The sequence below is a fragment of the Salmo trutta genome, chromosome 2 (genome assembly GCF_901001165.1).
Source record: "Salmo trutta chromosome 2, fSalTru1.1, whole genome shotgun sequence".
NCBI lineage: Eukaryota > Metazoa > Chordata > Actinopteri > Salmoniformes > Salmonidae > Salmo > Salmo trutta.
This window is the reverse complement of record NC_042958.1, coordinates 61,442,067-61,503,583: the sequence shown is the minus strand read 5'-3', so window position 1 is coordinate 61,503,583 and position 61,517 is coordinate 61,442,067. Positions and strand designations below refer to the sequence as shown.

Below are 61,517 nucleotides of genomic sequence, written 5' to 3'. Positions count from 1 at the left end.
AAAGACTGAGAGCGTAAGGAAAACATATTCTGTGGTCAGATGATAACTCTTTGGCCTGAATGAAAAGTGCAATGTCTGGAGAAAACCAGGCACAGCTCATCACATGTCTAACACCATCCCTAACGTTAAGCATGGCGGTGGCAGCAAATACCTAACATTTACATTTACATTTAAGTCATTTAGCAGACGCTCTTATCCAGAGCGACTTACAAATTGGTGCATTCACCTTATGATATCCAGTGGAACAACCACTTTACAATAGTGCATCTAAATCTTTTAAGGGGGGGGGGGGGTTAGAAGGATTACTTTATCCTATCCCAGGTATTCCTTAAAGAGGTGGGGTTTCAGGTGTCTCCGGAAGGTGATGATTGACTCCGCTGTCCTGGCGTCGTGAGGGAGCTTGTTCCACCATTGGGGTGCCAGAGCAGCGAACAGTTTGGACTGGGCTGAGCGGGAACCGTGCTTCCTCAGAGGTAGGGGGGCCAGCAGGCCAGAGGTGGATGAACGCAGTGCCCTTGTTTGGGTGTAGGGCCTGATCAGAGCCTGAAGGTATGGAGGTGCCGTTCCCCTCACAGCTCCATAGGCAAGCACCATGGTCTTGTAGCGGATGCGAGCTTCAACTGGAAGCCAGTGGAGAGAGCGGAGGAGCGGGGTGACGTGAGAGAACTTGGGAAGGTTGAACACCAGACGGGCTGCAGCGTTCTGGATGAGTTGTAGGGGTTTGATGGCACAGGCAGGGAGCCCAGCCAACAGCGAGTTGCAGTAATCCAGACGGGAGATGACAAGTGCCTGGATTAGGACCTGCGTCGCTTCCTGTGTGAGGCAGGGTCGTACTCTGCGAATACAAAATACTTGATGAGAGCCTTAGAGTGGGGCGACAATTTATGTTCCAACGGGACAATGACCCCAAGCATACAGCCAAAGCAATGCTGGAATTTCTTCAGAACAAGAATTTGAAGGTCCTTGAGTGGCCCAGCCAAAGCCCGGACTTGAATCCCATTGAAAATCTGTGGAAAGACAAAGATTGCTGTTCACCACCGCTCCCCAACCTTTTACTGCAGATGGTTAAATAAAGGTCATACAGTGTTTACTGGTAGTCTTTAAATATGTGTAAACAATATACAGTACCAGTCAAACGTTTGGACACACCTACTCATTAAATTCACCTACTCATCCTCTTAAGGATTGGCCCCTTTTTTTCAAATTGACATACACAAATCTAACTGCCTGTAGCTCAGACCCTGAAGCAATGATATGCATTTTCTTGGTACCATTTGAAAGGAAACATTTTCAAGTTTGTGGAAATGTGAAAGGAATGTAGGAGAATTAGATAAAGACACATTAGATCTGGTAAAAGATAACACAAAGAAATAAAGCGTTTGTTTTATTGTTTTTGTACCATCATCTTTGAAATGTAAGAGAAAGGCCATAATGTATTATTCCAGCCCAGGTGCAATTTATATTTTGGCCACTAGATGGCAGCAGTGTATGTGCAGAGTTTTAGACTGATCCAATGAACCATTACAGTTATGTTAAGGTTGCCCAAATGTGCCTAATTTGTTTATGAATAACTTTTCATGTTCAAAACTGTGCACTCTCCTCAAACAATAGCATGGTATTCTTTCACTGTAATAGCTACTGTAAATTGGACAGTGCAGTTAGATTAACAAGAATTTAAGCTTTCAGCCAATATCAGATATGTCTATGTCCTGGGAAAGGTTCTTGTTACTTACAACCTAATGCTAATCGCATTAGCCTACGTTAGCTCAACCGTCCCGCAGGGGACCCACCAATGCTGAAGAAGGATTTATTTATTATTTTCTACATTATAGAATAATAGTAATGACATCAAAACTATGAAATAATACACATGGAATCATGTAGTAACCAAAAAAGTGTATATATTTGAGATTCTTCAAAGTAGCCACACTTTACCTTGATGAAAGGTTTGCACACTCTTGGTTCTTGGTCACCTCCCTGAGAAAGGCCCTTCTCCCCCGATTGCTCAGTTTGGCCATGTGGCCAGCTCTAGGAAGAGTCTTGGTGGTTACAAACATCTTCCACTTAAGAATGATGGAGGCCACTGTGTTCTTGGGGACCTTCAATGCTAAATAATCTTTGTTAGTACCCTACCCTTCCCCAATCCTGTCTCGGAGGTCTACAGACAATTCCTTCGACCTCATGGCGTGGTTTTTTCTCTGACATGCATTGTCAACTGTGGGACCTTACATATACAGGTGCGTGCCTCTCCAAATCATGTCCAATCAATTTAATTTATCACAGATGGACTCAAATCAAGTTGTAGAAACATCTCAAGGATGATCAATGGAAACAGGATGCGCATGAGCTCAATTTCGAGTCTCACGGGAAAGGGTCTGAATATTTATATAAATAATGTATTTCTGTTTTTTATTTTTAATAAATGCGCTAACATTTCTGAAAACTGGTTTTCATTTGAAAAAACGGTTTCCGCTTTGTCATTATGGGGTATTGTGTGTAGATTGATGAGTAAAACAAATAATTGAATCAATTTTAGAATAAGGCTGTAACGTAACAAAATATGGAAAACGTCAAAGGGTCTGAATATTTTCCGAATGCACTGTATATGGACTACGTCCATCCTAGCTCGCTCATTAATGCCTTTATCAAAATTACTGATTGCCTCTTTTCCACTTGTCCCCTTATGCCATAGTTTGTACATCTCAATTGTCAGTAGAAACCACATTTGTTTAAGCAAGTCAGCCATATCAACTATGTTTTTTTTTGAAGGCAGTAAATGAGGCTGAATGAACTGTTTCGCTGCCAGACAAGGCTCAGCTGATGTAGCACGGGTAAGGATTCACTCCATGGTGCTGAAAAAAAACCTCTGCTGTTGGGAAGTCTTAATGTAGGCCCTAACAGTTTGTGGGCACCGTTTGTCACTGTTATAGTGCAATTAATGTATTGTTTAGTGTTGTGCTGTGTAGTGGCTTTGCTGGTATGCATAAACGTTTTTTACATTCTAAAATCGCCACTGATAATGATTGTACTCTAGTGTATCACTACAACTGATTACTCAAGTAATATACAATAACACAGACATTACTGGCCTGCCATGGCATGTGAGCTTTGATAATCCACTGACATTGTGCAATCTCTTTCACATATTTCTCATTCACCAAAATGTCAACCAATATGTTTACATAAAGCTATTTTTGTATCCTCCAGAGCAGTGGCTCCCAAACTTTTTATAGTCCCGTACCCCTTCAAACACAAGGGCTAGCGCACTCTCAAATGTTGTTTTTTACCATCAATGTAAGCCTGCCACACACACGATACATTTATTAAACATAGGAATGAGTTTGAGTTTTTGTCACAACAGAGCTCGTGGGAAGGGACAAAGAGCTCTTATAGGACCAGGGCACAAATAATAAATAATATAATAACAATCATCATTTAACCATCTTACATATAAAACCTAATTTGTTCATTGAAAATTGTGAATAACTCACCACAGGTTAATGAGAAGGGTGTGCTTGAAAGGATGCACATAACTCTGCAATGTTGGGTTGTATTAGAGAGAGTCTCAGTCTTAAATCCTTTACCACACACACTCTGTGCCTGTATTTAGTTTCATGCTAGTGAAGGCTGAGAATCCACTCTCACATAGGTACGTGGTTGCAAAGGGCATCAGTGTCTTAACAGCGGGATTTGCCAAGACAGGATACTCTGATACTCTCTCCAGAAATCTGGCAGTGGCTTCTGATTAAATTCAATTTTCACAGAACCGCTTGTTGCAATTTCAATGAGGCTCTCTTGTTCAGATATCGGTAAGTGGACTGGAGGCAGGGCATGAAGGGGATAACGAATCCAGTTGTTTGTGTCATTCGTTTCGGGAAAGTACCAGCATAATTGCGCACCCAACTCACTCAGGTGCTTCATTATATCACATTTGACATTGTCCGTAAGCTTGAGTTCATTTGTACTTAAAAAAATCATACAATGAAAGACCTGTGTGTTGTCCTTGTTAATGCAGACAGAGAAGAGCTCCAACATCTTAATCATAGCCTCAATTTTGTCCCGCACATTGAATATTGTTGGAGAGAGTCCCTGTAATCCTAGATTCATATCATTCAGGTGAGAAAAAAAAAATCACCCAGATAGGCCAGTCGTGTGAGAAACTCGTCATCATGCAAGCGGTCAGACAACTGAAAATGATGGTCAGTAGAGGAAACTTTAAGCTCGTTTCTCAATTCAAAAAAACGCGTCAGTACTTTGCCTCTTGATAACCAGTGCACTTCTGTATGTTGTAAAAGCGTTACATGGTCGCTGCCCATATCATTGCATAGTGCAGAAAATACATGAGAGTTCAGGGGCCTTGCTTTAACAAAGTTAACCATTTTCACTGTAGCGTCCAAGACATTTTTCAAGCTGTCAGGCATTCCCTTGGCAGCAGGAGCCTCTCGGTGGATGCTGCAGTGTACCCAAGTGGCATCGGGAGCAACTGCTTGCACGCCCGTTACCACTCCACTATGTCTCCTTGTCATGGCTTTGCGCCATCAGTACAGATACCAACACATCTTGACCACCAAAGTCCATTTGATGTCACAAAGCTGTCCAGTACTTTAAAAATATCCTCTCCTGTTGTCCTGGTATCCAGTGGTTTGCAGAAGAGGATGTCTTCCTTATTAATTGACCCCCCATAAACGCAACGGACATATATATACCAGGAGCTGTGCCAGTCCCGCCACGTCTGTTGACTCATCCAGCTGTAACACATAGAAGTCACTGGCTTGTATGCGAAGCAGTAATTGTTTCAATACATCTCCTACCATGTCACTGATGGGTCGTGACACAGTGTTGTTTGATGATGGCATTGTCTGCATAGTTTTTTTGTCCTTTTCCCCCAGCAGTGTCCCAGCCATATCCGCGGCAGCAGGAAGAATTAAGTCCTCCACAATAGTATGGGGCTTGCCTGTCCTAGCCACTCCGTAGCTCACCATATAAGATGCTTCCAGCTCCTTCTTATTAATGGTATCTGTTGCTTTTATACTACTCGAAAGTCATCTTAATTCTCGCTCAAAAAACTCCCTTGGCTTATTTTTCAAATTGGCATGTTTTGTTTCTAAATGTCTGCTCAAGAGTCAAGGTTTCATCGAGTTGTGAGATAATACTTTTGCACATATAACACACTGTGGGTGAGGAAAGGCACTACTCCTAATATAAGTGAACCCCAAATCAATATAGTTCTCATCATATTTGCATCTTTTCGATGGTCCAACGTCCTTATCTGTTGTTCGGTGCTTTCCTGGGAAAGGGGGCAGTAGCTCTACAGCTGCATCAGATTCACATGTAGAATTACTGATGCTAGCATCGGATGTGCTCGTGGAGCAGAACAACTTGTGTCATCGACAGGTGCAGGTGTAGTACTGCTGGTAGTAGCAGTAATGGTTAATGTGATTGGATGTTAGTTATTTGACTAGGCTACCTGTATTTGACATTGTGTTGTTATTTCGCTGAACACTAGTATCAGGTATGAAGGTAAGAAAAGTGTAGGTCGGCAGGCAGGAGCAGGGGCAGGCAGAGTGGTCAGGCAGGCGGGCTTGGAGAAAGGACAGGCAAGGGTCAAAACCAGGAGGGCGAGAAAAGAGAGACTGGAAAAAGCAGGAGCTGAGACACGAAACACTGGTTGACTTGAACAAACAAGACGAACTGGCAACAGACAAACAGAGAACACAGGTATGAATACAAAAGGGATAATGGGGAATATGGGCAACACCTGGAGGGGGGTGGAGACAATCTCAAAGACAGGTGAAACAGATCAGGATGTGACAGTACCCCCCCCCAAGGGCACCACTTGGCATCCTACCTGGGCGGCCGTGGAAACGCGATCCACCACGGTCAGGATGGCGGTATTGCCATCAGACGAGGGGAGACCCGTGACAAAGTCTAGGGAGATGTGAAACCAGGGGTGATGAGGGATGGGCAGAGGTTGGAGGCCAGCCGGAGCTTGTCGAGGGGTCTTGTTCCGTGCACATACCATGCAGGCGGCGACAAAGGCGGTGACGTCCGGAACCATGGTAGGCTACCAAAAGCATTGTCGCACGAAGGCCAGGGTCCGCCGGGAGCCCGGGTGGATAATGGGGAAGATGGGCGACACCTGGAGGGGGGTGTAGACAATCACAAAGACAGGTGAAACAGATCAAGGTGTGACAACTAGATGGTTTAATTTTATTTTTACTCAGGCGAGAAAAAAACCCAAATGTATAGCCCCGTTGGAAAATATAAATGGAAGGTTTGAAAATTTGAAGAATATTTTTTTTTTTTTTAGTATGTATTTTTTATGTGAATCACATTTTTATTTGGCGTACCCCCGACGGCATTGCGCGTGTACCCCAGTTTGGGAATACCTGCTCCAGAGCAACACTGAAGAAGGTGGTCGCAGCTCTAGACTCCCATTATGAGCACTTAAATTTGGCCACTCATGGTCTGTCAGGAAATCTGCTTAACCATTTCAGCCATTTGACCAGTGAATGACAGAAAGAGAGAAAATATTACAGGACAAAATAAACTGAAATAAGCTTTCTAATTGCTGATGTCTTTAATGAGTCAGGTTTGACAAAAGCTCAGGGAATATAAACAGTTTAATAATGTAAATCAATAAACGCAGACATTTGATTTACAGTTGTTACACAATCCTGTACATAATGCAACATGAGCTGTCAATCCACCTCTGGTAACAGGCAATGCTCCCTGTCCATGATCACCACCGACGAGCCCTTGTCCGCAGGTTTGCTGACCAGCTGAGAGTTGGCTCGCAACTGGTGGAGACTCTTCCACGGCCCTCTCGTCGGCGGAGATTAGGCAGCGCAAACGCACAGGGAGCTGCTTGCTGCCACATTCTGTCACCTTCATCGACCGCAGACTCGCCTTGTTGCTCTCCAACTCCTCAGTGTAGTGCCTACCCAGCATGCTTTAGCACTCAAATCAGCCACACGTCCAAGGCCTCTCTCAGCCTATTGATCGCGGCAACTGACGGATCCAATGGGATGAAAAGCACAGCCAACTCCCTCGCCTTTCTCTAGTAGCCTTCCGGAAGCATTATAAACTAAACTTATTTGCAGATGATCTCCTGATATACATGACCAATACTGAAAACTCAATGCCCCCCTTGCTAAAAAAAAAAGGAATACTCTGAAATCTCTGAAAAAAATAATGGCAATAGGAAAAATAATAACTCATGATATACAGCAATCCTTTAAAACCTGTTAGAATATGCATATAATTAGTATATTTGGATAGAAAACACTCTAAAGTTTCTAAAACTGTTTGAATGGTGTCTGTGAGTATAACAGAACTCATATGGCAGGCCAAAACCTGAGAAGATTCTATACAGGAAGTGCCCTGTCTGACAATTTGTTCTCCTACTAGGGCATCTCTATCAAAAATACAGCATCTCTGCTGTAACGTGACATTTTCTAAGGCTTCCATTGGCTGTAGGAAGGCGCCAGAAAGTGGAATGATAGCTCTCCAGTCTCTGGGCGAAAAACAGCAGGGGTTTTTGTGAGTGGTCCTTCTGAGGACAATGACACTGGCGTGCGCGTGCACGAGACGACTCCATTTTTTTCTTTCACTGTTTGAACAAATACAACGTCTCCCGGTTGGAATATTATCGCTGTTTTACGAGAAAAATCGCATAAAAATTTATTTTAAACAGCGTTTGACATGCTTCGAAGTACGGTAATGGAATATTTAGAATTTTTTTGTCACGAAACGCGCCGGCGCATCACCCTTCGGATAGTTACCTGAACGCATGAACAAAACGGAGCTATTTGAATATAACTATGGATTATTTTGAACCAAAACAACATTTATTGTTGAAGTAGAAGTCCTGGGAGTGCATTCTGACGAAGAACAGCAAAGGTAATCCAATTTTTCTTATAGTAAATCTGAGTTTGGTGAGTGCCAAACTTGGTGGGTGTCAAAATAGCTAGCAGTGATGGCCGGGCTATGTACTCAGAATATTGAAAAATGTGCTTTCACCGAAAAGCTATTTTAAAATCGGACACCGCGATTGCATAAAGAAGTTCTGTATCTATAATTCTTAAAATAATTGTTATGTATTTTGTGAACGTTAATCAGTTTGCGGTGGGTATGCTAGTTCTGAGCATCACATGCTAATATAAAAAGCTGGTTTTTGATATAAATATGAACTTGATTGAACAAAACATACATGTATTGTATAACATAATGTCCTAGGAGTGTCATCTGATGAAGATCATCAAAGGTTAGTGCTGCATTTAGCTGTGGTTTTGGTTTTTGTGACATATATGCTTGCTTTGAAAATGGCTGTGTGATTATTTTTGGAGGGTACTCTCCTGACATAATGTAATGTTTTGCTTTCGCTGTGAAGCCTTTTTGAAATCGGACAGTGTGGTTAGATTAACGAGAGTCTTATCTTTGAAATGGTGTAAAATAGTCATATGTTTGAGAAATTGAAGTTATAGCATTTTTTAGGTGTTTGTATTTCGCACCACGCTATACTATTGGATATTGGTGAGGCGTTCCGCTAGCGGAACGTCTGTCCCTAACAGGTTTTAAGTGGACCACAAAAAAGATCAAATACTTAGGATGCTTAATAAGTGACAACAGATATAAAAAAGACAATGTGCTGGAATTTCTTTATGTTTGTGCTTTTCTGTTCTATTCATGTGCTATTCCAATAACCATTTTCGGTGCTCATGCAAATGACTGACTGAACAAATCCTCACTATAAGAAGCTGCAACTTGGCAGTACGCCCAGACCTTGGTTTTGAGAACGAAAGATATCTCAGTTTCAAGGTCTCAGCTTAGAGAGAAGAAGCCTCGTGAGGTATTGGTCTGTCACATGTTATGAAGCAGTATTGGTCGGTCACATGAGTGAAACAAAACGGTAATGATTAATGAATTATGCTAAATCATGCAATATAACTTCTGTGAATAGCCGTATATAAGACAACTGCTGGGAATGCCCCAGGAGAGCTCCTGATTGACATGTGTACTACGGTGCATTAAGTTGGTTGGAACATCTCCAGCGCCCTGATTTCCACAACAGTAATATCATCTAATTAAATGGAATAATCTTCCCATAAATCTTACAGGTAGAGTAAACCTCTTTCGAATGGCATGGCTCCCAATGTTTTTGTATTTATTCTCGGTAATACCAATTACCCCATCAAAGACATTCTTTAAAAATTATACTCAGACTTTGTATGGGGAAAAACTCATAGAATAAAAACAAACGTTTTTACATCTTCCTGAATCTGAGGGTGGTTTTAACCTTCCAGACTTGGAATTGTATCAACTTGTAAGGATCTGGGTGTAGCTGGTGCAGAGGAGTGTCACGTCCTGACCATAGAGAGCTCTTATTTTCTATGGTAGAGTAGGTCAGGGTGTGACTGGGGGGGTTTATCTAGTTCTATGTTGTTTGGTTCTAGTTTCTGTTTTTCTATGTTGTTTTTTTGGATGATCCCCAATTAGAGGCAGCTGGTCATCATTGTCTCTAATTGGTGATCATATTTAAGTAGTTGTTTTTCCCACCTTTGTTTGTGGGAGATTATTTTGAGTTAGTGCATGTTGCACCTCTTCGTCACGGTTTGTTGTTTTGTTTATAGTATGTCTTACAAAGTTTCACATTCAAATAAAAGATGTGGAACGATACGCACGCTGCACCTTGGTCTGTTTCTACACACACGTGTGACAGAATCTCCCACCCCCAAAGGACCAAGCAGCGTGCCCAGGAGTGGACATGGGAGGACATCTTGGACGGCAAAGGATCCTGGACGTGGGAGGAGATCCAGGCCGGATGGGATCGCCTCCCATGGGAACAGGTGGAAGCAGCGAGGGAGGAACGGCAACGAGATCGGGAGTCACGGCAACGACGGAAGCCCGAGAGGCAGCTCCCCCCCCAAAAATAAGGGGGGGGGCACGCGGGGAGATTGGCAGAGTCAGGGTTTAAACCTGAGCCAACTCCCCGTGCTTAGCGTGGGGAGCGTGTAACCAGTCAGGCACCATGTTATGCGGTGATGTGCACTGTATCTCCAGTGCGCATTCATAGCCCAGTGCGCACTGTGCCTGCGCCCCGCATTTGCCGGGCTAAAGTGAGCATTCAGCCAGGACGGGTTGTGCCGGCTAAGCGCTCCTGGTCTCCAGTATGCCTCCTCGGTCTAGGATATCCTACGCCAGCTCTACTCACTGTGTTGCCAGTGCGCATTCACAGCCCAGTTCATCCTGTGCCAGCGCCCCGCACTTGCCGGGCTAAAGTGAGCGTTCAGCCAGGACGGGTTGTGCCAGCTCTACGCTCCAGACCTCCAGTGCGCCTCCACAGCCCAGTACGTCCTGTGCCTGCTCCTCGCACTCACCCTGAAGTGCGTGTCACCAGTCTGGTGCCACCTGTCCCAGCTCCACGCACCAGGCCTCCAGTGCTCCTTCACAATCCAGAGTTTCCGGCGGCAGCACCCAGTCCAGAGCTTCTGGCGACAGTTCCCAGTCCGGAGCCTCCTGAGACGGCCCACAGCCCGGAGCCACCTGAGACGGCCCACAGCCCGGAGCCTCCTGAGACGGCCCACAGCCCAGCCCACAGCCCAGCCTCCTGTGTTGATCCATAGTCCGGAATCTCCTGTGTTGGTCCAGAGTCTCCAGCGACGGTCTGCGGTCCAGAGTCTCCAGCGACGGTCTGCGGTCCAGAGCCTCCAGCGACGGTCTGCGGTTCAGAGCCTCCAGCGGCGGTTAGCATTCCAGAGCCTCCACCGATGGTGGTGGGTTCGCAGGATGAGAGGGTTCTTCATCCCGCACCAGAACCGCCTCCGATGTGGGAGGATCCGTGGGGTGAGAAGGTTCTTCGTCCTGCACCAGAACCACCACCAACACTAGATACCCCCCCCAACCCTCCCTTTTGGTTTCAGGTTTTGCGGCCAGAGTCCGCACCTTTGGGGGGAGGTACTGTCACGTCCTGACCATAGAGAGCTCTTATTTTCTATGGTAGAGTAGGTCAGGGCGTGACTGGGGGGGGGTTATCTAGTTTATTTAGTTCTAGTTTCTGTTTTCTATGTTGTTGTTTTTTTGGATGATCCCCAATTAGAGGCAGCTGGTCATCGTCTCTAATTGGGGATCATATTTAAGTAGTTGTTTTTCCCCACTTTTGTTTGTGGGAGATTATTTTGAGTTAATGCATGTTGCACCTCTTCGTCACGGTTTGTTGTTTTGTTTATAGTATGTCTTGCAAGGTTTCACATTCAAATAAAAGATGTGGAACGATACGCACGCTGCACCTTGGTCCGTTTCTACACACACGCGTGACAAGGAGTCAGGCGCAGGACAGCAGAGATGAGTAACAAAAGGAACTTTACTCAAAATATCCAAATACATGAAGTCATACCAAGGCCACAAACATCGGACCAAACTTACAAAAAACAATCACACACAAAAACCATGGGGAAAACAGAGGGTTAAATAATGAACATGTAATTGGGGAATTGAAACCAGGTGTGTAAAACAAAGACAAAACAAATAGAAAATGAAAGGTGGATCGGCGATGGCTAGAAGGCCGGTGACGTCGACCACCGAACGCCATCCGAACAAGAAGAGGAACCGACTTTGGCAGAAGTCGTGACACAACTTGCCAACCAGGGCTTTTACCTGGGACAAAAGTAGTGCACTGGGCCTTTACTAATCCTGTATTAGTGGACCGATATCACCGTCTGTAGCAAAATGTTAATGTTTTTAGCTAATTTATTGAAAATAAAATGTTGCAATATCTCACACCTGAGTCAATACACTGTAGAAGCACCTTTGGCAGTGATTACATCTCTCTTTCTGGGTAAGTCTTTTAAAAGCTTTGTAAACCTGGATTGTACAATATTTGCACATTCTATTTTACTAATTATTCATGCTTTGTCAAGTTGGTTGGTGATCATTGCTAGACAGCCATTTAAGTCTTGCCATATATTTTCAAGCCAATTTAAATCAAAACTGTAACTAGGCCTCTCAGGAACCACCAATGTCGTCTTGGTAAGCAACTCCAGTGTATATTTTGCCTTGTGTTTTAGGTTATTGTCCTGCTGAAAGGTGAATTTGTCTCCCAGTGTCTGTTGGAAAGCAGACTGAACTAGGTTTTCCTTTAGGATCCCCTAAAAAACTCCCTAGTCCTTGCCAATGATAAGCATACCCATAACATGATGCAACCACCACCATGCTTGAAAATATGAAGAGTGGGATTCAGTGATGTGTTGTGTTGGATTTGCCCAAAACATAAAGCTTGTATTCAGGACATAACATTAATTTCCTAGCCACATTTTTGGCAGTGCCTTATTGCAAACAGGATGCATGTTTTGGAATATTCTGTACAGAGTTCCTTCTTTTGACTTTGTCATTTAGGTTACTATTGTGTATACAACCAGTCACTACAAAGATACAGGTGTCCTTCCTAACTCAGTTGCCAGAGAGGAAGAAAACCAGTCAGGGATTTCACTATGAGGCTCATGGTGACTTTAAAACAGTTACAGAGTTTAATGACTGTGATGGGAGAAAACTGGGGATGGATCAACAACATTGTAGTTACCCCATCAAAACTCCCATCCTTACCTGTTTCTCAGTCATTTCTGCAGCAGCTCAGACGGTATCATTGCCTTTATGTTCATCCATGTAATTCAATATTACTGAAAACACCTATAGCCTACTGTTAACCTCCCTGGGCGAGTCCCACCCTAGTCAACAGCCAGTGGAATCGCGTGGCGCGAAATACAAATACCTCAAAAATGCTATAACTTCAATTTCTCAAACATATGACTATTTTACTCCATTTTAAAGACAAGACTCTTGTTAATCTAACCACGTTGTCCGATTTCAAAAAGGCTTTACAGTGAAAGCAAAACATTAGATTATGTCAGGAGAGTACCCTGCCAAAAATAATCACACAGCCATTTTCAAAGCAAGCATATATGTCACAAAAACCAAAACCCCAGCTAAATGGAGCACTAACCTTTGATGATCATCAGATGACACTCCTAGGACATTATGTTATACAATACATGCATGTTTTGTTCAATCAAGTTCATATTTATATCAAAAACCAGCTTTTACATTAGCATGTGATGTTCAGAACTAGCATACCCACCGCAAACTTCCGGTGAATTTACTAAATTACTGATGATAAACGTTCACAAAATACATAACAATTATTTTAAGAATTATAGATACAGAACTTCTTTATGCAATCGTGGTGTCAGATTTTAAAATAGCTTTTCGGCAAAAGCACATTTTGCAATATTCTGAGTACATAGCTCGGCCATCACGGCTAGCTATTTTGGCGCTCACTAAACTCAGATTTACTATTAGAAAAATTGGATTACCTTTGCTGTTCTTCGTCAGAATGCACTCCCAGGACTTCTACTTCAACAACAAATGTTGTTTTGGTTCCAAATAATCCATAGTTATTTTCAAATAGCTCCGTTTTGTTCGTGCGTTCAGGTCACTATCCGAAGGGTGACGCGCGAGCGCATTTCGAGACAAAAAATGTCAAAATATTCCTTTACCGTACTTTGAAGCATGTCAAACGCTGTTTAAAATCAATTTTTATGCTATTTTTCTCGTAAAATAGCGATAATATTCCAACCGGGCAACGTTGTATTCATTCAAAGGCTGAAAGAAATTTTTTCCGAATTCTCGTGAATGCGCCTCTCAGTCTCACTGTCCCCAGGCTGACCACTCACAAATTCTCCTGCTGTTCTTCGCCCAGAGACAGCAGACACCCCATTCCACTTTCTGGTGCCTTCTGAGAGCCAATGGAAGCCTTAGAAAATGTCACGTTACAGCACAGATGCTGTATTTTCGATAGAGATGCAACAGAAGGACAACAAATTGTCAGACAGGGCACTTCCTGTATGGAATCTTCTCAGGTTTTGGCCTGCCATATGAGTTCTGTTATACTCACAGACACCATTCAAACAGTTTTAGAAACTTTAGAGTGTTTTCTATCCAAATCTACTAATTATATGCATATTCTCGTTTCTGGGCAAGAGTAGTAACCAGTTTAAATTGGGTACGTTTTTTATCCGGCCGTGCAAATACTGCCCCCTAGCCCCAACAGGTTAAGATTTTAATGCAGTCATCTTGGTTTTCATTTGAAGCATCTTTTTATACGTCGCTTGTTAGTATCAATTGCAAAGACATTGGCAACTTCATATGTGTAGTCAACTTGGTGTTCTGAAGTTATCTGCAGTCACAGAGAGAAGGATCAACTCTGTGATTTTTTTGTTTTACCCACTGTTCCTAGGCTGTCATTGAAAATAAGAATTTGTTCTTAACTAAATAAAATAACAATGGGTTTTGGGAAACAGCTAGGCTATTCAACGATGCTTCTACAAAGATTCTAACGCTGAACTTAGCCTTAAGATGCTTTAGGGAAACCAAGCACTGATCCATCCAGCAGTAAACCTCCAGTGGTTTGTCATGATAAAAGCAGATCTTCTACTTTAGTAGCTTGTACTTCTTTAACGGAGGATTGAGGTGAGTCTCACAGTAAGAGGCCAGACACACCAGGCAGGACTTGTTGGCTTTGAGTTTTCTCCCAGTACAGAAATCACACTTCAGATCCAACATAACAGTGAGCAGGAGCAGCTTGGAGTTCTCCAGTATTCTTTAGTTTCTCCACCAAGAAGAGTGTTTTTTTGTAGAACAGGACTGGGAATGAAACTTTCCTACACAGGGGCAGCTGTAGACACCTTTCTCATCATCCTGAGCCAAGCAGCCCTGAATACAGTTCGTACAGTAACCCTTGCTCATGACTCAGTTCCATTACATTACACATAAGAGTCATTGGACAAAGGCGTCTTCTGTAGGCGGGAGTTTTGTTAAGAGCCGCGACACTCAGTCTGAACATTAACACTTATCGCTTGCGGTACGGTTTTGGAAGCATAAGAAAGAATTTTTCATATTTTGGCAAGAAATAATATATATCTAAAAAAAAAGATTCAATTGATACACACCTTTATAGGTTTAGGCTTCATAGGTTTAAGGTTCCCACATGGGGATATTTCCATGTTACAACGCTTGTTTACGGAAAACAGACAGAGGACAGTGTTAATTAGCAATCTGCGTCTCCGAACACCTGTGTGTAAACGGAAGATAGACACCACAAAAGTATTGTCACATAAAATACTGTGTACTGCAACTGTGTTAAAACTGGTTAAAATAGTGTACAGTAAGTGTGTTTTTTGCATTTGGATGTGATATGAAAGTAGAGGGATTTATGTTTCTAGAACCGTACTGCAATTGAGACTCGATACACATTTAAATGGAGTATTTGTCTGTTTCGGCCTCCAGAGCCAATTAGCCCTTTAAACAGAACATGTAAGGTCCTTGGACTAAGCCGTAACGTTAGGCTCCTTTAGTCCAATATTGGACTACACATACAGAAGCTATGTCCGCATGTGACAGTTACTGGGTCCTTCAGTATATCCAGATAGATAAAACAACTGATCGAGACCATGGCCTGAGTCATTTTGATGCACACACCAACAAACAGAGCACGAGTTCCAGAGAAACGTTTTGTTTTCCGTGAAAAGTTATTAGTAAGAGCGGCTTGTATTTTGTCAACGGTGGCTTCGTGGTTCTGTGTGAACTCAGATGTCAGATAGGTCCGTCCAGCAGAGGGCATGAGTAGTCTATCACAGGCCAAGAATGAACATTCTTGTCACACTGTCCCATGTGGAGATACTGTATGAGAAGATTTGATCAATTTAGTGCAAGATTGTAAGAGCATTAGCAATCGATGGAGCTGCATTGAGAATAGTAACACAGTATACTCACAATCCTGTAACATCTTAGCACAACACTGCTATTTAAATTTTTATAATTGTATAATATCCTTGTGAAATGTGCACCTTCATTTAATGAAGATATGTAAGTAATGTTGAAAAACTCACATTTAACATTCAAAATAATAATTTCAACACATACTGTATCATATGTCGGCTAAATGCAGGACTGTAGCAAATTCAGAAAGGCAGCCGCGACCGGGACTTGAACCGCTACACCAAAAGATCTGACCTCAGATCCGACCAGAAGTGTTGGGTTAAGGTCGACACACTACCCCCTTCCTTTGAGAGAGTTTGTCCCCAGGCTTCTCTGTACCAAGTCCCTCATGTGTACACTCCTCTCCAATGGCCTCAAATGCGCCACCGATGTAGCGAATTTGCGGGGTAGCCCTCACCGGGATATGTACCCAGGTCCAGTGACTGTCAAGCTTAGACCTTAACCATCACGCCAAGAGATCCAAACTTCTTGACGAATTCAGTATATATGCACTCATTTTCTGTTAGACTTGAATTTGCTATCTTACTTTGCTCATGACTTGCAATACCGTGAGCATTTCCCACTAGAGGGCGGCAGGAAACACAAAGATATGTAGAACTTTCTCAGCTGCTAATGTCTCCACTACAAACTGTCTTTGAAGGTTGTCAGAGGCAACCTATTTTTCCCTCTGATATTCTTTAGAAGCCCTTATTAATGATGAAAGTTACACAAAAATCAACATTTCGCTATCAACGTTAGGGACGTGTATCTCATTTGAGCTATATCTTCTGGCCTGAAACCAAACCACTGTACAAAGTTGAGAAAATGTATTGAAAATTACTCGGCAGTAAATGTAGGTGTTGAGTGAACAAATTAAAATCAAAGTTGGTAGAAATGGAAACTATAATATACGTAATGCCTCTCTTGAGAGATTTAGATTCCCTGTATACATGTAGACTAGAGAAAGGTCAGTGGATGATCATTGACATGCCATTTACGACGCAAACCAGACTAACCCACCCACCTAGGGATTAACCCACAGCAGCCCCACACATAGATAATATAGATCCATAGATACAACCCTGTTGTCTCCCTTCTGGGAGTCCAATAGGCATCTAATATGGCACCAGTGAATAGGAAGAACACAAATGTTTACTCCTATAGGAATTAGCAAGTCTGTGACTGTGAACAGGGTAACTTGAATCTAAGCCTGTAGGCCTGGTGTGTACGGAGGGAGGAAGGGAAGGAGGGAGGGATGGAGCGATAGGGGAGAATGATTCAAATATGATGAGGTGAGAGGATGGAAAAGAGTGTGGTGGGCCTACACACAGATCAGTGTGTGAGGATTAGGGCCCATCCCCTGAGCAAACACACGGATGTGTGAGGGGCCGTTGAGCGGCAGGACCCACCAGGGTCTGCAGCCCCAGCTGTGTTTGCCCAGCTAGCTCCCCCAGTCTGGGCCCTCGTATCCCCCCAATATCTGACTGACTCCTTGTCATCACTCCTCTCCCCTTCTCACCCCTTCTCTCCCAGCTTCCCCCTTCTCCCAGTCTGGACCCTCATATCCCCCAATATCTGACCCCCTACTCTCCCCTCCTCACCACCACCCCATCTTCCGTACTCACCCCATCTTCACCCCTTCTCACCCTGCCTAACCCCTCCTCTCCCCTCACCCAAACCAATGCCCTGTGGTCACGCGGGAGTGGGGATAGAGCCACAGCTGTACCGAGGTATTAGCTACCCCACCCACATATAGCTTAGCTATACATACATAGGCACATGGACTCACTAATGCCTGTGATTTAAATTCCCATGCACTCCTAAACTATTGGGAATATTGGGAATATGCTCTTACACTTCACTAAGCACACCACCATTACTATACACTTTCTGATCACATTCACATTTACACACACACCCTGGCACCCGCATACATATCCACACACACCACACACAAACCCTCCCGCAAAACCATACCAAAGAAAACCTTACCATGAAACACATAGCCCACCATATACAAGTAAGCATTTCACGGTAAGGTCTACCCCTGTTGTATTCGGCGCATGTGACAAATAACATTTGATTTGATTTCCCTCTTCTCCACTCCAACATACCCACATTCCTTGCCAGCATCCCAGAGAGCCCTCTGAACCAGCTGGCTGGACTTTGAGTCACCTTGGCAACACTACCAGGAAGTTGCCCGGGCTTCACTGGCACAGCTGAAAGGCTGCCACTTCCTGATTGATTCTCTTTTTTGCTCTCTCCCTGTGTAGCCATTTTCCCATTTGGCAATAGCCACTCTTCCCCATTCACCACCTAATCCAATGAAAAGAAAAAGAGGAGCACACTCTCCTTATCACTGGGGAGACTGCAGGTTCAAATGGGTACAGGCAAAGCTAAAACAACAGTGTAATTGTATAGTCTACAGTAGCTGTGTCTGGTTTGGCACCTATTCAAGGATTTTCTGTTAGTCCGTAACAGGGGAAAACATGTATTTTCCTTATATATTATTAAAAGTAGTGCAATTGTCATTACAGTTTTCCAATGTGAGACACAAGACATGTTGTATGCCTACTCAGTATAGAGTTTTGCCTGGCAACTGACAACTTCCTAACATGGATGCCGTAAAGACTGTGCCTATGGGTTTCATCTCACGCATACCAAACACACTTGTCCATTTCAGCTTGGAGTGTGAACTTGATTTGGGGGCCTCTGTTTAAGTGCAGTGTCTGTATACTAATTGATATTGCCAGTGCATTGATGGCAGATGGCCTGTGTTTAATGCTCATTGACCAGTTGCCCCTGGACTGACTGGTCAGCCCCCATCTGAGAGGGACATGTCCAGACCTGTTGATGTGTGGCTAAAGTAGAATAAAGGTTCCAGACTGATTTCATATCAGTTTAGTGTTTTTCCTGCCTAACGATTTCAGTTAGACTTTGAGGAGGGTAAACTGATCCTATATCTGTTCCTTAAGGTATATTCGAGTGGTGATGCATTTCAGGCCAGACAGAGCAATATACAGGTAACTGCCAAAATAAAGGTAACACTTGAGTAAATGAGGGATACAAAGTATATTGAAAGCAGATGCTTCCACACAGCTGTTGTTCCATCATGCTTAGGGTCATGTATAAAAATGACCAGTTGCCCATTATTTTGGCTACCATGGCTAGAAGAAGAGATCTCAGTGACTTTGAAAGAGGGATCTCAAAGGATAATAGGGTGTTTAAAGTGTGTGTGTGTGTGTGTGTGTCTCAGTCACCAGATCTCAACCCAAATGAGCGCAATTGATGGAATTTCTTGTGGAAGAATGATGACGCATCCCTCCAATAGAGTTTCAGACAGTTGTAGAATCTATGCCAAGGCGCATTGAAGCTGTTCTGGCGGCTCAACGCCTTATTAAGATGCTTTATGTTGGTGTTTCCTTTATTTTGGCAGTTACCTGTATATCTCTATATATGACCCTGGTTGAAGGACAGAGAGGTGGGCAGTGTTGAGTGAATGAGTGAGTGGACATCCTGACAGAGAGGTGTGAGGGCCGTGTAAGGCTTTGGGGAGGGTAAACTGATCCTAGATCTTTGCCTAGGGCAACTTCCACCCGGAGCTGAGGGATCTAGAGTTGTCAGGGGTGAGTGGACATCCTGACAGAGAGGTAAGGGGAAGTGTGTGGGCTGTGTGTAGGGCCATGTGGGGCCACAGGTCCCCGAGTCCCAGTGAGGAAGGTGGATGATGGAAACAAGACAGAGGTCAGGGGTCACCCACACACCTCCATGGCCCTGATTACTGCTTCCTGTCCGAGGAGGGGTGTGGAATCCCACTCTATATACCTCCCACTCCCAGGGAAGGATAGATTAAGGACATATCAGTCAAATAAACATCCACACACAAACACGTGGGACAATGAATTATGTCTATTTGTCCATAGCAGACACAAAGGGAGATGAAGCACCAGCAGCATTCAACTCAAATAGATAGAACTGAAAAAGATACTGTCTGATATATAACCAATATGTTCTCTAGTTTGCTTTATCAAAAGGATAACATGGGTTCAAAAAAACAGTATACCATATCTATGAACAAATTTGCAACAATTATCAAACATTGTACACGTTTGGGTTCATTCTATGTAAGTCACGAACTGCCAGTCTGCATTCCTGAACTCTGTGCTTCTCTTTTCAGACACTATCAAAAAGTGAAGTAAAGCAACTCTATGTTAATAGCTTTGTAAACCAAAGGTGTTATTTCTCAAATCTTTCAAACCCTAGGGGGTTAACACTACACCGCCCCAGACCCCCTCCTGGCTGCTTTGATAGATGTTTGACGGGCGGGGGTGCCGGCTTTATGCCATGTATCAGAGGTGGGGGAGGCATTTTTTTTTACAAGGACCAAGGTTTTGGAGGAAACTAAAAACGACTGTGTCAGGGATATGTCATTCCCCCCCCCCCCCCACCACCACCACCCCACCTCTCTGACACCCCCCCGTCCCTGAGGTCCTCTTCTCCAAGGGTTGCCGCCCAGCCCCCCAACCCACTCTGACACAATCCGCAGGGGTTTAGCCAGACATAATGGGGTAAGGGGGGTAATTGTGTGTGTGTGTGTGTTGACCCAGACAGAGGACTGAGGTAAGGGGGGAAGGGAGGGTCTTTCAGGGAGGGGCAGGAAAAGGCTGCAATAATATCACACACATTCCTGAAGAACAGTAGATTAAAGAAAAGCATGGCGGCCCATTGACACCTGAACACACATACCGAAGTGTGAGCACGTGCACATACAGGCTCACATTCCCATACACATACAAAGGCTCTGTACCGCCGATGTACAACACATTTGACACAATGGTTATGATAGAACTGATCATTTTTGTGATATAACAGAGAGTTTGTCTGCACAAAAAATGTGTCATTGTGCGGTATCTCCACAGAGAGTTCTTATTTTATTTCATCACAAGCATTGTGCCAGATGCAGTGTACATCAGTTGTACGGGTCCATATACGCATACAACCACATACACACGCATACAACCACATACACACGCACACTACAACACATCCTAATGAGTCAAGAACCACTGGGCACAGACCTCCATTCAACGACGTGGAATGACATGGACACAACGTTGATTCAACCAGTCTGTGTCCAGTGGGGAGGGATTCTGAGTTAGCTGGACACGAGAGATTTTGTTTGGATGGGAACAAGAGTCATGATTCATCATGCGTTGTTTAGTTTGGGTGTTTCTGGGATAGCTGATCCTTCCGCAGTTGCTCTTATAACTGATTGGCCTCATTCAGTTAACGACTCTCTAATGATTCCCATCGGCTCCCAGACTCTTTACTAACTGCTTTCACAGCTGCCCATCAGGTCAGTGTCTGTTGAACAATATTGCCGCTAAACATCTTTTTGTATGTCTATGGTTTATGTTAAAGATTCATAAAACAATATATATAACAAAGTTGTTTGTTTCTAAAGTTTTAACTCCCCTACTTCTGTGAATAGAATAATTAATGTTCCCTCCACTTTTTCACTCCTCAATCTAGTTATTTGTTGTCATGTGAAGTCGCTATATGCAGCTTGTCTTGATCCCAGAAGCGTGTAGTCGGCAGATCCCAAATTGGATGGTAATCAGATCACTGAAAGGAGTTTGACAAACGACCAGTGACAACCACTGGCCCCCGGAGGACGTGAGGGGTCAGGAGGGGCCAAGGCTGGGGGTCAGAGGTCAGGTCATTCAGAACCGCTCAATCGGAGGGTCATTAAATCCAATCTTTGTGCCATCTCGCAGGATCTCACAGTATGGAGCGGTTCCATTGGACGGTTCCATTGGATTCCTCCATGGTTCCATCTCCGTGCTCTGTCCGGTTCTGCAGGCTTCTCCCCGGGTTCCAACATGGAAGGGCTGGATTGAGGGTTATTTTCCTGAGCAGAACTAACAGGGGGGAAATCGATATAAGCTCATGCTTGTCGTTCAGATCCAAAGAGGGATGGAGTTTTAAATGGGCAGAATAGATATTGTTCAAAGCGGCTTTTGATTGTTTGTGCCTGTGAGGCAAACCACCATTTTGAACAATCCGAATAGCCTATTGAAGATTCCCAATTTTCATTCTGGGCCTCCCACAACATTTTTTTATATTGGTGTGTCATTGTGTCAACACAATTAAATTCCTGCAAAATGGAAACATTTCAATACATCCGCAAAGCTTTTGCCGAAAGGGTCAAAACACAATCAACGTTGGTATAAATCTGGTCAAGGCTAGCTAATTATGTATCAAGTAAAACCTAAAACACAAAATTATTTTTTAATCTCATAGATTTTCTGTGAAAACAACCAAACTAGTGTTGAACTTGAGTGGAGAGGAAAAAAATACGATAGTATGATATTTCCCATTTGGGAACTTTTTATTGTATTTGGTGATGTTATCTCATGTGTAAAGTATGTCGTCTCTGGGGCGTCTTGTCTCAATCTTTGTTTTCCTACGCCTGCCGTCCAAATTTCCATCACAAACATTTCACCCTGGCTGACCCAGCGCCTTTCTCCCTATTGGAGGGCCCAGATTAGAACGCATGCATGTGCAGATAGACCCAGCCGCAAGGACAAAGTCAGGCCTGTGTGTGTGTCAGAATTTCAAGACAAATGCATAGCATACTCCTTCAATATGCTCTATTATTCAACATGTCCCCTCTCCCCCTTTCTTGCCTTTTAACCCTCTTTCTCTCTTCTGAAATTCTCTGCAGCAGACACTGTTGGCTCCAGAGAGACTCACTCTATTGAAGAGGGGACCGACTGTGTCTGTCTGCTCTCTCTCTCTCTTTCTCTCTCTCTCTCTTTGTCTTCTCCCAGCCTCCTCTGTTCCACATAATTGTGGTCAGATGCAGAAAAAGCCAAATGACCAGACGGAGCTGTGAGTTTAAATATTTATCGTTCCTGAGATGGTTGTCAGAATTCTAAATATAAAAAAGAAAAAAAAATACAGAAGCAAAGCTACTTATCGCTCACTTTACTGACCAAGACCAAATAACTAATTAAACAATGAATTCATTACAGTTCAATCGTTTGATCTACATTCATCATATCAACAAAATACACCTATACTAATGTTACTGGTCATCCTACGTTTCAACAGGAGCAAAGAAAACACATATTGCAACACCTTTTACTGGCAGCGCATGTGGCATTCATAACACCATTACACTATGGAGTATCTGTTCAAATAGCAGCAACCGTTAATAACCGTTAACCCCACATAAAATTCCCTTAGGACCAAGTAACATGATATTGCTGTGGAGAGAGGTGTGCCATTTAAGATAGGGGGGGCAGGGCTGGGGGTGGGGGGGGGGGGGCAGAGAGTTTACTCAATGACAGGGGACACCCAAGTTTGGCGGTCCCCTCAAGGGTTTCCCCAACAAAAGGCTCCTCATTTACAATAGATGTATACATTTTTAAAAGACAGCTAGGACTATTGATCAGCAGAGACAACTGCAGGTGTGTGGAGACCAAAGAGAGAGAGAGAGGGAGCATCTTGTGTGTGCGTGTGAGATGGTATTTCATAGAAATAGATGAAAAGGATGCTGGAAACAGTGACAGACCCAGGTCACAGCCTAGGGTAGACTAAATGGAGGGGTTGAGGAAGGATGGTTTGAAATAAATAGAAGCAAATTTAGATTTGGTGCGCAAGCCGAGGCAAAACGCAACTTCCAAATGAAAAATCGTGGCTGTTTGAATCTCTTTTCAGAACCTTTCAGATCATCAAATGTGAGCGGTTAAAGGATCGGCGGTGTTTGGCGCTAGTTCCTACCTCACAGAAGGGCATTTCAAAATATATATACAGTGCCTTAAAGTATTCAAAACCCTTGACTTTTTCCACATTTTGTTGTGTTACAGCCTGAATTTAAAATTGATTCAATTGAGATTTTGTGTCACTGGCCTACACACAAATCCCCATAATGTCAAAATGGAATTATGTTTTTAGAATGTTAATCAATGAATAAAGACATGAAAAGCTGAAATGTCTCGAGTCAATAAGAATTCAATCCCTTTGTTAAGTTCAGGAGTAAACATTTTCTTAACAAGTCACATAATAAGTTGCATGGACTCACTCTGTGTGCAGTAACAGTGTTTAACATGATTTTTGAATGACTACCTCATCTCTGTACCCCATACATACAATTATCTGTAAGGCCCCTCAGAATTTCAAACACAGATTCAACCACAAAGACCAGGGAAGTTTTCTAATGCCTCGCAAAGGGTACCTATTGATAGATGGGTAAAAACACATTTTTAAAAAGCAGACCTTGGAACATCCCTATGATCTTGGTGTATTTATTAATTACATGATGTATCAATACACCCAGCCACTACAAAGATACAGGTGTCCTTCCTAACTCAGTTGCCGGAGAGGAAGGAAACTGCCAGAGATTCACCATGAGGCCAATGGTGGCTATAAAACAGTTTGAAAGCTTAATGGCTGTGATAGGAGAAAACTGAGGATGGATCAATAACATTGCAGTTACTCCACAATACTAACCTAAATGACAAAGTGAAATGAAGGTTCTCTATTTACGTATTTCTAGATGATCTATTTCTAGATACTCTATTCACCAAAGCAGACTCAGTATCATTCAAGGATCTGTAGCTGGATTGAAATGTTTGTACAACTACTCCTGAGGTTCATAGTATATTCAGGCCTGCCAGACCACAACACACACACTGACCGGTATATTTTGTATTCACACCTAATGACAGCAAGAGAGACCAAATCCAAAAGAGATAATGTGATGTTATCTTACCTACATCTTACCTAAATGTTATCTTACCTATTAGCAGTTTCATTATACTGCAGAGTGGGGGCAGGGGGTGGGCGGCGGGTTTGTTAGATTAGAACAATCAGGGGTCTGAGTGCAGCCTAGCGAAGATTAGAGGGCTTTGTCAGAGGGGGTCTGAGTATTGGTCTATTGTCCGATGTACACCATTGTCTAGGGTTTAAAACGTTTCTCTTTCGCCGTGTGTGTGTGTGTGTGTGTGTGTGTACTATAAGCTAATTACAGCCTGTGCAGCCAAGGATGACCCCCTGAAACACAATGCACAGAGGAGTCAATAGCATAAAGCGGTGCTCAACTCATGGAGGAGGGGTAAGGGTAGCGGCAATGATTGTGCTATCAGGCAGCATAAGAAAAATATTCTCAATGTGTGTCTACATCAGTGAGTATGAAAACTTGTCTGACTCAAACATTGATGTAGGTTTTGAGCTTCAGGTTTTGTGTGACTGAAGATATATGATTGTTTTTGTTATCAAATGGGGCTAAAGGAGCCGACCTGGACAAATGAGCAGACCAATGAGCAGACAAATGAGCAGACCAATGAGCAGACCAATAAGCCGACCAATGAGCAGACCAATGAGCAGACCAATGAGCAGACCAATGAGCAAACCAAAGGAGTAGACCAATTAGCAGACCAATAAGCAGACCAATAAGCAGACCAATGAGCAGACCAATGAGCAGACCAATGAGCAAACCAAAGGAGTAGACCAATTAGCAGACCAATAAGCAGACCAATAAGCAGACCAATGAGCAGACCAATGAGCAGAGCAATGAACATACCAAAGCAGTAGACCAATTAGCAGACCAATAAGCAGACCAATAAGCAGACCAATGAGCAGACCAATGAGCAGACCAATGAGCAGACCAATGAGCAGACCAATGAGCAGACCAATGAGCAGACCAATTAGCAGACCAATAAGCAGACCAATGAGCAGACAAATGAGCAGACCAGTGAGCAGACAAATAAGCCGACCAATGAGCAGACCAATGAGCAGACCAATGAGCAAACCAAAGGAGTAGACCAATTAGCAGACCAATAAGCAGACCAATGAGCAGACCAATGAGCAGACAAATGAGCAGACCAGTGAGCAGACCAATAAGCAGACCAATGAGTAGACAAATGAGCAGACCAGTGAGCAGACCAATAAGCCGACCAATGAGCAGACCAATGAGCAGACCAATGAGCAGAACAATGAGCAGAACAATAAGCAGACCAATGAGCAGACCAATAAGCAGACCAATGAGCAGACCAATAAGCAGACCAATGAGCAGACCAATGAGCAGACCAATGAGCAGACCAGTGAGCAGACCAGTGAGCAGACGAAATGGGCAGACCAATGAGCAGACCAAAGGAGCAAACCTGGACCGGTCTCTTATCATAGGTTCTGTTACTGATGCAGGATAGTGATACAGAATGTCAAACTTTGTGTAATTATGTCTTGTCGGTAGATCAAAAATACCAATGACTCATTGATATTCCTCCAAGCATGTCCAAGTATAAGTTCAAGCATGATCTCTGATGTTGGGATGTCTGTGTTTACAATGCTTCATCGAGGATCCAAATCAAGTATTTAAATATGTGTAGTGCCTCTATGTGACTGAATGTGTCTCTGAGTCTATAGGCATATGTCTAAAAACATTTTTGGAGGGAGGATGGAGCTACAATGGTTTCCCTCCAACATGATCCAGCCAATCATGGAGGACAATGACACAGTGGGGGAGGGGAGCTTGGGACAGGGACAAACACTGGAGCACCTCTGTCTGACCACCAACTGGGCTCCAACAACACAGACAATCAGCCCCAGCAGGACTGGACCATCACTGTGTATCATTGTGATACCAATAACAATAACCCATTAGGGGTAATGGAGGTAATAGTCATATTAAGACTAGTTGTAGTAAGCAGTGGCTAATGAGACTCATAAACATACAATGGGGGGAGAGTGAGTGAGTGACCCCCTGTAAAGATCAAGAAGAATAGCTAGCGCAGTTCCCTCCAAAACCACCCCCACACTTAACTCAGTCCCCCTCCCACACACAGCTGACACCCCCCACACATTGCCTGGAATAAACCTTGGGTTATCATGACTGAAATCACCCGCATCCCACAAACCTCGTTAAAAGAAGTACACAATATAAGTCAGATGCTGTTCCCTTCCGTCTGGATTTTAATGATTTGTATGTCCGGCGACTCAGCCACCCTCCCACACTACTCTGGATTTATCATCACTGAAATTGCCCACATCCCACAAACCTCATAAGGGGAAGTACACTATATATAAGGTAGACAGGACAGGCCGTGGTTAGAGTGAAATTAAATCCGCCAGATTGTTTCCAATCAGGCTACAGCAAATAGCTGGGGGGCCTAAACAGTACAGTTTAGTCATACTATACTGTATTTGCCTCTCAGACCACATACCGTGGTAGACTTCCTGTGTGCATTCTGTGGTTGCTTTACTGTGGGGTTTTCCCTCTTTCTTCTTCCTCTCTTTTCCCCTCTCTCCCGTCTGTGGGGCCTATGAGCATGCATTGACTGTCGTCAGTCAACGTAGAGCCAGTAAATCTGTTGGGTGACATCTCTGTGTGAAGAACCACTTCACAAAGAGTCTGCCATGTTTGCCATTGAGCTGAAGCATTCCCTTTACGTGAGGAATGCCAGAACCAACGCAAACCCCAGTCAAGGTTGGCTGCTCTGTTGATGCTCCCCTCTTTTTAAAGCCAATCTAATTTGAATGATAGTATCAGTTATCTCCCTTGCCTGTGAGATAAAGGGAGGGAGAGTTGGAAACTACCTTCTCTCACTTTCTCTTTCTCTCAGGATAGAAATTGTTCATCTATTGGTGACGCTTTATCCATGTTTATTGATAGTTTACTGAGAAAGAGGGCTAATGGGATTTAGAAAAAGGGTGAAACATATAAACAAAGGACAAATAGCTTTCCAATTGCAAGCTCTTATGGCTTAAAACATAAAAAACAATGACTATCGGGTCATTCTCTTATACCCGTTGACCAATATGGTTATATTTTTTTATTTCGGTTTTTATTCAATTCAAGTCATTAAAGCCATATTCCCTCCAAAGGTTCCCTCCAAAACAGGACAGCTGGATGACTTGGAGGGGGTTGGGGAAAGACAAAAGCCCTGGGAGTATATCACTGGAGGCTGCTAAGGAGAGGACGGCTCATAATAATGGCTGTAGGGGAGTCAATGGAATGGTATCAAACATGTGCATTTCAATTCCATGTGGTCAACTCTGCTGCACCCCAGTAGGAAATACATTTTTAGACAATGATCAGTTGCATTGCTCAGTTTGTGATATGGTGCTTTGCCTGAGGGTAGTGTGATGGGGACCTATTCAGACTGCTGACAACCACAGAGGAACACACAGATAATAGGCTCTGTTGTGGTACCAGTTGGTGACAAACCTGTGCGGTTAAAAGTCAGGTTCTGGTCCAATGCTTCCTGAGTCCCATAGGGCATTGCACAATTGGCCCAGCGTTATCCGGGGTAAGCGGAGGGTTTGGCCGGGGGGGCTTAACTTAGCTCACCGCGCTCTAGCGACTCCTTGTGGCGAGCCGAGCGCCTGCAGGCTGACAATGGTCGTCAGCTGAATGGTGTTTCCTCCGAAACAATGGAGCAGCTGGCTTCTGGGTTAAGCGAGCGGGTGTTAAGAAGTGTGGCTTGGCGGGTCATGTTTCGGAGGACGCATGACTCGACCTTCGCCTCTCAGTCCGTTGGGGAATTGCAGCAATGAGACAAGATCGTAATCAGGAAATTGGGGCGAAAAAGAGGGTTAAAATTACAACAACAACAAAAGTTAAGTACTCAAAGAAGTAGACATAACTGGTTTGATGTTAGGCTGACTTTTGAGCATTGTATGAACGCTCGTAATGTTGCAAAGTCCCATGTAACTTCCCCTTTGTATGAAATCAAATTCCCTGTAGCTCAGTTGGTAGAGCATGGTGTTTGCAATGCCAGGATTGTGGGTTCGATTCCCATGGGGGGCCAGCACAGAAAAAAAATGTATGAAATGTATGCATTCACTACTGTAAGTTGCTCTGGATAAGAGTGCCTGCTAAATGACTAAAATGTAAAAAAAAATTCAAATGTAAACCAAGACCAACTTAAACCAATGGCTTAGAAGCTAATTTCAGAAAGAATCAATCCCCCATTTTGGATGCTCTAAATTCCTCAAACTCAATTCTGGACCTCGAAGCCAGTTCCACTGCTTTTTTTCATTGTTCCCCTCTAATCAGGGACTGATTTAAACTTAGGACACCTAGTGGGTGCAATTAATTGTCAGGTAGAACATAAAACCAGTAGGCTCCGGACCTCATAGGGTAAGAGTTGAATACCCCTGCTATACAGAACAAAAATATAAACTCAACATTTAAAGTGTTGGTCCCATGTTCCATGAGCTGAAATAAAAGACCCCAGAAATGTTCCATTCACACAAAAAGCATGTTTCTCTCAAATTCTGTGCACCAATTTGTTTACATCCCTGTTAGTGAGCATTTCCCCTTTACCAAGAAAATCCATCCACCTGACAGGTGTGGCATATCACCAAGTAGATTAAACAGCATGATCATGTCATAGGTGCACCTTGTGCTGGAGACAATAAAAGGCCACTCTAAAATATGCAGTTTTGTCACACAACACAATGCCACAGATGTCTCAAGTTTTGAGGGAGTTTGCAATTGGCATGCTGACTGCAAGAATGTCCAACAGAGCTGTTGCCAGAGAGATTTGAAAGTTCATTTCTCTACCATAAGCCACCTCCAATGTCGTTTTAGAGAATTTGGTAGTATGTCCAACCGGCCTCACAACCACAGGCCACGTGTAACCACGCCAGCCCAGGACCTCCATTTGTGTCTGTAATAAAGCCCTTTTGTGGGGAAAAACTCATTCTGATTGGGCAAGGCTCCCAAGTGGGCGGGCCTATACTTTATCAGGCCTACCGATGGCAGCGCCCCTGCCCAGTAATGTGAAATCCATAGGTTAGGGCCTATTGAATTTATTTCAATTGACTGATATCTTTCTTTGAACTGTAACTCAGTAAAATATTTGAAATTGTTGCATGTTGCTTTTATATTTTTGTTCAGTATAGAGCAGTGTTTCCCAACTCCATTCTTCGAGTGCCCCCAACAGTAAATATTTTTGTTGAGGCCCCGGACAAGCACACCTGATTCTACTTGTTAACTAATCATCAAGCCCTTGACAAGTTTAATCATGGGTTTTGGTCCAGGGCTGCAACAAAAAGGTGTGCTTGTTGGGGGTTCTCGATGACCGGAGTTGGGAAACACTGATCTAGATGTTAAAGCCTCATCCTAACACATGCACCCATTTCCCTCCATTTCAGTAATTCAAATGTTATGTAAGGCACCCAGCTGTGACCTCTGACCTAGGAAGCAATGGTTGGATTATATTTATAGAGGTGTGTTGGAGTGCATGTGAAGTCCGTTTGTGACGTTATGAAGCCATTTTGTAGAATATCATGTAAGAAGGTCCCTCATTTGCAGATTTTAAGACCTTTTCACAATTTTTTTCCTGTATTAAAGAAGTGCTAAATCTCTCAGAACAACCTGAATGGAGTACTATGGTATTAGAGCTAAGTGATGTATTACATGTTTATGAGAGAGTTAATAGTATTCTCACTGTGCCTCTGTGCGGTTCCAGCTGTGTTTGCAATCTACTCTCTCTCCCTCTGTTTACCTGCTAGGGCTCTCCCACTGAGCCATAGACTCACACACAAGCACACCCACAGGGACACAACACATACACACACACACACACACACACACACACACACACATAAACACAGCCCTGAGAAAGTGAGTGAGAGAGCAGGTGTCGGTTTTCACATTGGTCTCTCATAGGGGCTCAGAGGGCAAATAAAGATCTTTATATAGGGATCCCTGAGTTAGTGCTTCCCACAGCCCTCACTGAGACATACTAGGCCCGAGAGAAACGACAGAGCAGGAACCCATCACCTGGGTGGGTAGGGATGGGAAAACGCCAGCCTCACCGATCCCACCGACTCATCAGAAACTAGCACTGTGATGTGGTTTCACTCGAGAATGCCAAAGTTTCACTCGTGGATGCCAACGTTTCCCATCCACTCTACAGTTTCTTTGCAGGACTATTCCCAAAATACAGGACATTCGATTCTTCATTCTTAAATACTGTAAAACATCATGTTCAGAGAGGTCTCATAGACAAGGGCATACAGAAGCCCTTTGCACACGTTATAGCACTGACTTAAGAATGACATAGTGTCTGTGGTACAGTGTCTCAAGGATGACATAATGTTTTTTGGTACAATGAGTAGTCTGATTAGCAGGGAGAGGGGAGTTGGACATGCTTGCCCATCTCATTACCGGGGATAGATGTCACAGAGCTGGCGAACAAATAGCAGGAACGTCAGATAAAGCGGATTTGCACTGTGGTGCCATGGGAAGCAGCTGTGAGGGCGGGAAGGGGTCGGATTATGGAAAAACATTTACTTAAGAAACATTTTAGTTCGGAAAGCTTTATTGATGCATATATTTTTGTTTGGATAGTTATCACATAAAAACAAAATGATTATGCAGTATCAATCACTAGCACTACAGTATGAATAACTAGCATACTGCTGTAAAGCAGTAAGCAAATGCTAATTATTGGCCAAAATTATACAATGTTAACCTCGAAATACATAATTCATTTGTGAATTATTACTCATTCATTACTTTACAACATTTTGACAATGTACTGTATCTCCATACTGTATACACACTTATCTTTGCACAATTTTGCAAAGGAAATGCAGAGTTGGCATCCATGTATGGTCACAAGACTGCTAGCTATGTCCAGGTGCATATAGTGCAGCCCTGAAGCTATGGGAAAACAATGCTCTCTGTACCTTGGGTTTTTGATCCAGGTGATCAGGGCACCAGGTGAGCAGGGCACCAGGTGAGGTCAACCATGTCGGTTAGAGGGCTAATCTCTGATTATGAGAGAGAGAGAGAGAGAGAGAGAGCGAGAGAGAGATAGAGAGACACACACACAGAGAGAGAGAGAGACAGAGAGAGAGAGAGAGAGAGAGAGAGAGAGAGAGACGCAGAGAGAGAGAGAGAGAGAGAGAGAGACAGAGAGAGAGACACAGAGAGAGAGAGACACAGAGAGAGACACAGAGAGAGAGAGACACAGAGAGAGACACAGAGAAAGACACAGAGAGAGACACAGAGAGAGACACAGAGAGAGACAGAGAGAGACAGAGAGAGAGAGACAGAGAGAGACACAGAGAAAGACACAGAGACACAGAGAGAGACACAGAGACCTGCTCCAGAGTCAGGTCTCCGTAAACATCAGGTAACAAACACTACAGTGCCAGGCCCTCCTCCCAGCACACACACACACAAGCATGCATGCACATACACACACACACAGACACATACACACACAGACACACAGAGAAGCATAAACATACCAAATAAATAGACACACTGTATAACATACACATGCAAGGACTCGTACTAACACGAGGACAGTGTTTAAAGATACTGCATTCACAAGCCAGTGAGAATAATGTGAACACGGACTCATGCGAGAAGATGGCTAACTCTACAACAGAGAAAATCTGGTTCACTGTTTGAAGCATGGGAACTAATGCTTGAACACTCACACACACGGCTGACTACCCCCTAATTGACAAAAGCATTTTCTCTGTTCCGTGAAACTGTACTGTGTGCTGAACTGCACGTTTAAACTGGAACTCACTGCAAAAGTGCAATCCAAGCAAGCCCACAAGTTTGAGATAGAGATGCCCTCCCTGAGACACTGCTAAGGTCATGGTAAGTGTGTGTATCATTGTTTTTAGGGATACACGTGTACTGTACATATCTATCTATTCATAGGTTTATGTGCACACTGATGCATAGTCATAGCAATAATGCCCATAACTAAGTTCAGCCAAATATATTCATATTGTCTTTGACTCTATTACCCCCTGCCTCTGTGTCTTTGAGATGCTGGTCCTTTGAAATGCCCTGGGGTGAACAAAACTCGGTCCCGATGGAGACAATGGAGCAGCTGGATTTCTGCACATGTGCCTTTGTGTCTCATCTGAGGCCTTGTCATAACTCGATCAGAAGGCCTTGCCCTGCCTTTGATCACACACACTCAGAAACGCATGCACACGCGCACACACACATACACACACGTACATTCAAAGTCACTGTTTCAGTCCAAGGAAATGGATGAGGGTACCAGTACAAAAGAATATTTGATTAGGTTATAATAACACCACATGAAAGAGAACCCCAGCAGGGTGGGGGCAGAGAGCACAGCACCCAGCGGGGACACCCCCACTGGGCACACCACGTCATTTCAAGAGAATTGGGTAATATTTGGTTGATAGGTTGATCAATGAGATTGCAACCTATTTTCACCAACTCAAAAAGACAGCAAAAAGTTTGTTGAATTTCCAATGTGTTTTCACTATGCTTTCAACCATCTAAAAGCACAACCAATGTCGGATTTTTGATTTATTTATACAACAACTTAATGTGTTATCACTGTGATGAATCTAATAGCACAACCAAATGACTTGGATTGCGGTTGAGATGACATTAAAGTACATGGTGCAAGTGATCAATCTCGTTTGAGACTCTGCGCAGATTATTAGAGCAATTGGGAAGACCTGCAACCTTTGCATGCTATCTTGAACATGCACGCTTTCCATGATTAAATGGGACATTTATTGTTACAGGTAACCTCAAAATGTGGCCATGGATCTTTTACTCATTTTAAAGTTGATTAAATACTGTTACATTAGTTTGTAAGATAGCCTCAACTTTAAGCTATTTATTGTATTACAAAAAATAATATTTATTGTGTTTGGTTGACAACGCAACCAAATATCAACATCAACACTGTATCTTCTGCTTGGATAGTTCCGTCTGTGCCACTGACTTTAATTCAAGTTTGTCTACAAATTAATATTTGATATGTTGGATTCATGTCTCTATTACAAATCAAACTTTAAATGCACTTTAAATGCAGTTTGATTTGATTTATTCCTATTCTTTAACTTCAATTTTTGGTTGAGATGGAGACGTAAATCCAACATACAGTGTATGTATCAATTTCTTGTAGATTCCATTTGAAATCAACCAAAGCTTGAAACCCTAGGACTATATGTATTGTCTATTTTTAGCTAAATCCAAAGCTGAATTATTTAAACAATAGCTGTTGATGACTTCCCAAATGCTATATATGCCTAAATAGCATAATTTATGATATATGATTGATAAAGTATGGTTACATTTAATTTACTCTGCTAAACCTTTGGAATGACTTGAATAGTAACAGCCACACCTGTTGCTGACAGGTGTATACAATTGAGCACACAGCCATGCAATCTCCATAGACAAACATAGGCAGTAGAATGTCCTGTACTGAAGAGCTCAGTGACTTTCAACATGGCACCGTCAAAGGATGCCACCTTTCCAACAAGTCAGTTCGTCAAATTTCTGCCCTGCTAGAGCTGCTCCGGTCAACTGTAATTGCTGTTATTGTGAAGTGGAAACGTCTAGGAACAACAACGGATCAGAGGCGAAGTGGTAGGCCACACAAGCCCACAGAACAGGGCCGCCGAGTGTTGAAGCGTGTAGCACAAAATCGTCTGTCCTCAGTTGCAACAGTTACTACCGAGTTCCAAACTGCCCACCTCACCATTATCTGTCGACAATGGTGAGGATGACTAGGTTACCGTTAGATGGGGGAAGGCCAGTGACGAAGTCCAGAGCTATGTGTGACCAGGGGCGACTGGGTATGGGAAGAGGGCGAAGCAGACCATAAGTGGGTTTGGTGGAGGTTTTGTTCTGGGCACAGACCGAGCAGGCTGAGACGAACTCTCGGACGTCTCTCTCCATGGTGGGCCACCAAAAGCGCTGACGCAGGAAGGCGACAGTCCGGTTCATGCCAGGGTGACAGGTGAGGTAAGTAGAATGGGCCCACTGAAGAACTTCAGAGCGAACTGAATCTGGAACAAACAGAGCCTTTCTAGGACCGTTACCTGGATCAGGCTGGTTCTGCTGAGCCTGGCGAATACGGGACTCGATCTCCCAGGAGACAGCGGCAACGATGCAGGAGGATGGCATAATGGTCTCTGGCTCGGAACCTGTGGAGTCGGCAGTGAACTGACGGGACAGGGCGTCAGGCTTGGTATTCTTAGATCCGGGGCGATAAGTGAGTGTGAAGTTGAATCTTCCAAAGAACAGTGCCCACCTGGCCTGCCGGTGCCGGGAGTTCAGATGTTTGGCGGTCTGGATGTAGGACAGGTTTTTGTGGTCCGTCCCCACAATGAAGGGGAGAACCGAGCCCTCCAAACAGTGATGCCACTCCTCAAGAGCCAGCTTCACAGCCAGAAGTTCCCAGTTACCTATGTCGAAATTTCTTTCTGCAGGTGAGAGCTTGCGGGACAAGAAAGCACATGGGTGGAGCTTCTGATCAGAGGGGGAATGTTGAGACAGAACAGCACCTACCCCGGGGTTGGAGGCGTCCACCTTGACGACAAACCGGAGTTCTGGCCTTGGCTGGGTGAGGATCGGAGCGGAAGTGAAGCGGCGCTTGAGTTCCCGGTACGCTGCCTCTGCATCAGGGTCCAGTGGAACGGAGTGGAGGTGGAGGTGAGAGTGGTGAGAGAGGCTGCCAAACGGCTGTAGTTACGGATGAAATGTCTGTAAAAATGGGAAAATCCCAGGAAACGCTGCAGCTGCTTCAGATTCGAGGGCACAGGCCACTCCGTGACTGCCCTGACCTTGGCAGGGTCCATCCGTAACTGTCCTTGTGCAATTATGTAACCCGGGAAGGACACCGAGTGAACACCATGGCACCATGGAGGAGGGCAAAAGCAGAACTGATGAGTGGCAAGGGATACTTGTTCCTAACAGTGATACTATTCAGCCCACGGAAGTCTGTGCACGGCCTCAGAGACCCATCTTTTTTCTTGACAAAGAAAAAAACAGCCCCTACTGGAGAGGAAGAAGACCTGACATGTCCAGCAGCCAGGGAATCCTGGATGTACCCCTCCATAGCATCTTTCTCGGGGCGAGAGAGGTTATACAACCAGTTACAGGGTAGAGGAGTTTCAGGCTGGAGGTCAATAGCGCAGTCGTGCAGCCGATGAGGCGGCAGAGACAAGGTGTGGTGCTTGCTAAACACAGGAGCTAGGTCGTGATACTCTGGAGGAACTGATGACAGGTCCGGGGGGTTCTGGAATGGACTGAGGCACAGACAAGGCAGGGGGAAGGGCAGAATGAAGACAATTAGTCCAGTCGATCTGTGGGCTGTACAGCTTTAACCAAGGATGGCCAAGAACCAGAGGAGAGCGAGGGCAGTCGATTATGTGGAGACTGATCCTTTCCTGGTGATTCCCAGAGAGACGCAGGATGACCAGCACGGTTCTCTCACTGACACGGGCGAGGAGCTGTCCATTGAGAGCATTGGCATCGAGGGGTGAATCGAGTGGAACAGTGTCCAGACCCAACTGGGTAACAACACCTCTCGTCGGGCACCCAAGTCGATGAGGGAAGGTAGAGAAAAAGCCTGGCTTTGCCATACAAGAGTGCCATCTAGAAAGGGTCTAGGGGAAGATGGACCGGCACTTTGACTCAACAGTATATCCCCCACAACTGCTGAGCCACCCCCTTTAGCTGGCCGCAGTGAACACGTGGAGACAAAGTGACCAACCTGGCCACAGTATAGGCAGCTCCTAGTGCTGACTCGCCGCTGCCTCTCCTCAGGACAGAGACGGGCCCGGTCGAGCCGTGTGGGTTCGGGTTCTGCCCTCTCTCTCCGATGCTCACGGAGACAGTTGTCGATGCAGATGGCAAGAGAGATGAGCTCCTCGAGTCCATCAGGCTCATCCCTGGACACCAACTCATCCTTGAGGCTATCGGTGAGAGCATTCTGGAATGCTCACTGAAGGGCCTCCTCATTCCAGACGCTCTCAGCGGCGAGGGTGCGAAACTCGATCTCCATCTCAGCGACATGTTGGGAGCCTTGACGAAGGGACAGGAGTCGCTTGGTGGCATCCTTACCGCAGACAGGGTGGTCGAAGACTCTCCTCATCTCCTCCGTGAAGCTGGAGTAGGAGGAGCAGACAGGGGACTTTGGCTGATCCACCGAGGCAGCCAATCAGGAAGGAAATCTTGGCCCATTCGCTAGCATAAGCGTAGGGCTATTGCTCGTATACCAGCGAACAGTGTAACAAAAAGGCTCTGCAAGCTCCGAGGTTGCCGTCGTAACGCTCAGGGGCCGGAACAAACGGCTCACGGAGCAGAGGAGGCGAACTAGGGGCTGGTTGCGAGCTCTGGGCGAAGGTTCTGCCCTGTAGGTCAGACAGGCTCCGTGAAAACTCCTTGATGTGCTCCAGAAGGGTTTTCAGGGCTTGGTCATGTTGCTCGAGCAGGGCGCCTTGGCCGGCGAGGGTTTGGTGGAGAGGATCTGAGTCTGCTGGGTTCATGTCTTCGGCCAGATCGTACTGTCACGCGGAGCGGAACAGGTGAACCCAAGAGCAGACTCAGACGAGGAGACTGGGATGAGGTAACCAAAGTATTTATTGAAACACGGGGGTAAGATTGAGTGCAGGCCAGGGGAAGCTCGGACGGGTTGCCGGAAACCAGGTGCAGAGGCTGGAGACAGGGACCAAAGTTAGAGCGGGCAGAACTGTAGGAGAGAGGAAAACAGCATCAGGCAAGGGAAAACAGGAACAAACGGCTAGAAACATGTGCTGACTGAGCAAAGATTACGATCTAGCAGCGCGGAAAAGGCAGTACTGAGTATGTGTAGAGGTCTTGATTATGGAACAGGTTGCAGCTGGTGGGGATCTGCTCTGACTCCAGTACACCTGTCTCTGCCCACACAATCACACACACACACACAGAGAGAGAGGGAGAGGGAGAGAGCACTGGGGGAGTGGCGGCAGCTCAAGGAGACACAGGATGAGCACTAGAGGGCGTGGCAGGAGCAGATGTGACATAATCCTCTGGTTGAAATTTCACCCTCAAAACAACAGTTTTGATTACTTTTTACAAATCCAATATTTTTTCCACGTAGATTCCACGTCACAATACGCTGACAAATTCCGTTGTAAGAACGTTGATTTAACCAGTTTGTGCCCAGTGGGCCTCACAGGTTGGCAATGAGTAACCGATGAGGCTAACCAAGGAGTTAGAGCTTTTCTTGGTTAGCATTAGCACAATAAATAAATATTCTCTGTTCATACTTTTCTGTCTCAAGGTAGAATTTTCTGTCAGTCTTGCTTGTGCTAACCAGTACTTTTTAGGGGTTCAAGCAGCAAAGCTCAGAGAAACGCTATTATATTTCATAGTGGTCATTATTATCTAAACGCCTTCTTGTACATGGTGGAATCATTCATATTTTCCACTGAAACAGGTTGTTTTCTACTTTTGAGGAGGAAGGGATCCAATACATGTAGTCCTATTGTCAAGAACTTTCAAGTTAAGAATTTCACTTTAACCCTGTGTTTTCTCATAATATGAGAGAGGAAATATGAGGACAGTGCCTTCACACTTCAACAAAGGAGGTTCATATTTGTGCCCATGCAACTCATTTTTTCTTCTTCTTTGTACATGCTTGTTTGACACAATGGTAAATTGCCGCCTATCTATTACCAACAACGCTTGTTCTTGCATACTGATAGATCATTCTTCTTATGTTACGGGCAATAGCTCACACCCCCTCCCCTTCTATCGTATGAGTGGTTTTAAGTTTCTCCTCTCCAACTCTGATTGGTCGACCAACTTGTGCTCACGGGCGAAAACTTCAGACGACTCTTCTCTTTACGCATTACGATCAGGGAGGCAGAGTAAATGAAGGGACAGTCCGTTTAAAAGTGTAACTGAAAGTATCTTATCTTTTCATCAAGAAAAGGAGACTACCACGCTATGGAGATTGTCGAGAACAGCGAAATACAATTCGCGTAGATAGGAAGAGTGGTGATTCCCATGCGTAAAGGTTGAAGGGACGGCATCTTTGGAACATTCACTTTTTTCTCAAAGTCGTAACACCTACGAAAGGAAATGGCTATTTTTTGGATTTACAAAGTTTGGATCCTGCTACTACCCATTTTTGATAGCGCTGTGTCCAGTTATTCTGAAGACCAATGCAGCTGGCGAGGGAGGCAAGTATAACTTTTATAACGGTTTTATTCAAGTTTCATTTGTTTTATGGAGAACCATTCACATATTTTTATATAGCCAGGTGCAAAATAATGTTTTGTTCAGGTTCTACCTTAGTTGAAACAAGTCGATACATGTTTTGGGCGCAATTAAATGTTTCCAGTGTCTTGCAACAAAGTATTGCGCCTTGGGTTGCAGTCTTGCAGAGTGAGCTAGAGAGAGGAGAGAGTTATGCCGTTATTAATAACGGTTTTATGTGTGCACAGGGGAAATTACTTGTCGTTTTTGGAAAAAGATGTAATATTAATTTTATAAAACCAAATTCTAGGCCATGTTTTGCAGATGAAATGACCTACACTATGCAAAGTCAGTCACATTTTTAAATGGCACTGCCGGGCGCATTTGGTGACCAATAGGTAGCGCTTCGTCTTTTTGAATGCAAATGGTTACCTCAGTTCAATGTGTATTTTGAAAGCATGTTTTAATCGTATTCAAAGGATGCACTTAAAATTATAGAAATGCACTGCAATGAAAATCTCCAGCTGAAAAGGTTAATCTGTTCTCATCCATTTTAGCCAGAATAATTTGTTTATTATTTTTCAAGCTTTCCCTCAGTCCCTCTCAAAGTTGCCCACATCTTATGCCTATACCCAAACAATACACATCCTGCAATGTTCAGTGCAATTTCCGTAATGGGTTTCGACCAATGATGTATATAAACCCTGGATTGTTGATGATAGTATTGGACATTGACCAGGCTTTGAAGCCACCTGTCGGTGATATTGGCACTCCCCAGTTGAAGCTGGCCTCCATAGGAATGAATGGAATTCTACAGTATTTCAGTTATAAGTTTCAAGGACACATTTTTTTTAGTGGCCAGTGGGGACAGTAACATCACTTAGCTCATATAATATAATTGAAAAGTGTGCATTACAGCGTCTGTAATATAAAAAACGTGTCAAAAACAAATGTAGACATGAATAAATGCATTTATATAGCTTCCAGATTTTTTTTTTTTTACAATGAAGAGTACCAAGATGGCTATGCGGTGGACTCAATACAGCACCCTCTGTTAGTCATCCAGGGTTTATATACGTCATTGGTTATAAAAATTGCACCACATCCTAGAAAGTGACACGCTGGTGACTCCAATTTTAGCCAAGAGGACAACTTCTGAGGACTAGTCTGTCTAGCTTGGAGGTTATAGGTGATGAAGTCCAATTATGTAACTTGGTCTCCCTTTTCTCTCTCTCCCTCTTTCCATCCCACAGTGGTCTGTCCCAGCAGCCAGGCAGTGTGGAGCAGATCTCCCTCCACTGCTCAGAGGGTGCTCTGGACTGGCTCTACCCTAAGGGGGCGCTTCGCCTCACCCTGTCCCCCAGGTTGACTTCTGCGGCGGTGGGGCCGGGGGGCAGCAGCTCAGGCCTGATCACAGCCTGTGTCAAGCCCTCGGAGCACTTCCACGGGGCCCAGCTCTACTTGGAGAGAGACGGGGTCCTGGAGCTCCTGGTAGGGGACCGTCTGGAGACGTCTCCCCCACCCCGGGTGCGCTGCTTCAGCCGCTTGCCCGGCGAGAAGGTAGCCCTCTTCCTCCAGGCCACGCCCCACCAGGACATCAGCCGCCGCATTGCATCGTTCCGCTATGAGCTGCGAGGTGATTGGACGGCACGCCTGTCACTCGACTCGAACCCCATCATCAGTAATGAAGGTGAGTTGGAACGAGGAGGGAGGCAATGTGACCCTTCCAGAACCCAGACTGATCTAGCATGGCGCTAGATCAGTCTGGGTTCTGGAAGGGTCACATTGGGCTGAAATAGATACACATAAAATATTTCTCTCAACACAAAGCAAGGAAAAGACAGTGTTGAATTTGTTTTGGATATGCTCCCTGAGGGTTGATGGTTCTAACAAACAACTTTTAGAATTTTAAATTCGATAACTAAATTCTCTTCTCACCCACATGCTTCCAGTAATTATTTGAGCATGGGTCTCTGAATCATATTAAATTGTATTCTGGCAAACCCCACCCCTAAATATGTTTCCTCACTCTTAAGCACAAACAGACCTTTTTTTGGGGTTAATTTTCAGTTTTCTCTGTGTCCAGGCAGAGTAGAGTGGGGGAAGTGTCCTCTAGTTTCCCTGGACACATAGGCCTACAGACCCTGTCGCCTGGTTCAGATTTGAAAGGGAGTGGAGAGAGGCAGAGAAAGAAAGAGAGGGAGGAGGGTTAGCGGGACAAAAGCCCAGTATGTGGGGCCTTCTCTCCAGAGCCCAGAGCTCCTTTCATTGGAGCCTTCGCATGAGTGTTCTGGGATTACTGCCGTTGCCTTGGAGACAGGGAGGCCTCTGCCTCAGCTGAGATGCTACCCTCATTTGTTGAGCTGCCCCTCTGTAGGGAGGCTTGGCTCTAAGAATACACCCCCTCTCCGCTCAAGAGTCTACACACACGTACACACACACTGGCTGGGCATGGGGGAGGTTTGCTCTATGGCCAGGGAGAAGGAAGGAATCTCATTTATCAGACTTTTTCACTAAGAAGGGGAATGTGTGGAGGGGGCAGCTAGGAGGGGTGGTGGTGAACTTCTTGGAACTCACAAGGCCAGACGAACTTTAAAAAATGCCAGGGTGTTTTCTTTTTTTCAGTGCAGTCAATTCAATGCAGCCACAGTTTGGTGCTTTTGTTTCGCTCTGCGTTCCTTTTTTTGTGGCCATCTGTGGACTGGGTCCTTGTATGAAACGGAGGAGGATTTGCTGTATTTTAGTTTCCTCTTTTAAAGTGATAAACAGCTGTGATTGAAGCCGTCACAACTCCTAGAAAAGAAGTAAGTGCCTTCTGAGAAAGTGTAGAAATGGAGCTCAGCCCATTTAAATCTTTTGAAGTTTTCCACCCTCTGTTGCCCTTGTCTGTTTGGCTTTGATGAGGTGTGGGTGCAGACACCCTAGCAGGGTCTAGGGAGGAAGTGGGGGTGGGAGGTAGGTGGGCTGTTTAATTTCATTTGGCTTTAAAAACGTCTGGGGCCATTGGCGTTTCACTGGCCTTCCTCTCCAAACCGTAAAAGTAGCAACTGTCTGAAAGAACACTGCAGTTGGTCCGTGTGTGTGTATGTCCTTATACTGCGATTTGTTCTATTCGCGTCACGCCTCCAGAGCATTTGATCTTTGTTATAAGCTCGTCTCCTCCCTCCTTTAAGTCTCCTTTCAAGTGTGCAACAGGATAGGTTAGAGCTCGACGCATTTTTAATATAAAGCTTTTAAATATTATAACTTGTTTATTTTTTTTGAGGTATTATGTGGTTTACAATATCACGAGGGAATAAACAAATTTGAATGAGGATGTAATTAGTGTTTGTTTGATTAGTGGAGTTCTCCAATTGACCCTCTTTCTTTCTTCCCCTTCTCCCTCCCCCTCTCTTCCCAGGTGCCTGCAGACCCTGTAACAACACAGAGCTCCTTATGGCCGTCTGCACCAGTGACTTTGGTGAGTTCTCCTCTTTTACAACCTCCTGTTTTGTTGTCTGGGCTGCCCTATAACAATAAAACAACACGCCAGACCAGGAACAGTTTGGTGTCTTACTGAATTCCGTCCTCCATTTCATGTGGATTCAATACAAAATGGCAAGAAAAGCCATTCAGTTGCAGAGAAAAAAGAGAATGATTTTGTGTCAGGATTGAGGAACTACAAATCGGTTGTGTTGAATTAGCTGAAAGTAGGGGTAACACAGGTCTGAGGTTGGTGTAAATCCAAATCCTCCCCCCTCTGAACTACTTAATTTATGCAGAGGTCAAAGGTGAAACAGCATTACTTTAGCCTCTCTAGTTCACTGAAGTTCCCCTAAACCCCCACTCCTCAAGGCACTGTAGTGGAATAATCTCCCCCCACCCTAGACAGTGCAGTGGACTAATCCGCACGGCTCTAATTGAGCCGTAATCAGGCTTAGTGGCAGCCCCTTGGCAACATAAAGTCAGGGGGATTACAGAACTGTCCCAGGCAGCTCTCCATACCAATTTCACTGACTCTAATGTTAGCCTCTGGTGGGTTAGGATTCTAGTTACTTGTTTAGTACTTCAGCTGTTTTTTGGTGGCTAAAGCGTGGCAGATATTTTCCCAGTGATTACCAATATTGTGTTTTTAGAATGGGAACAACAAGTATTGAAGAAAATTACATCCATTCAAAGATGTATCCTCCACCATCTTAGTCCACATTTTGTTTAACTATGATTGTCGTATTTGTAACAACTGATACAAACAAATTGGGTCAATAGAGCTTTTGACTAACCAGTTTGTCTCTTCTCGCCACAGTGGTGCGTGGTAACATCAAGGCAGTGGACGAGGACAGTGAGCTACGGGCGGCTGTAATCAAAGTCAGCGCCACCCAAGTATTCCGCCAGAAATACACCCTGTTTACCGGCACCGGCCGATTGACCCGCACGGGCGAGATCAGGACCCTGCTGCAGTGCGGTGTCCGGCCCGGGGTAGGCAGCTTCCTCTTCACCGGCCGCGTCCACTTCGGCGAGGCATGGTTGGGCTGCGCCCCCCGCTACAAGGACTTCCTCCAGGCCTACGCTCAGGCCAAGTTGGCCCAGCAGCTACCCTGTGAAATGGCTGTGGACTGACCCGAGCCACCCCAAATCCCACCTGACTACTCCCCTGAATGAGGCTGTCCTGTGAGGCAAGCCCTAACTCGATCAGCCCCCCCGCCTCTCATTTGGTTTGCCAAACCTCAGAGTGAAAGGTGAGGGAGATGGAAGCCTATCCGATGGTGCAGCTGTGGGCCGACCCTGCCATGAAGGTCCCGTTGGATGCAGTCTTCCCCCAAAGACTGAGGAGTTGGGCATGGACATTTGTAGCACCATTCCCAGTGCAATATGCAGTCCTGTTAAGATATGAAGGACACTGTGGACGAGATGAGATTAAAGCATTCGGCACAGGACACATTTTCCAAAAATGCTTATTCAGAATTCTCATAAGAACTTTCCATAACAACAAACAGAAATTTGTCAAGGAATGGATTCAGAGCTATTGAGTGTGAATTTGTCTTTTAAACTCAGGAAAATATGTGGAAAATTCTGTGGTGAAGTTACCATCTGTTTGGAAGTCACATAATTGTTATCCCAGTGTTCAAGTACAAGGCTGTTGTTTTTCTATGGTGGTCTTCAAAATGGCCACTCATTTTCCTTCAATGTTTTGTTTCGGAAAACTGGGGGAAATCTATCCTTTTGTGTCCAAGATTTTCTCACAATTTTATAGTTGAAAGAAACAATGGGGGACTATTCTCAGTGTTGCAATTATTTATTGGAGATTAGGGTGGGTCTTTCTTTTTTAAAGGATTTAAAAAAATGTATCTTAATTTGCACTAATAATGATCTGGAAAGTCTGATGCTGCAAGCAGTGAAAACCAAATGAAAACCTGACTATATGTAGCGTAGAAGAGGAGTGATCAGAACGTAATAAATGTACAGATATTGCTAGCGCATGATAGTGCTACGCTAGGGTTAGCACATGTTAATGCTAGGCTAGCACATATTAATGCTAGGCTTGGGCTAGCGCATGTTAGCGCTAGGCTAAGGTTAGCGCAGCAGATTCAAAGCACGATAAACTCTGCAAACTAGTGATGAACGTGCTTTCACGACAATAGCCAACTCTGAGATTATTATTTTTCCGAAGTACACACAGGGCAATTCTGCCTTTTTGAACCCTGTTTAAATATTTTCTGCAGATTTTTATAATACAGTTCACTGTTTACTTCAAGACTTCATTGTGATATCTCAGTTTGGTTGAAAACTTTTGTTACCTTTTAATATGCTGTCTGGGAAACATTGATTTTAATATTTGAAAACCCCTTATTTCGAGTTTACCATAATTACGTTACAACAGTGTTGTCCGTTACAGCCATTTTGTAGCTATTCATACTTATTTTCTAACTGTAAGCCTAAGAGAAAAGCTGTCTGCAAAAAACAAGCTGCAAAATACTACCAAAACAGATAATGAGATGGGTATAAGGTAGACCTTATAATGCTATAAGGTCTACCGGCCCAGATTTATGTCATTGTTCAAAGTTAAATAATTGTGTTAATTGTGTACCACAGTATGAGTCATAAAACCCGGAAATGGTTCCAATCATTTTTTCACCATACATTTTTCCATCTGGGATTTTAGAGCTACTTCATATAGGGTCTGTGTTTCGTGTAGGCTTACCCTGGTGTGACATTTTGATAACCGTGCAAATCTAACTTTTATCAATAATTTGCGTAGCACATTTTTGAGAGTAAACTGAGGCAAATACATTGATAAGACTCACCTTGTCCGGGAGAGAATTACACAGCTATCAAAACGTTACTGTCAAATTCACGATGTGAAACATTTATGGCAGAAATTCCATTGGAACCATAAACCATTGTGACGGACTATGGGAGTTTGGCTGGAAATGTTTAAAGTTTGCGGGACTGCAACTGCTGACAACAGCAATATTCCCCTCAGTGAATGTCCATTGGGATATGTCTCAAAGTTGGCAGAAGCGGTTGCATCCAGTAGCTACCTAACTTTCACAAGCATATGTCCAAAATGTTGATAGCCATGTTGAGCCTTGAAAACCTCAAAAACAATTTAGTCCGGCCTCCCGAGTGGCGCAGCAGTCTAAGGCACTGCATCACAGTGCTAGAGGCGCCACTACAGACCCTGGTTCTATCCCAAGATTGAAAAAGGGGGTGAAATAAAAAAAACACAAATACAATTTAGTCCAAATATCAATAATTAATTCTTACAGCAATATTAAATGTATTTGCGTGATACTCTTTCAAACAGCTTTGGGGTTAGCAGTAAGCATCTCTAGACTAGCATACAAAAGGAACAAAAAATGCATATCCGTGGCCATGATGGCTAGTCAAATTATGTTGTCTTATGTGTACTAAATCGATGAAGGGAGCAGTTAACACCAAATGAAGTTTGTGCTGGAGTGGTATGTACAAAAAAAAGCGAAAACTGCCATGTTTGCTGATATTGTCAATTATTTCTATGTGAGTGTAATTTTGTGTTAATACCAATGTGAATGTTATGTGTATATAAGAAATTCTAGAAACAAAAAAACAACTTATGGAGGAAAGTGTTTGTATGTGGTCTGTGATATAAAAAGTCTGAAAAGCACATTTGAATGTTATGGATTTTTTTTTTTATCTCTGCATGGTTGCCTCTTCCACCAACTATATAGTAAAGTTATATAGTTGTATAGTTATATAGTTGTCATCTCTCATGCACACATCTTAAAACAAGTCACGCTACAGATGACCATGGTTGAACAACATGGCCCTATATTTCATTACATGGATTTAAACCCACAACCTCTAGTTGTCACTTAGATATATTTGGGATAAGGGTCTGAGCCTTTTCCAACAATGTTAAGTCACTATATGTGTCCTTAGGGGGCCCAAGACAAATGGCTTGAAATAAAGCTAGATAGAGTGAGAGATTTAGAGGAGTGCAAACAGACACCGGGGGCGGCAGGGAGGGAGGGAGGAAAAGGACGTTTGGAATTGTGTTGGGCTCCGAGTCCCATTTTCAGGATTCAGGAAGCAATAAATTCTCAATAAGGGAGCGGTGTTTGGAGCAGGACGGAGGAGCAGAGGTGCCACACAGTCGCTCACTGTGTCCTCATGGCAGTTTGACAGGTTTAAAGGGCTATACACTCCCTCTCAACCAACAGAAAACAAGACTGAGCACATATACACTTTCACACTGAGTATTATTACTGGTTACCAGGGCTCTAAATGAAAAATGTTCATCGGTAGCACTGGTGTGCCCAACTTTGGAGCACAACATAACATTTAGGAGCACTGGAAAATACTATTTTTCTAATTGATTGAGATATAGCCTATATGAATTCTAGGTACTTCTGAAGTAGTGGTGTCATTAAGCCTGGACTTCCGGCGCTTCAGCCCCGGATGTTTTTGATCAAGCCCCGAACCTTTTGATGGCAAATTATTTTTATAATTTCTGTCTGATATGAGTTTCCATAACCACACATCACTTGCACTTTGCAGATTAATTATAATAATTTTTTTACTGACAAATTTCTATGACAAAAATAAACAATACAATATACTGCTCTAGGCAGTAGCAGGTATTGCAAGTAGCCCCTGGAGTGACACGGTGCCTGCTGTGATTGGTCGAGATTTCACAACTCAGTGGACTGCTCACATCCCTGTACCCCTCCTCCACCCCTACAGCACCTGTTCAATGTCAACGACATCACTCAGCAAAACACCTGTCACTCAGTCGGAGTCTGCGGCATAGCACAGAGCAAATATAGATATTCCCGAACTTCTGAAAGAGTGGCCAAAAAAACAAACAGGTTGAGCAGGTTGAGGCAGCAGGGAATGAGATGGAGAGGGCAGAACAGACAGAAAGTGAAAGTTCAGCAGCAGAGTTAGCAAAACTACAGGTTTGTGCAGGGTTGGTGGTAGCTTATTAGCCAGTCTTCCTCAGCATAAGGAATGGCTAATGCTAATAAGCTAGTGTTAGCGCTCAGCATCCTAACGATATTGGGTGTCAGTCAGAGTTATTTAACAGAATATTGTGAATGGGCAAGCTAAGGATGTTGATATAAGTCATGATATTAGAAAAAAGTTTTTATTTCCAGCGAGTGTATTTGATGCGTTTCGTTTCTGTAGCTAGCTTGGTTAGCTACTGGCTGGCTAGCTAGCTGAGAACGAAGGGATGAGAGACCGTTTTTCTGACTGAAACATATACACTATATATACATCAAATTAGTGGATTCGGTTGTTTCAGCCACAAGCAAGTCCAATACATAGGCCCTTGAGTTATGTATGTTTGTGGCATCGATGAGTCAGAAACATTTATTCTACTGTCAAAATTGACTACAAAGTGTACCGTGTAAATAGGTTAATTTTGGTCATATAGTCAAGTCTCGTGTTTTGTGAGACTTATGGTTGTGATGCATCACAACGTAAATGAAGGTTGGGTTTGTTTCAATTCGGATTGCAGCTGCACGTGACCCGATTATAATGCTGTGATAAATTTGGGTTTATTTTGGATAGCCCTATGGGGCTAGTTAGGGACCATGGGTAAATTACACAATGCATATGGGACATTATGTTAAAATTCCAATAGCTCCAAATTTCAATGACTTAAAAACCTAAAGCCAACTATAAATTGTAGAAATTCATATGCAAATGTTGAAAGCATTTAATGAGAAAACTAAAATGTGTTCAACATGAAAATATTGTCTCATTTACAGTGCCTTTGGAAAGTATTCAGACCCCTTGACTTTTTAAACATTTTGTTACATTACAGCCTTATTATAATTATTATTTTGTTAATCCTCAGAAATCTACACACAATACCCCATTATGACAAAGTGAAAACAGGTGGTTTGAAATTTTCTCACATTTTTGCACATTTATTAAAAATGAAAAACAGAAATACCTTCAGATCCACTGCTATGAGACTTGAAATTGAGCTCAGGTGAATCCTGTTTCCATCATCCTTGAGATATTTCTACAACTTAATTTGAGTCCACCTGTGTTAAATTCAATTGATTGGACATGATTTGGAAAGGCACACACCTGTCTATATAAGGTCCCACAGTTGACAGTGCATGTCAGAGCAGAACTAAGCCATGAGGTCTAAAAATTGTCCGTAGCGCTCCTTGACAAAATTGTGTCGAGGCACAGATCTGGGGAAGGGTACAAAAAAATTCTGCAGCATTGAAGGTCCCCAAGAACACTATGGCCTCCATCATTCTTAAATGTAAGAAGTTTGGAACCACCAAGATTCTTCTTTGAGCTGGCCACCTGGCCAAACTGAGCAATCGGGGGAGAAGGGTCTTGTTCAGGGAGGTGACCAAGAACCCGATGGTCACTCTGACAGAGCTCTAGAGTTCCACTGTGGAGATGGGAGAACCTTCCAGGAGGACAACTATCTCTGCAGCCGTTCACCAATCAGGCTTTTTTGGTAGAGTGGCCAGACGGAAGCCACTCTTCGGTAAAAGGCACATGACAGCCTGCTTGGAGTTTGCCAAAAGGCACCGGAAGACTCTCAGACCATGAGAAACAAGATTCTCTGGTCTGATGAAACCAAGATTGAACTCTTTGGCCTGAATGCCAAGCGTCACGTCTGGAGGAAACATGGCAGTAAGATGGCGCCGCCAGATATGGCAGCTCTGCTTCTAGCTCCTAAGCAATTTTGCGGTATTTAGTTTCTTTGTGTTTTGTTTCTTACATTATTAGCCCAGATTTTTTTTGTGTTACTACATACAGCTGGAAAGAACTTTTGGATATCAGAGCGGCGGTAACTCATCAGCATTACGACCAGGAATACAACATTCCCGAATTGGATCCTTTGTTCCTACCCCCCAGGGCAATTTAACTTATTCCAGAGGCTGCTCCAAAACACCGCCGGAGAAGAGGTATTCGGAGTGGACTCAGGAGGCGTGCACACCATCCAACCGCTTCCGCGTATATTACTTACTTGTTCAGTCTCTGGATAATAAAGTAGACGAGCTCAGGGCGAGGATCTCCTTCCAGAGAGACATCAGGGATTGTAACATACTCTGTTTCACGGAAACATGTCTCTCTGGATATACTGTCCCCGTCCATACAGCCATCTGGGTTCTCAGTACATTGCGCAGACAGGAATGAAGAACTCTCCGGGAAGAAGAAAGGCGGGGGGGTATGTTTCATGATTAACTACTCATGGTGTGATTGTGATAACATACAGAAACTCAAGTCCTTTTGTTCTCCCAACCTACAATACCTCACAATCAAATGCCAGCCGTATTACCTCCCAAGAGAATTCTCTTCGGTTATAGTCACAGCCATGTATATTCCCCCTCAAGCCGATACCACGACGGCCCTCAAAAGAACTACACTGGACTTTATGCAAACTACATATCTTGAGGCCACACTTATTGTAGCTGAGGATTTTAACAAACAAATTTGAGGAAAACGCTACAGAAGTTGTACCCTCCCTTCGGCAAATCTGATCATGATTCCATTTTGCTCCTCCCTTGCTATAGGCAGAAACTCAAACAGGAAGTACCCATGCTAAGGTCTACTGGTCTGACCAATCGGAATCCATGCTTCAAGATTGTTTTGATCACGCGGACTGGGATATGTTCCGGGTGGCCTCTGAGAATAACACCGACGAATACACAGATACGCTGACTGAGTTCATCAGGAAGTGTATTGGAGATGTTGTACCCACTGTGACTATTAAAACCTAGCCAAACCAGAAACAGTGGATAGATGGCAGCATATGCGCAAAACTGAAAGCAAACTCCAAGCGGGCTGTCATGTGCCTTTTACTGAGAAGTTGCTTCCGTCTGGCCACTCTACTATAAAGCCTGATTAGTGGAGTGCTGCAGAGATAATTCTCCTGGAAGGTTCTCCCATCTCCACAGAGGAACACTAGAGCTCTGTCAGAATGACCATCGGGTTCTTGGTCACCTCCCTGACCAAGACCCTTCTCGCCCAATTGCTCAGTTTTGCTGGGCGGCCAGCTCTAAGAAGTGTCTTGGTGGTTCCAAACTTCTTCCATATGATAATGATGGAGGCCACTGTGTTCTTGGGGACCTTCAATGCTGCAGACATTCTTTGGTACCCTTCCCCAGATCAGTGCCTTGACACAATCCTGTCTTGGAGCTCTACGGACAATTTCTTTGACATCATGGCTGGGTTTTGCTCTGACATGCGCTGTCAACTGTGGGACCTTATATAGACAGGTGTGTGCCTTTCCAAATCATGTCCAATCAACTTAATTTACCACAGGTGGACTCCAATCAAGCTGTAGAAACATCTTAAGGATGATCAATGGAAACAGGATGCACCTGAGCTTAATTTCGAGTCTCATCGCAAAGGGTCCTTTTTTAGAATTAGGCTGTTATTTAACAAAAAAGTAAAGTGGTCTGAATACTTCCCGAAGGCACTGTAGGTGATGGAAAGAGACACCAGACAAGACACAGAGACAGCAACAGAAGAATAGGTGATGGAGAGAGACACCAGACAAGACACAGAGACAGCAACATAAGTATAGGTGATGGAGAGAGACACCAGACAAGACACAGAGACAGCAACAGAAGTATAGGTGATGGAAAGAGACACTGGACAAGACACAGAGACAGCAACAGAAGAATAGGTGATGGAAAGAGACACCAGACAAGACACGGAGACAGCAACAGAAGAATAGGTGATGGAGAGAGACACCAGACAAGACACAGACAGCAACAGAAAAATAGGTGATGGAGAGAGACACCAGACAAGACACAGAGACAGCAACAGAAAAATAGGTTATGATGGAGACACCAGAAGAACAGAACAGGCCATATCAGAAGAGGATAGAAAAAGGAGACAAACAAGAAACTGAGACAATAATGTCTAATGTTTACATACTGTTTAAACCACTTCATATGTACACTACCATTCAAAAGAAAAGAAAAGCACTTTTTATGTCCATTAAAATAACTACAAATTGATCAGAAATACAGTGTGGACATTGTTCATGTTGTGAATGACTGTTGTGAATGACTATTGTAGCTGGAAACGGCAGATTTTTAATGGAATATCTACATAGGCGTACAGAGGCCCATTATCAGCAACCATCACTCCTGTGTTCTAATGGCACGTTGTGTTAGCTAATCCAAGGTTATCATTTTAAAAGGCTAATTGATCATTACAAAACCCTTTTGGAATTATGTTAGCACAGCTGACAACTGTTGTTCTGATTAAAGAAGCAATAAAACTGGCCTTTAGACTAGTTGAGTATCTGGAGTATCAGCATTTGTAGGTTCGATTACAGGCTCAAAATGGCCCGAAACAAAGAACTTTTGAAACTTGTCAGTCTATTCTTGTTCTGAGAAATGAAGCCTATTCCATGCGAGAAATTGCCAAGAAACTGAATATCTCGCACAACGCTGTCTAGTACTCCCTTCACAGAACAGTGCAAACTGGCTCTAACCAGAATAGAAATAGGAGTCGGAGGCCCCGGTGCACAACTGAGCAAGAGGACAAGTACATTAGAGTGTCTAGTTTGAAAAACAGAGGCCTCACAAGTCCTCAACTGGCAGCTTTATTAAATAGTACCCGCAAAACACCAGTCTCAACGTCAACAGTGAAGAGGCGAGTCTGGGATGCTGGCCTTCTAGGCAGAATTGCAAAGAAAAAGCCATATCTCAGACTGGCCAATAAAAATAAAAGATTAAGATGGGCAAAAGAACACAGACACTGGACAGAGGAACTCTGCCTAGATGTCCAGCATCCCGGAGTTGCCTCTTCGCTGTTGACGTTGAGACTGGTGTTTTGCGGGTACTATTTAATGAAGCTGCCAGTTGAGTGCTTATTGAGTGGTTTTTGGCAATACACTGTAGATGTATGTGTTCCAGAGTAGGGAGTAGCGAGTGCTCCAGAGTAGAGAGACCCAGAGTAGCAACTGTAAATTAATACTGTCAGTGTCTGCTGTGGCAGGTGGGAAGGTGCAAGTTACCTGAAAAAATATCTAATATCTCAATGTTCGAATCTCCCAATGTTTATCTCAAAGTGCACCAAATTCATTGCTACAGAATGACAATTGATCTCCTGAAGAAGCTATCCCTTTTAGTTTCTTTCTGTGCCCCAAATGTTTGGATATACTGGTAGAGTTACCAGGTTGTTAGCTAGCTAATGAAGTAACCAACATGACTGAACAAGGTGTAAAACAATTGGTTAGCGGCCCACGAGTAGTTTTAGAACGCCTGCAACATGGTTTATGAATATAAAATTCTAGGCGCACTGGTGTTCCCGTATAAAAATTCCAGGTCGCACAGAACATTTTTAATGCTGGTTTAAATGGTCAAACTTTAGAGCCCTAGTGGTTACTGGACACCAGGGTTATGGTCAATTCAATTCCTATTCAATTCATGAGATGAAAGGTTCACATGGAAAATAATGAGAATTTTTTAATGAATGAATTGCACTTCTACACCCTTCTATAAAATTATTTGATTGGCATGGAATGGACCTCTGGACACAAAATAATACAAGACACAGACACTGTATTCTCTCAAACTGATAGGAAAATGACTACCAGACATTCAGCAGAAGGGTACTCCTATAGGGATAACACTAAACCACTATGTTAAATTGACCACCTGTTTGTCTCAGATAGCAAATCTCGGTGAATAGACCAGTAAAGTCAGAGTAAATGGCAACAATATCCTGAACCTTTATGCTTCTCTTAGAGTGATGCCTACCTCTGTAAAATCTCATAAATTTATTGCAAACGGTAAATCTGTATGAAAAAGAGCAGCTGGGAAATTTTACATGGTCTTAAAGTTATATGGAAAAAGCTCCCTTAGACTGAATCCCTGGAAACCCCAAAATATGTTTGCCTCTGCATAAGTAACCCATTAAAACGTCCCACCTCGTTTATTAAGCCTCTGCCCCCACCCTTAAATGCCTCAGCTGGGGCCCCTGAAACGCCTCAGCACCCCTCCCTCCCTCCCTCCCTCTACATCTCAACCATATGAGGTTTCTGCTGAAAGACTGATAAGCCAAAACAAAGAGCACTAAAGTTATGCCCACTCCACTACCAGTAATATATCATGTGCCATTTCCTGGTAGCCGCTTTTGGAGAGAACAACTACAGTTAGACACTTCCATAGCCTTGAGCTCCAGCATTTAAAGAGTTTCTTCATAAGCATGTATTCTGAGAATACCGAAATTGAGTGTCTGGCTCGGGAGACTAGAGACAATCAAGCTATTCTTTCTTGCTGATAACAAACAATTATTGTGGACGGTTGCCTGTCTAAGACAAAAGACAGGGAATTTATCATAGATCAGTTCTGATGCCATTCTTCATGTTATATACTCCCACTCTAACCAAACTGGTACTGCATGAGAGGCTAACTTTGCAGTCAATGACCTTGCAGACCTCCAGTGAGCTGGGACACAACAACAAAGGACTCTCTCCCTTTCTCTCGCTCTCTATTTTTCTCTGCCTGTATGGCAGAGGTGAGGTGATGTGTAGACGGTGGAAAACAGGAAGCGGTCAGGAAGGGGGATCCAGTGGGATGGGAGAGGGTGGCCAGGGTGTGGACTTCCGTGGGCCCCAGAGGGAGTCTAGGGGGAAGCGGCCAGAGCCCAAGCCCCAGAGAGGCGAGTGCAGACGGGAGCAAAGGGCTCCAGGATACACCATTGAAGTCCAATACAACAACAAATGAACACACCCAGGGAACAGGTCCAGTAAACTGAATGTGAGACAAGACTAGACTGAGCTTAATGGTCTCTGGGTTGATACACTAAATTACTCCTGCATTTTGGGCTCATTGGAAAAGCTGCAGCTTTAGTACATACACTATATATATACAGTGCATTCGGAAAGTATTCAGACCCCTTGACCTTTACACATTTTGTTACATTACAGCTTTATTCTAAGATGTATTAAATTGTTTTGTTCCCTCATCAATATATACACAATAGCCCAAAATGACAAAGCAAAAACGGGTTTTTAGAAATGTCTGCAAATGTATAAAAAACAAAACTGAAATATCACATTTACATAAGTATTCAGACCGTTTACTCAGTACTTTGTTGAAGCACCTATGGCAGTGATTACAGCCTTGAGTCTTGGGTATGACGCTAAAAGCTTGGCAGACCTGTATTTGGGGGGTTTCTCCCATTCTTCTCTGCAGATCCTCTCAAGCTCTGTCAAGTCTCTCCAGAGATGTTCAATCGGGTTCAAGTCCGGGCTCTGGCTGGGCCACTCAAGGACGTTCAGAGACTTGTCCCAAAGCCACTCCTGCATTGTCTTGGCTCTGTGCTTAGGGTCCTTGTCCTGTTAGAAGGTGAACCTTCGCCCCAGTCAGGTCCTGAGCGCTATGGAGAAGTTTTTCATCAAGGATCTCTGTACTTTGTTCCGTCATCTTTCACTCGATAATGACTAGTCTCCAAGTCCCTGCAACTGAAAAACATCCCCACAGCATGATGCTGTCACCGCTATGCTTCACAGTAGGGATGGTGCCAGGTTTCCTCCAGACGTGACGCTTGGCATTCAGGCCATAGAGTTCAATCTTGGTTTCATCAGACCAGAGAATCTTGTTTCTCATGGTCTAAGAGTCCTTTAGGTGCCTTTTGGCAAACTCCAAGCGGGCTGTCATGTGCCTTTTACTGAGGAGTGGCTTCCGTCTGGCCACTCAACCATAAAGGCCTGATTGGTGGAGTGCTGCAGAGATAGTTGTCCTTCTGGAAGGTTCTCCCATCTCCAGAGAGGAACTCTGGAGCTCTGTCAGTGTGACCATTGGGTTCTTTCACCTTTATTTAACCAGGTAGGCTAGTTGAGAACAAGTTCTAATTTACAACTGCGACCTGGCCAAGATAAAACAAAGCAGTGCAACACAAACAACAACACAGAGTTACACATGGAATAACAAACATAGGTCAATAATACAATAGAAACAGTGTATATACAGTGTGTGCAAATGAGGTAGGATAAGGGAGGTAAGGCAATGAATAGGCCATAGTGACTAAATAATTACAATATAGCAATTAAACACTGGAGTGATAAATGTGCAGAAGATGATTGTGCAAGTAGAGATACTGGGGTGCAAAGAAGCAGAATAAATAGTAAAGGTAGTTGGATGGGCTATTTACAGATGGGCTATGTACAGGTGCGGTGATCTGTGAGCTGCTCTGACAGCTGGTGCTTAAAGCTAGTGAGGGAGATATGCGTCTCCAGCTTCAGAGATTTTTGCAGTTCGTTCCAGTCATTGGCAGCAGAGAACTGGAAGGAAAGGCGGTCGAAGGAGGAAATGGCTTTGGGGGTGACCAGTGAAACATGCCTGCTGGAGCGCGTGCTACGGGTGGGTGCTGCTATGGTGACCAGTGAGCTGAGATAAAGCGGGGCTTTACTTAGCAAAGACTTATAGATGACCTGGAGCCAGTGGGTTTGGCGACAAATATGAAGCTAGGGCCTGCCAACGAGAGCATACAGGTCACAGTGGTGGGTAGTATATGGGGCTTTGGTGACAAAACGGATGGCACTGTGATAGACTGCATCCAATGTGCTGAGTAGAGTGTTGGAGGCTATTTTGTAAATGACATCGCCGAAGTCAAGGATTGGCAGGTTAGTCAGTTTTACATGGGTATGTTTGGCAGCATGAGTGAAGGATGCTTTGTTGCGAAATAGGAAGCCGATTCTAGATTTAATTTTGGATTGGAGATGCTTAATGTGAGTCTGGAAGGAGAGTTTACAATCTAACTAGACACCTAGGTATTTGTAGTTGTCCACATATTCTAAGTCAGAACCGTCCAGAGTAGTGATGCTGGACGGGCGGGCAGGTGTGCGCGGCGATTGGTTGAAGAGCATGCATTTAGTTTTACTTGCATTTAAGAGCAGTTGGAGGCCACGGAAGGAGAGTTGTATGGCATTGAAGCTCGTCTGGAGGTTAGTTAACACCGTGTCCAAAGAGGGGCCAGAAGTATACAGAATGGTGTCGTCTGCGTAGAGGTGGATCAGAGAATCACCAGCAGCAAGAGCGACATCATTGATATATATAGAGAAAAGAGTCAGCCCGAGGATTGAACCCTGTGGCACACCCATAGAGACGGCCAGAGGTCCGGACAACAGGCCCTCCGATTTGACACACTGAACTCTGTCTGAGAAGTAGTTGATGAACCAGGCATGGCAATAAGAATGGGGTGATTGACAGAGTCGAAAGCCTTGGCCAGGTCGATGAATACAGCTGCACAGTATTGTCTCTTATCGATGGCGGTTATGATATCGTTTAGGACCTTGAGATATAGGTCTGTAGCAGTTTGGGTCTAGAGTGTCTCCCACAATCCAATCTTTGGGGATCTCAGACGATATGAAAGAGAGGTTGAACGGGCTAGTAATAGGGGTTGCAACAATTTCGGCGGACAATTTTAGAAAGAGGGGTCCAGATTGTCTAGCCCGGCTGATTTGTAGGGGTCCAGATTTTGCAGCTCTTTCAGAACATCAGCTATCTGGATTTTGGTGGAGAAATGGGGGAGGGTTGGGCAAGTTGCTGTGGGGGGCGCAGGGCTGTTGACCGGGGTAGGGTAGCCAGGTGGAAAGCATGGTCAGCCATAGAAAAATGCTTATTGAAATTCTCAATTATCGCAGATCTATCGGTGGTGAATGTGTTTCCTAGCCTCAGTGCAGTGGGCAGCTGGGAGGAGATGCTCTTATTTTTTCCTTCTTCCCCGATTGCTCAGTTTGGCCGGGCGGCCAACTGGAGGAAGAATCTTGGTGATTCCAAACTTCTTCCATTTAAGAATGATTTAGGCCACTGTGTTCTTGGGGGCCTTCAGTGCTGCAGAAATGTTTTGGTACCCTTTCCCAGATCTGTGCCTCAACACAATCCTGTCTTGGAGCTCTACGCACAATTCCTTTGACCTCATGGTTTGGTTTATGCTCTGACATGCTCTGTCAACTGTGGGACCTTATATAGACAGGTATGTGCCTTTCCCAAATCATGTCCAATCATTTTAATTTAACACAGGTGGACTCCAATCAAGTTGTCAAAACATCTCAAGGATGATCAATGGAAACAGGATGCACCTGAGCTCAATTTCGAGTCTCATAGCAAAGGGTCTGAATACTTATGTAAATATTGTGTGTAGATTGATGAGGGGAAAAAATAATTTTATATATTTTACAATAAGACAGTAACGTAACAAAATGTGGAAAAAGTCACGGGGTCTGAGAACTTTCTGAAGGCACTGTATATACTGTATTCTACTGTATTTTAGTCAATGCCACTCCGACAATGCTCATCCTAATATTATATATTCCTTAATTCCATTGTTTTACTTTTAGATTTGTGTGTATTGTTGTGAATTGTTAGATACTACTGCACTGTTGGAGCTAGGAACACAAGCATTTCTCTACACCCGCAGTAACATCTGCTAAATATGTGTATGTGATCAATAACATCAAAAAATATATATTTGATTTATGGCCTTTTACAGCTCGTTGAGTGCGGTCTTAGTGCCAGCATCGGTTTGTGGTGGTAAATAGACAGCTACAAAAAAATATAGATGAAAACTCTCTTGGTAAATAGTGTGGTCTACTATACTTCAGGCGAGCAAAACCTTGAGACTTCTTTAATATTAGAGATTGAGCACCAGCTGTTATTGACAAATAGACACAGACCTTAATGCCCATGATTTTGGGATGAGGTGTTCGACGAGCAGGTATCCACATACTTTTGGTCATGTAGTGTATGATGTGCCAACTGAAAGTGTAATTTTTTTCTATTCCAAACTTTGCGAGTATAGCTGAGAGAGATGGCTTAGGTCTGCTCAATGAAAACCTATAGCCTTAAACTTTGTGGCTAGTTGTGGGGTATATTATTATGGCACAGTGTGTGAGTATGTTTCCTCCCTCTGGTGACAGAGGATAAAAGGAGATAACCAGCAAACGTCATAATGCTTCAAAGTAATGTTAAGGAGCTAAATCACAGGACTAGAGCAAATAGATGGCAACGTGCAAATTGTTGGTTGAGTAACTGTAGAATCCAGAGTTGTTCAGTAGGGCACCCACCATAGCAAAAAAAAATATGTCTGAGTTCTAATATGACTAAGTCATTCAGTTAAAGCGAAGGTAGTCTTTTGCATACCCTTTGGCTTGTTTGTATTCAGTGGGATGCCTTCTGGGTTGTACAATGCCCCCAGTACATTCCAGTGTCTAATTTTACTCCATTTAATTTGTTTTTCTGGCTACTGAACACGACCCTTTTGGATAATGCCTCAAGAACCACCAGTTGTCAGCAAGTGCCCTGTCTCTCAGTACCCACTGTCCAGTCCGTCCATGCATCCTGCTGCTCCTCAGTCAAATCAGCAACAGCTGAGAGTGGGGTGTTAGACCATGACCACACCAGACTCATGCATCCCAGCTGACAACGTCTGGTTCCCAGAGTGTTTCTGGACAAACAGTGGTGGTGATGTAACCCCAAACGGCTGTTTGTACAGTGCATAATTTCCAAGGACAATCTGAAAACGCCCCATAGTAACCATCAAACAAGCTTATTCAGTTGTAGGCATACCAAACGAATACATAATGAGATATTCATGGTCCAAGCTTCAGTCATCCACTAAAATGACCATAATTGGTAATGATTCACAATGACAAAGGCAACACTTGCTCATCCACAAATGTATTGAGAGTTGTTGACCAATATTTAACACCTTTACCAAGGTACCAAACAAGTCCTTTTAACACACAGATGTGATGCAGGGGAAATAGGGCCCTCTGTGTTTCAGTATGTCAGTTGAGAGGGCAGTGGTACTGGGTTGAGAGGTCTCAGGTCAAGGCAGAGCTGTGGCTGCCTAGGCAGAGAGCTCTTGTATATTTAGGGACACTCCCACACACACAGTGCTTATAACTTACACAATTAAATCATGTATGTCAAATACATATGTTTATTTATACAGTAATTAGTCTTCAACATGTCGTCACCTGGGATTTGAACACACAACCTCTTGATTGACAGCATTCTGAGCTTGTTTGTGTTAATGACTGATTTCACTTGTATTCCTACACTTTGCACTTGAAAGTGAATCTCAGCTCTGTTGATAATACACTTAAGAAAAACAATATTTTTCAGGAGTAACAATACAACAGTAATACTATGCCCCACCAACATTAGACAACTATAAAGAAAACCCTCAAATTGCTGAAACAAGTCAATTAAATCAATGATGAGAGTATAGTCAGATAAACTAATAACTAAAATATTAGTGCAGATGGCACTATTTTACTAATCACATAGATGTATAATAGGTAATGAATGTGTAGGGGACTTCTGAGAATGCTTCAGACTTCGTGGCGCAGCAGAAATATCAGTGTACTCCAAATCCAGAGACTGAGTTCAAATCCCAAATGTGGTTATATTGAAAAGTCAATACCAAGTGATCATGTCAAATGTAATCATATTGTAATTGATTAAATATGTTTCGGATGAACAGCGTACCACTTACCTTAAAACCCCTATGCCATTTAATTACTTTACCTATAATGGTGTGGGTCCTAAAAGGGTCCTGACATGGTCCTCAGTGACATCATAGTAACTTACAGGGAACTAGACAAAGGTCCCCTAGAGAACATTCCCTTGGGACCATCACGTGACGTCCTAAGGACTAGTAAAATGAAAGTCCTGAGAACATCCTGAATTAATCCTCAGTGAGGTCCAGGTAACTTACAGGGAACTAGACAAAGGTCCCCCAGAGAATGTTCCCTTAGGACCATTACACAACATCCTAAGGACTAGTAAAATGAAAGGCCTGAAAATGTCCTAAAATGGTCCTGACATGGTCCTCAGTCCTTGTAACTTACAAGGAACTAGACAGGACCATCTTGCGACGACCTCTTGACCATTGTGAAACGTCCTTTTGTGGTTGTTTCGTAACGTTCCCTAATGGACATCAAATACGTTATTATAACGTTATACTGCAACCATATTATAACGTTATATGGGACCTGTACTGAACACCCTGTTATGGTCCTGAGGTTAACATTATGTTTTAATGTTCCTAGAACGTTCTCAGAAAGTCAGTGGGATAACGTCTCGCTGAAACCCTTAAAGGGACCTTATGGGAACGTCGCCTAATGTCCTTAGATATCTATGGAAGAGTGGCTACTACCGAGGAACTGTGAATGCCTGAAACAGCAGTGTGCCCTGATGAAGAGACTGACTGACTTTCTCTTGGCTGTTACATCGATGACCCATCCGCTCAAGCCGACTGCCCAACAGCAAGTCCATTGTACTCGCAATTCAGCTTGCTGTTGCCAGTTGTACAATGTCTATTGAAGTAAAAAAAATCTCTCTCTCTCTCTCTCTCTCTCTCTCTCTCTCTCGAGCGATGGCTGTGTTATCCTTCTGAAGTACTGGGTTGTGGTGGTGGAGGGGACCAAGGAGACACTTTTGTTCCTCAAGAGTCTGCAGATGGCTATAATCCACTCCAAAAAGGGAACCGAAAATCAATCAAGACAAAGGTGGACATGGTGTGTCTGTGTGTGTGGAGGGAGGAGAGCGAGAAAGCCAGTATCTTGAGCTCTTTCGGGTGTTACCCGACAAAAATGGGTAAGACAAAATGGGCATTATACACTGACTGTACAAAACATTAGGAAATAGACTGAACAGGTGTGTAGATATAGGGGAGAAGACAGGTTAAAGAAGGATTTCTAAGCCTTGAGACAATTGAGACATGGATTGTGCATGTGTACCATTCAGAGGGTGAATGGGCAAGACAAAATATGATCATGATGCTATTCAAAGCAACACTTTCATATGGCCATACGAAGGGCAGCAAAGCTGTTTCAGGTGGGCATTTTTAAGAGGACATCTGGTTTTAGGTAGCGTTGATTGAAAAGAACAATAACTTCACTGAGATATGCATCTGTTAGTTGCTTGTGCTGTGTAGTATACATTGCTAAAATGATCATACATACAGTACATCAGTCATCCTTCTTTTTAAATGTTCCTACATTTTGTGTCATTAGTATTGTGTTGGTCATTTCTCTGTGCTCTAATGACGTTGACATGTAAGTTATTTTGAGTGGCTGTCTCCTTGGGAACACCTGGTGTCAATATTCCACTGTGGACTGATTTGTAGCAGCCTCAAACACTTTTTTCATGTGTTATCCCTATCTCTTGCTTTCTGTTTTTCCACCACCCTGACGCCTCCATGTTTAATGGTGGTACAAATG

The 61,517-nt window shown here is 43.8% G+C and overlaps 1 protein-coding gene across 1 annotated transcript; it reads left to right on the top strand.

Annotated features, from left to right (window-relative positions):
- The first annotated feature begins 38,423 nt into the window (after positions 1-38,423).
- Positions 38,424-45,944, top strand: metrn (meteorin, glial cell differentiation regulator). The gene is made up of 4 exons (XM_029709989.1): positions 38,424-38,805; positions 40,075-40,511; positions 42,222-42,281; positions 43,104-45,944. Exons 1-4 carry the CDS (start codon positions 38,705-38,707, stop codon positions 43,415-43,417), a joined length of 912 nt encoding a protein of 303 aa, XP_029565849.1. The 5' UTR covers positions 38,424-38,704; the 3' UTR covers positions 43,418-45,944.
- Positions 45,945-61,517: the final 15,573 nt, after the last annotated feature.

What these genes read in the sequence shown, in the direction of transcription:
- metrn (XM_029709989.1), top strand. Translation starts at nt 38,705, where the DNA reads ATGGCTATTTTTTGGATTTACAAAGTTTGGATCCTGCTACTACCCATT. An exon ending in CCCCATCATCAGTAATGAAG is followed by an intron (nt 40,512 to 42,221) that starts GTGAGTTGGAAC and finishes CTCTCTTCCCAG; the next exon opens with GTGCCTGCAGACCCTGTAAC. An exon ending in CGTCTGCACCAGTGACTTTG is followed by an intron (nt 42,282 to 43,103) that starts GTGAGTTCTCCT and finishes TTCTCGCCACAG; the next exon opens with TGGTGCGTGGTAACATCAAG.